Here is a 72089-nt window from a genome sequence, read left to right as displayed (position 1 = left end):
ATAAAATAGAGTAACTAAACTGATAGCAGCAGGACAATGCATATGCTTAAAATTAAAGTAAGTGGCTTGCTAAATCCAGGGTTTTAATTATCTCACAGAATTTAGCCCTCATTCCAAAGATTTGTTAAAAAGTATACAGTTCCCCTTTAAATTCCTTTCCTTACTCCACTTTCAAGTTTTCTTTACTTTTTAATTCCTTTCTTCTTCCTACTTCTACCACTCCTCTGCTTCCTCCCTCTGCTGGGGGAGGGGAGAGGGAAGAATAAGTGCTTTGTTGTCCTTCCCCTCCCCCTGCCCACAAAGTTGGCTTCTCCTCCCACCCCCTAGAAAATTGCATTTCCCCAACCATTCGAAAAAAATACTGCAATTTTTATTTGACAATGAAATATTTGAAAAAGTGGGAAGAAAAAAGGGAAAAAAAAAAAAAAAAGGCTTTGTGGACAGAAAAAAAAAGCTTTTTTTTTTTTTTTTTTTTTTTTTTTTGCCACGTGATGTATACTGCAGAATGGGACTGTGCATCACGGTGTCTACATTTGTGATCAGATCACTCCAACCAGTGAGAACCGAGCAAAGTGAACTAATTGAAAAGTGAGAGAAGCCACTCCCTCCAGCTACTGCAGCCCTATCTTCCCTAGTCACTCGTTTTCAGGCCTTTTGGGTTTTACTTCCCTATTCTCTTTTCTGCAGGAATTTCCTATCCCAGCTATTTCAGTCCCTTCCCTCATCCTTCCACTATACTGTGATCAGTTGTTAAACAGTTTCCATCAATAGCAAGCACCATTGCCACACCGAGCACTTAATGTTCCGGACACAGAGGAAATAAATGCGGGGCAGCTTGCACCAGCCCCTCTGCACACTTGAACACCATCCTAATATCAGTTTAAAATTCAAGCAATCTCTTCTGTATTATCTGCTTATTCCTCTTTCAGCCTTAACTTCATTCCAAAAGCCACTTGCTGGAAAGGGGCAGTTTATTGTCGTGCTTAAGGTCAACTGCATAATGAATAATTTCACATAAGTCATAAACGTGTTAAATTAAATCACCACTGAGGACCTTGGAAAAAACAACATAAGTCATGAACTAATTTTAAAATCATACAAATCTAACCACTGCAAGGAGCTCTACACTGAGAGGAAGGGGAACATAGAAAATTCTGAGACTTAATTTGCACAAGTGTTATAATCTGGAACCAGAGCTTCATATCGAAAAGCAACTCAATCCTTTCAATGAAAAAAAAATATATATGTTGACCAATATATTTTAATATTTCTGTATAAACTTTTGATTCAAAAAAAATCCTCCCTCCCCCCAGTGTCTATCTGTTTGTAGACAGATAGCCTATTGATAACGGAAAGAATAACAAAGTAGCCAGGCTTCTGGGTAAAGTGATTAAAAAGAAAAAAAAAAAAAGGAAAAAAGTTTGAACACATGCAATATAGTAAAATTATGACTAAGGTAGGATATGATAACTGCCTAAAATATTTGATGTGTGTAAATACTAGGGACTGGCATGAAATAGTGTGGGCTGGAATGAAATCAGACTGAATAGCAACACTGTCACCTAGACTATGGAATATTTTGCTCACAGGAGTGGTGTTTGAATCACTTAAAGCTAGACTGGACAAGGAACTGGAGAACATGCTACATGGCTAGAGACACAGCTACATCAAAGGGTGATTTTCAGTCTGTGAGTCACCGTGACAGCTGTGCCCCGCTGGGAAAATGCAGATCACAAAGCCCAGGATGAAGCACATGAGGGCCAGAGACAAAGCTTCTTCTGTTGAGGGGAGCTGGCAACGCAGTGTTCTCAGTGGAGAGAGCAGGCAAACCCAGAATCTGAGCATCTTTAGGACATGCTGGAAAACGGTCTGCCTCATAAAGTCTCTCCACTAGGAGACAAGCACAATATTGATAGTCTCTACTACTCTGAAAGTGGAACCAACCAACTGAAACAAAGAAAAAAAAAATCACTATCAGCCCAAGTTCTATGTAAACAAAGATCTTACTCCAGAAGTAGTATGATCCTGAGACATGAAGGATCAGCACTCTCTGAGGTCTGCTACAGGCTCTCCTTCTGTGCAGTGGTGCCCACATATTGCTCCTAAGGATGCTTTTTATCCTCTTTCTTAAGGATAAAACTCCTTAATCCAAGAGAAGAGTTCTCACAGCAAAATTTTAAAATATGTCACTTCTCAGAACTGATTTTCTCATATAAATAACCTCCAGTCCAGAGGCACAGAAGAATCATGAAATGACAGGGAAGTAAGAGAACCAGTTGCCCAAGTTTCTTCTTTTCTTTTCTTTTCTTTCTTTTTTTTTTTTTTTAAATTAAAAAACATGATTAAAAAAAAAAAAAAAAAAGGCACTAAAAATCTTCCAGTATAAACTGGGAGTTTATACTTCCAACCAGTCATTTCCAAACAGTTCTTGAAGGAAGATAAACAGTGTTATATACTGATCTATACTCAGAGTCTACTCCATTTTCACAAAATTTAAGTATTATTATGTTTATGTTTGATAAACTCAGCCTAGTCAGCAAAATATCCTTGAAAGTCTCCTGACGATTTACGGTGGTTTTATACTTCAGATAACTTTATTTTTGTTTAAATGACCAAAATGACAGCAACTGGTATAAATGAGCTCCACAAAGCTAGTAGCTGTAATAACAGAAATCCCCTTTCTTTACCCAAAATAACTGCATCTGGAAATTACCAATGACCAATTTAAGAACCATAATATTCACTTTCATCAGAAAGTAATTGGGAATTTGTAAAGAGAGAGTCGTCATTCTTACTGTCTTATGGAAACAGTAACTACCAGCTTGCCTCCAATAAAACCCATTCTGGAGTAACAATAATGAACATATCCATCTAAGATATAGGATTTCATGTGCAGATAGTTGTTCTTGTACTAATTCTATACACTTTTAAATGTTAGTATTCTTTTCTAACCTAATTATAACAGAATTCATTTAGCTTCTTCTTACCTGACCCAAATATACGTAAAACTAGAAAATAAAATTACGTTTCTGCAGAAAGTTTGACTTCAGTTTCAGTTGAGAGATACTGGATTATTGGATTTTTTCCAAATGAAAAAAAAAAAAAAAAGTTACATTTTTAGACTTGAAAACTGTATATTTTTCTTTTTAGAAAAGATAGCACTGTAGTCTAAGCCATAATATAGATAGTTAAATACCATGTTTTTCTTGTTTTTCTCCCAAAGATTAGTTGAAATGTAACCTTGTTGAACCTTTCCATTTTTCCCATTTTTCTGGTTACACTTATGTGATTTTATAAACCACTTTAACTCCAAGAGGCCTGCATATAACCAGCTGTTGATTTCCTGTGGGTGAATTGTCCACACTGCAGACTAAACTGGACTCTGCCATCTCCAGGGTCTCCCCTTGCTGCAGAGAAAGAGGCACACACCACATGCTGCTCTTACTGGCTTCATCTACTGTTGGATTACTTACAGGTATTGAAAAAAGGATATAAGAACAATATACTTTACATTTCCCAACTCCTACTGTATAAGATGGGTTTTACTTTATATACATTTCTCCCTCCCACCTCTTCAGTCCCCTTAATTACCAAAAGTAACTGAATAGCATTCAGCAAGTCTGATGCCGAGTTTGCTGACAGACACTGCTTGAGCATTCACTTTCTTTCCTCAAGCATTTTCTTAATAAAAAATACCTCCAAAAATGTCTTTCATTAGGAGGCACACAATTAGCCTAGTGACCTTTGTTTTCTGTGTTATCTTATCTTGTGGTGTTTCATTTTCAATTAAACCAATGTTAAACATTGTGGCTGAGATTATTAAAAGGCACGCTATTTAGATTGCAGGAAATGAATGCAGAATGGTTTTAAAGATGCTCCTCAATCATCATTCATTTGTACTACGTTTTTATTCCTTATGTTTTTGCTCAATTACTTATAGACAATAATGCTGAAATAATAACAACACTGCAACTGAAAGACACTGTCTTGTGTGGTGCAGGTCTGCAGTGTTTCTGTGGCATTTGCCACATAGTTTCATCTCTAATTTAAACACATCAGTGTGTGCACAAGTCTGGCAATATGCAGCCACTTGTGCATGTAGTTGCAGTCTTTATGTGAAATCCTAGAACTATCTCCCTCCTGCAAGGAGATGAAGTGACGTGTTGATGCATCAGATGAATAACTGACCAGCTGTAAGGTTCTGATATATATTTAAAACAAGGATATCAGTAAGTGTTACAAAAAATAAAATAAAATAAAAAAATAAATAAAATGCAGAGAACAAAGATTTGTGCATCTTTGTGTTCAAGAATGCTGAAGAAAAGCAGCTACACCACGAGTACTGATGCAAAATACACATTGAGTACCACAGTCAGAGGGAAAGGTGCTCTTGGGACAATTCTGAAAAGCTTTTTTTTTTTTTTTAATTTAATTTGCATAATAGATCAGATAATTTGCAAGACCTGCCATCTCTTCATTCAGTCATCAAACAGGAAACAGAAATAACAGAGTGTGACTTGTGACCGATCATGTGACAACAAAACCGAACAATGCTGAATCTCTTCCTAGACTGTTTATGGAAAAATCAAGGACACGGATCATTTGCACAAACTATTTGATGAATCATTGTGAATGAACAGATTTGGATCAGGTGATTTAGAAACAAAACGAAAAAAAAATGTTATATTATTGGTGATGAGTGTAATTAAATTCATAAGCAGCTCATTTTATCTTGTTCCAAAAAATGTTTCCTCCTACCTAAACAGGTTACACAATGCCTAGGTTTAAGGCATTTAAGTATCTCAAAGTGAGCCACAGTGAGTATATTTTGAGTGCAGGATGAGAATATTTTGAGTCTCCTGCAGTTCAGATTTGGGTCATTTGTTTTATTCTGCCTAGCCTCATTTGAAACCCAAACTTGACTCTCGCTGATGTTATAAATATTACTTGTCCTACTCCAGGTACTGCCAGTCCCTATTTCTTAAGCACACTAATATTCAAACATCTCCATGTGGAAACAAAGTCAGCAGTTTCTCTTTCTATACCTGTCTGTGACAGATAGCACCAACAGCTTCTGGCACCAACAGCCAGGAGCTTTGGGATAGGCTATCAGCAACCCCACATGGGCTGGATATAGATCCCCAAAGCTTCCTGCACGTATGAGAGGCCAGAATTAGGGTATCTGCCTCGATTCCATTCCCACTCTGTAGGGCCTTGAAGAAGGAACTGCAGTTGCTGCTTCACAATGGAATGAATCATCCTGCAAGATATTGATCACCAGGTTCCAATAAACCACCCCATACCCTGCAAACTCCATGTATATCCTTAGCTGTACTTGGGAGATTGTTCTTTCAGTGCTCTCTCTCCCCCTCACGAGTTTTATCAACAAGGCTAAAATAAGTGATTTCTCAGAGCAGAGACATGCTCTTTCTAAGAACACAGATATCTCATAACAAAATCTGCACCAAGATGTTCAAACAGCATGGGTGCATGTGGGAAGTTGCATTTCACAAGCCTCTCACGACACTGCCTGCGTTACGCATGCCAATAAAACCAGGGCATGGGCCTCAGAAGTAAGTGCTGCATTTATTTGTTCTTTAAGCTTTGATAGAGTATTAGCTGCTGTGTGATCTTTATTAGAAGCAAGGAAACCCGGCGCAGTGTGTCAGGCAGTGGCAGATGTGAAGGAGGGTGTGGTTTCTTTTGTTTTGTTTCTTGCTCCAAGCAAGTTTTGACAGCCCTGCGAACATTTGACCCTATGCTGCATATTGGTGTGCAACGTGCATTTGTTTAGGCTTTTTATTTCAAGCTTTCATTCTCTGTGGTGGGGTTATAGGCAGACAAGAACTATCTGTGAATATGTCCAGCCTTCTTCACAGGGCTCCTTACTGACTTAATAACCACAATTGTTACTGAGTCTGCTTGTACCTCACAGGTATGTTACACGGAGCAGGGAACACATAAATGAGACCTGTGCTGATTGCCCACATTCACCCTGGAGACAATCCCTGTTTTACACCATGCATTGATACTTCCCTGCAGAAGAAAACCTGGAAGTTTGTCACTGAATGGTAATCCAGGGGCAAGCTGTTGTCCCCACTCAGCTGCTCTTTGCTGGCATCTCAGAACTTGCTGGCAAGCTGCTTTTTATGGCTGGGTTTAATAAACTTAAACAAAAGCAAGGTGACTTCAGCCAGCCTGGCTCATTGTGCCTGCTGCAGGCTGGGCAGGGGGCAGCAATTCTTGAGCCCCAGCAGAGCAAAGGCATCGATCCTGACCCTCACCCACGGGCACCCACCATCCTGCAGTAGAAGCTGAAGCCCTTGTCCATGGCTCCATATGCCCCAAGCATCCCACAGGTGAGTTCTCTCCCCCTTGCTCCAAGCTCTGTGCCACCTTTCCTTCCAAGAGGATGACCACGTTACAGGGATGGCACTACTGAAAGCATGGGCTGGGCAGAAGTGCAGCTGGAATACCAGAACAGGTTATCCCACCCTTACTTATGCCTGGCAGCGCTATAGGGAAATGCAATAATCTTTATTAAGCCAACTGACAAATTCTTTTTCTCTCTTTTTTTTTTTTTTTTTTTCTTTTTCCCTCTAGGTAAGCTCCTAAGCAGAAAGCCCTTTTTTACAGCACCACCAAAGCAGCAGCATTCATGCTGAGAGACTGAAAACAACTCTACATCTAACTTCATCGTATTGATGACTGTTTGAGAGAACATGGAGATACCTCTGGTGAAATAGAAAGGGTTGCTGGTAGGGATAGCACACAGCCTCCCAGGAAAAATACACTACTAATTACTACACATGAAACATTTTGAAACTAGCTAGGTCTGGAGAGGGGAGGAAAAGACAGCACACCTGAACCACAATAGCAGCATCTACAAGTCCATGATTTTCAACATCCACCTGAATCATGACTCTGAAAACCCAAATTTCTTTTTTTTTTTTTTTTTTTTTTTTTGGGGGGGGGTTCCCTTGAAGATCAAATTACACAAGACAAAGAAGTGGTGACTGTGTTAAAAAAAAAAAAAAAAAAAAAAAAAAAGAGCGTGTCAGCACACATTCACACTGGCTCTGGTAATTAGGTCTTTCTTTATCACATAATTCAAATGTATGGGGAGTCAGAAATATATACTAATATACACCAAACTTCAAGTATGAAAACACAGGAGTTATAAGTACAAGGGCCTCAAATTAAATTTATTTTTTCCTGTTATCTAAGTACCTGCCCCTTTCCTATAACTTCTGCTTTAACCTGTGAGTTGTGATTAAGTGGTAAACTGATAATTGCTTCAGCCAACAGGCTTAAATACTTGTTCTTATCACTAAATAAATCTCACATGTCTGTCAGAACCAAATAACGCACCTGAACATTTGCTTCATTTACACAAAAATTTGATCTGGATCCGTGACTCATATCTGCCTGAACCAGAATGCTGACACCGAATACCAGGAACTTCAGACACCACTTGAGTAGGAACCAACCTTTATCTGTAAAAAGAGAGTTTAGAATACATTTTTTCCGTTATTAAACTGAAATATGTATTAGTCAGTTTTAGAAGAGTTTCACCATTTTCGGTCTCAGGAAATACCATAGCTCCTAAGAGCTGCAGCTACAAATTAGAACCCCATTGTGTAAACTATTGTAGACCAAGATACTTTACAGAGACAATGCCTTCTCTGATTTATAATTAAAGTAGGAAATTAAAAATTTTCCTTTATGCCAAAAGGACTTAACTGATAATGCTTACTCTATACTTGTCCTGCTGAGTGTACTTTATAAACCCAGATGAATTTGCACTAGAAATAATACAGGAAATGCTGGCAAATTCCTTCTGAGCTTTAGTTTAGGGCAGGGACCACAAATACTTTGGACTGGTGCAGACTGCAGGATGAGAATACTTCCTTTTAAAAGCCACTGAGTCTGCTGCAGCTATTCTGCTGGGGTTACACAGGTGACAAGTTAAGGATCCCAGTTGTCCCAGTATAGGCAAGGCTTTCTCATTAATAACTCAGCTGTCTGTGTAAGCTTAGGCTATTGTGGCAGGTATGACTGCACTCCTATTTCACTTATGCCAGTTATGATTGCACACAGTATTTAATTAATTATGTACCTAAGTAGGCAATTATGTATCTCAGTAGGTAGTTATACAGTTATCTGACTTATATGTGAACTGAAAACACAGAACTAACTGTTAAACTGTGTATACATTTATGACAGCCTTAAGTCACAAATCAGTTGTCTTTGCTCAACCGTGTGTGATTGTCAGCCACCAGCCCTGTTTATATTTGGTGCCAGGCTTCAGTTACTTCTGTTAGGTAGCAGCTTTCTCAGTTGGATGGAAGCGTTAGGTGGGAAAGGTTTGCACTAACATTTTGTAGGTCTCAAGCAGGTCGCAAGTTGCTTTCTGAGAAGGATATGGTGAGAGTAAACCGCGTAGGTTTGGTTTTGTTTTCAAAGCAACATGGTAAAATACACAGGTAAGCATATTTCCTCTCAAACAGCCATCCATCCCAGCACCGGCTTTGTCCCTCTCTTGTCATTAGCATTGTTTTTATTTCTTTCTTAATATGAACAAGGCATTAAGAGAAGAACAATAACACTTCCACAATAGCACAAAAAGTGACTTCCGTGTTATGGTGTCGACCAGATCTCTCTTGACCTTTTTGTTTCTTCTGCATTTGAAAGAGAAAGAGAGAAAGGAGTGGGGAATGTGTATTTTCATATACACAGGGCACTTATTCTCTTTAATTCTTTTATTTTTAAAAGCATCTCTGTGGTGCTCGCTTAACGTGCCTGTCACACTATGCATAGATTTTTAGGCACGCTATTTTTTTTTCCTGTCCTGACCACATTAGTTTTTGAAAGGCAGCAGATTAAGAAGGCAGAGCTCTCTCATTTCCCCTTTAGCTCATCATCACCCCTCTCCCCTTCAGTGACCCTCCTTCGCTTTTGTCTGCCCCACGCCCCCATTTACAGGTCAGGTCTGCCCCCAAGCACACACATCACACTGCCTTATAAATCAGTGGGATACCTCAAGAGGTACCAGCCCAGCCTTCAGTGGATCCTGAGCAGCGCTGGCCAAGAACTCTTTGAACCAAACATCAAGAATTAACCCATCCAGTAACATTGTTCTATTCATTATGAAGGAAGGTATGGTTAACAGCATCCCTGAGCACAGATTTCTGGGCACAACATCTAAATTGAGCAGTAAAACCCATAGGGGAGAACATATCAATGAGTAAAGAGAGGAAGAAGCAGCGAGGTTTGGAGGTGCGCACTGGTGTCCTGTTCTGCAGTCAGGGGATGGCCTCATTTTGCTGAGGGTACAGAAGCATTATTTACTCAGAGCACCGCTGTGAAGGAATTACCTTGAAAACGTTTTGGAGGGCCCTTTCATTTCGGGAGGATCAGAAGGATCCTCCCAAAGAAAACAGGACTTGGAGCTCACCAAAATGGTGGCCCCCAGCTCTCCCCCCGCAGTGACACCCGCACCGGCTGCACGCCAGGCACCGCTCTTCCTCCGCCCCTCTCTACATAAATTTTGATGGTATAGGGTTTTTTGTTTGTTCTTGGTTTTGGTCTCCAGGATTCTATGAATGGGACGAGAGGAGAAAAAAAAAATACTGCAAGTGTTTGAGTAGTTTTAGTGACTGAAACGTCCAAGAACCTAAATCCAAGTGCCCTCTACTGGTGCTGGGGAGAAACGCGGGGATGGAAAGCGTGGGAGGGGAGAGCAGGGGTGGCAGAAAGAGGAGGGAAGTGAGATTAAGCAACAGAAAAAGGAAACTGTGTCAATAAACTGGGTATGGCCTGAAAACTATAATCACGGAACAGAACCATTGAATTGTTGGCAGGCCGCGTTGCTCGTGTAACGAGCAGACCACGCCAAAAGGCACAGTGCTGCTCTGAAGGCTGTGCATGCCACAATGTCGAAACTACTGCTGCTTTGGGGTGCTGTAAGAGGAGATAATGAAGCCCTTTGAAACGCTTTTTAACAAGTAGAGTAGTGCTTGTAATTCTGACAAACTTTCTTTTTTTTTTTTTTTTTTTTTTTTTTTTTTTTGGGGGGGGGCGGGTGTGTGTAATTTTTAGCTTTTAAATTTTGTGTTAAAAAAGGTACAGAAAGAAGTTTGGAGTATTCAGTACTCAATGTCTTTACTTTAAAGCTGAGACCAGCAGTTGTGCAACAATGACATTACCACACGAATCTGGTCCTGGAAGAAATTATATCATGTGTGCTTATGGGAGATTAATCCATGAGGTCCCAGGAATGCTGGGATTGTATGTGTGTACATGCACGCACACACACACTGACAAAGCAGCTCCTGGAAAATCTGTTTCAGACAAGTTTTTGGATAGAGCAATTCATTCTTGCCCTGTTAGAAGAGCAATTTGTACAATTTGTTGGTATCACCACACTGAATTTGCGAGGTCAAGAAACACTTGCAATATACACTTGTAGGCACAATGACTTTATTGAGACAAAAATCCTACAGATTACTGACCTACTGCCTCACTAAAAACAAACCTAACAGAAAATAGAAGAAATTCAAGAGGCAGATTTTGACATACTGGTAGTTAAAAATGTGTAATTCGGGGAAAGTACTTTTCAATTCCTGCAATAACAGAAGTGAATTTTTCAGATTTACTGAAGAGACCACATCAAGAATAGAAGAGTCACCCAGCATGCTGAAGGCACCAAGGCAGTGGGGAAGTGAAGCCCAGAGCAGGAGAGCTGGATGGAGATGGGATTCAGCCGCTCTATGAGGAAGTAACTTGGGGAAGTGACAACTTTGTCTGTTTTTCTGCCAGGAAGGCAGAGGAGGAGACTGCTCTGCACAGTCTGAATGGAGCTGAATGGGATCACAATTACTGACGGAAGACTGACATAATGACTGCAGATCTGTGTACTGTATCACTTTTTCCTTGCTACATCCAAAATCAGTTTCAGAAACATCACATGCTAAGTAACTCAATAAATAGCAGCAATAGTTATACTGGAAAAGGATGAGCACCATTCAAGATCTGCAGTATTGGATCCTTTCTGCACTCTGTGTTTCCACTAAATTCAGCTTAGGTCATTCTGACTTAAACCTGTTCAATTACAGTAAAAGCAAGTCAATTTCTGACACCTAAATTATCTTAACACATTGAAACCAATAGAAATGGTGACAAGACCTCATGAAATTGGACTCACACAAAATTTTTTTTTTTTTTTTTTTTTAAAAAAAAGAAGCTATGTATTATAGTTCTGTTAGACTAGAAGTTGATGCAAGGATTGAGTCCCCAGTAACCACCACCACCAGATTGACCTAAAAAACTTAAAACCTTGGTCACCTTTCTGATATAAAAAAAATATTTCCTGCTAGTCAGTTAGCTTACAATTTCTTTCTGTATGAAACACATGTTGATATTTGATTACTCCCTATAATAGTGTCCATCTGTGGAAAGGGCTGCAGTGCTAATACACATGCATGAAAGCAGTAATCTTATTTTCAATACCAAGGATTGTTTTATCTGCTTCATCTTTAATATTTCACTGCTGAGAACAGGTTGTGCATATGGTTTTGTGGCAGCCTGTTTGCAGTCATTTCATCATGCACACCTCCCTTTTTGCACCTTCCCGTTCCACCTGAGCTGATCCTTTATACAGTGCAGCCACATTAGTTTTTATGTAGTGTTCATCATCTGGCCCAAGCCTAAACCTCCTCATGGGCCGGATATTAAATCATAAACAGCTCAGGACAGGTTCTGGTAATGAAAGTTGAATATTCCATCAACTAGGACAAGAAAAAAACAAGTCTATCTTGCCTAAACTTGGATGTGCCTCACTTGAGCAATGACTGCATGTGTATCAGAGCTATGGTGAAGCTGGAAACTTTGTACCCTAGAAACAGTTACCAAATCTGCCTTGTGAGACACATCTCAGGTAATACACAATGAAAAGAGTTGGCTTCATGTACAAAATGTGTTTAATTTATCTTGTAACCTGCTCTGCTGTTCTTGGAAGAGCCCAGCTTGTCCCTGCCTGGTTCAGACCTTCCGCTGGACATGGAAGTCCCTGGTGCCAAGAGCTCACACAGGCAGCGGAGGACAAGCAAGCCCCAGAGCCCCTCTTTGTTCCACCTTGCCTAAAGGGACACAAGGCCTCCTGCTTGCCTCCCACTTCACCCAGAGGAAAGCAGCCACAATGCACTTCATTTCCTAGTGCTTCCCACGGGATGGCAGAGAGCTAAGAGGCCTGGTGTGTGACAGAGGCTGCTCTGAGCAGCACAGTGGCCATGAGGACAGCTCTCACAGTCCCAGGCCTCACCAAGAAGGTCACAAGAACAACCTGTGGTGCAGAGCTCCCTCATGCCCCACAGATTCATGCCAGGCCCACACACAGTACTCTCACCACACCACAGATCCCCCCTCCTGTAGGGCAATATTTCAACACCGTGTGCATCTCTGGTTTTAATGCAAGGAAGTACAGTTACATCTATGAGGTACAGATAAATACAAGAACAATAACACATTATGTTACTGGGGTATCTATTTTAAAGGTAGCCACTGCATCAACTTTCAAAAATTGATCTTTCCTGACAGATAATTGCTTTTTGCTCTATAGATAGCTAGCAGCAAGATATAAATTCAGAACAGTGACTGGAATAAAGATCTCATTTCAAATATCTGAGATGTTTGCTGTTGATAATGAGCGGATTACTCTCATTGGTCTTAATTCTTATCTCAGAAAGCAAACTAAGATCTTTCAGAAATACTCAGTATTGCATATTCACTTATTGGTAGGGCAGAGGTCAAGTAACCAACCTCACAGGAACCTTCCTCTTAATGCTCAGGAAGTAATAAGAGGAAGTCAGACCAAAAAATACACAAGTATTTAGATCAATGCACTGACTCTCACAATATGGATTTTTGATCCTGAAAACAAGTAAATAAAAGTGTTCCTCAGGTAATATTAAGTCACCCCAATGGAAGTCCAATTCTGAACTAACTCACCATATTTTTTCCAACATTTATAGGACCTAACACTACACTCTCATGAAGAGAGAAACTGGGAGAATAAATTCAAAATAAACTAGAAGGTTGGAAGTACACTAATAATGTCAGTTTAGGGTGATCTTTATAGCACCTTACTGTCAAAGCATCACCATTCATAAGAAGTTCTTTGAGAAACTACAAGCTGAGTACCCCAACATTGAAGCACACATAATCATTAGTTGCTTAGGAAATTCTTAGCAAAGGTGTACCTAAGAACAAAGATACATCTGTGAACAAAAAACTTAAGGAACACTTTTTGCAAAACCCTAAATACTGTTTCTATCCTAGAATATAGACATTTACAAGTAATTTTGCCAGTAACCAGTAGTAATTTTAGTACAATGTTTGTTTCCAAGTACTTGAAAGCATCTACTCTTGTATCGTGGACTAGGAATAGTAACTGCCTACTTTACCCCCTCCTTACAGGAATTCCTGCTTGCTTCCCTCCTCCCCCCAAGCTAGAAAAACAAGGCACAGATTTGATGGAAAGAGTAGTTTTTCTAAATTCTTCCACTTTCAGCATATGGTTTAGTTTCGTTTTCCTCCAAGCTAGAACAATATGCTTTACAGGAGACAAGATGATGAATGCTTAATTTTGGGTTCTGTTAAAACAAACAACTTTCTCTAAAAGCACATGCTTTGCTTCAAAGTGACATTTGTTAAAAGTCTCAGTGTCCATATTATATTACATAACTGCAGGTCAGCTATGGTGACTGAGACAGTGATGTGGGATAATGACAGAAGGCAGCTTTGCCTTAACCCTCGCCCCCTGCATCTCCCACATGCTCTGGACACAGCACGGGTTTCAGCTTCCTTTCATATTTTTTCTAAACTGCTTTGCGACACTCAAGGCAGACTACAAACTTAAGGCATGTTGAGACCTTCCTCTGTTGAGAAAAGGCCAAAAAAAAACCAAAACAAACAAACAAAAAAAAAAACCACACACACACCAAGATTAACCTGGCAACCACTTAAAAATATATTAAAGAAGTATTTATTGTATAGCACTAGCACACACAGAGAAATAGTGTTTGTAATGCAGACAAGCCAAAATCCAATATCATTCTCCAAAAATCATGTTTAGTGCAAGCCTTGCTTGGATCTGTTGGTGAGTTACACAGCTCCTACTTACAAAATGCCAGCGCATTTTATGGGCAAAGTCAACTGAAAAAAAAAAAAAAAAAAAAAAAAAAGCTTGTTATTTCTGTGATGAATGTGCCTATGATGTACTTCTGGGCTTCAGTAAATTTACATTTTAGCACAGCCATTCATCTTTAAATAAATATTGATTGAGGTCAAAGCTGTTTATGTTTTCAGGGTTGAAGTTAGGTGGCTAAGTCCACATTTAGACTTCTAACAAAAGGAGCGTATCACCTCCCTGGCTTACAGGTGCACAGTACTCCTGAAGTGTTTTTGATGAGCACATGAGCTAAGACATCACCACAGCATTTCCAAACCAACCACATCACAAACTCCAGAGGAGGCTAAAACCAGAAAGGTTTATCAATGACCGGTGTCTCCTTGGGAGACCACAAATGTACCCCCCCCCCCTCCCCCCCCTCACACACACGCCCTGAAAGACCAACCACATACTCCAGATCAAAATACAACAGAACAATCCCACACCAGTCTGCCTGCTCTGTTTGGGGGCATGCAGCCCCTACCTGGTACTCTTTGAATCCAACCCTTCTTCCAGCAGCTAACACACTAGCTTTATCTTCCTTCCCTGGCCCTCTTAAAGGGGGTTAAATATTCTCAAGAACTCCTATGAAAACCAGCTGGGCTGACCCACCCCACTGCAGTGATTAACCTTTGCTAGGTCTCTGTGGGACCTGTGGACCCCAACATGACAGCAAGTTGATGGAAGTTTTACTAGCAGGACTGAATGGAGGTCAGAGAATGGGAGAAGGAAGCCAAAAATGACTTTCAAGTACAGTCATGATGTTGACAAAAACATTAGCATGGATTCAGTCACAGTGGAATTAAATTTATGTAGCTCATGTCTCTGGTGGGGTCTTTTGCTAGCACAGTTGTAAGCACTTACAATCACCAAAATGCTTCTGTATGCACCACTAGTGGGTTCTTTGGGTACAGGGAAGTGTTTCTACAATATCTACAACCAGGTTCCAATCCATGATTGAGGATTTGAATATAAATACAGGCATTTTATGTCGATATGTAGGTGCTAATAAAATCGCCTAGCCTTGATTGCAGAATTTGATCAAGGGTGCTTCTAAGTTTGTGCCGCAGACATTTAAGAGGTTACTGTCTCCACTTAATTGCTCTCCTATTCTTATGGCAGCTGACAAATCCTTTCAGTCATCTCTGGTCATACCCAGGCATTTTAATTTACTCTCAGATAAGTATGCAAAGCTGTGAAATACTTCTGAAGAGCCATCACGGATAGACTTCTGCAAGTCTCCTATAGTACTTCCAGTAAGAATCACCAGGCTTTAGGAATTCTCCAGGTATCTATTTACCAAAGTATTTATATGATCCCCTCAGCAACCAAGCACGATGTACATTCATATGTAGTATGGCGTCTGCTCCAGAGTGGTGGCAACAAGCACTTACATTCATATATTTACTAGAAATACTAAACAATTTACTAAATGTTAACTATTTAAATTAATTTACTAAACTATGCAGAGAGAGGAATTTATTGTCTCCTGTACAAAGGCTGAGTGAGAAGGCTGTGAGAAGGCTTTGAGAGTGAGAAGCTGAGTGAGAAGGCTTTGAGAAGGAACAGATAGATGCAGGATCAACAGCAGGCAGTGGGACATCTGCAACCTAAACTCCTACTCTTCCTACAGACCTCGCATTGTAGCAGTGCTGCCCTGTTAGCCCATGCTCCCTTTCAGCCCACGCTCCCTCTCAGCCCACACAAGTGGACTCTGAAGCCAGCTGCTGGCAAAATCACATGCATTCTTCCAAATTCTCTCCTTGTGCCCTGGAAGGGAGGCATTGCAGAGCCCCCTGAACACAGTGCTGGCCTGCTGAGGAATTGGGACAGCAGTGCTTTGGTTTGAGTCAAATGAAAGAAGGGAAGGCTTTCATTTCTACCAGACATATTTTCTCATTTCTGTTCTCTCACTTATCAGGGATTAAATGATCTATCTGTGGAGGAGCAGGTAATTTGATAATTGCATGCTTTTCCAATACTGTGAATTGATGTTAAAAAAAAAAAAAAAAAAGAAAAGAAAAAAAAAAAAAGCTTCAGAGGTAAGCTGAATTTTACAAACAAAGATTTGCACATGCAATTATTTTCCTCCACTCATGACAGCCACTGCCAGCTCTCAAAAGCTGCCAAGAGAAAGCTTCTAGTGATAGTGCCTCAACATGTTGGGATGCTTCAATCTCATTTACTCAAGTAATGTAATTTCAGTTTATACCAAGAATCTATTCCTTCAATAACCTAAAAATTGCAGACAGAAAAAAAATTAAATAAATAAAAAAATTTGAAACTTAATCCTTACTTCCCTTGTTTTCCAAACAACCCTAATGAAGAACTCACAAACGTCCTTAACATTTCTGAATTCTTGCAACAAAGATGAGCCTGCAAAATTCTAGTAATATTTTAAATGTCCTAAAGATTGTGTCCAGGGTCTTTATTGTTCTTTGTGCACTGCAATAGTCATAGTAGGACCCTACTCCTACTCTGTGTAAAGGTAGGTGAAGGGGTAGTGTCAAATGCTGCATCACCTGATTACATTGGGATGTGATAAAGAAGGAATTTGGACTTTGTACCTTTCCGGTATAAAAAGCAAATTGTTAATGCTTCCTGTGCAGTAAGCTGTTTTCCTACAGAGTTTAGTAGGTGACAAATTTAATAGGAAATGATTAAGTAAAAACAAAGAATGCCAATAACAGATTTATTCTTTTTCTTCAATGCTTTTGATAATTTGTTTTTGAAAAAATAATGCAGTCTTTAAGGAATTTATACAGTTCTTCAGCCTCTGTCAAGGCTGGTGCAGAATTTCCTGTTTTTGTGTTCTCAGAACTGCTAAACTGCTGAAGTTGCCAGTAAAGACCTGGGTGTGTTATCCAGAAGAGGTGGAGCCTGTAGCAAATCCAGATTCTTCACTGATATTCTCAGATGAGTATAAAAAAAATTAGAACTATTCCATCTGTAACCTCACAAGTAGGGTCAGCTCCCACAACCACAACTCATTCGTTCACTAACCCTTTGTGTTTATGTCCTGCCACACTATTCTTTCTGTGTATGAAACCATTGATTTTGTTGTGTAAGTCATCCCAAAACCAGCTGTAAACATACAAAAGGATGTGGATGTAGTCATAAATCATGTTCTAAATGTGGGGTGCAGAGCTAGCAGCGTGACACACACTCACACCCCCTTGGAAGCAGCTTTGTCCTTCCTATGGTTGGACTCTGGTCTCAGCATGAGCAGACCTTCCCCAGTCATCTCCTAAAGCACAGCCTTGTGCTTACAAGGGGTAGGATACTGCTCACGTTCCCAGCTGGAAACCTGCTCCAGCTTTACAATGGGTTGGGGTGAGATACAGGCCTGGCATGGTCAGAATTTGGCTTTATCTTTCAGAACTGCATTTAGCAAACTGCCTTATTACAAATATGATAACAAGGAGTGCCAGAAATACTCCACAGACTTCTCAGAAAGAGTAGTCAGGCATTGGAACGGGTTGCCCAGGGAGCTGGTGGAGTCACCACCCCTGGGGGTGTTTAGGAAAAGGTTGGATGTGGTGCTTAGGGACATGTTTTAGTGGGTGACATTGGTAGTAGTAGCGTGATGGTTGGACCAGATGATCTTGAAGGCCTTTTCCAACTTTAATGATTCTATAATTCTATGAACATGTAGAAAGTACAGGTGTGAGGGAAACTCTGGGGTATTTCTCTATTTTGCTTTGTGTGACTGATTGGTGCACACAATTCAACAAGAGGTTTCAGTAGACAAGCAACCTCACAGGAACTTCAGAACACCATATTATGCAGGAACAAGACCATAATTATGATATTTTCAGGCATATAAGAACAGCTAATACAATCTGGAGACCACAAGAAGTAATGTATCTCGAAACTCAGTGCCCCAGAAAACTGTCCTGCCTGACAGTCTCGTGCTCCGATGAACTCCTCAGGTGGCGAGCAGGCCAAGGGCATCATGATGTGAGAGGAACGGGGTTTTGGGGTGCAGAGAGTGTCTGAGGGGCCCGAGGGGGCACCCTGGGACTGCCTGCCTGGCTGCTTCTGGCCCACAGGGCCTCCTCAGACCCAACAAGGCCTCCTCAGGGCCTCCTCAGAGCAGCAGCCATGAAGATGCACACAAGACAACCAACATATATGGCAGGCTGAAAAAATGGGCTGTAGGCAATGCTTACACCAAATAAGTAATAGCTGCTGAAGTGCAATTATCTATTTTGTGTGTGCTGGTAATTAGCTGCTGGTTACACGCACAATTAATGGGTGGACTGTTTAATAACGGAAATTACATTGTTCTACACAGGCTGTGTATTGTACGAGTCAGTGCAGGGCAGTTTTGCCAGGAATTATCTATAAAAACTTTGAAGTGTAATGAAGTTAAACATCTGGACAGATTCCAGGGAAGAACAACTGAGCTCAGATATACTTTCAAAGGAGATAATTTGATTTCAGGTTACAGAAACCCATGGCACCCAGACTGGTGAGGAGGTGCTTGTCACTCTGTGCTTGGACTGAGCATGGCCCACCCTGAGCTCATCCCTGAACCGCAACAAGGAGTGGAGGCTAGGTGCAAACACCTGCCTATTGTAAAGAAGTGCTTATTACACAAAAAGCAGCAGTTTAAACCCATTCCTGGGTTATTTGTATATTCCTGAGATGGCATTTGATTCTTAAACTTTTTCAAATACTAGTGCATGAAACACACCTTAAGATCCCGCAAGAAATCTGATCTGCTTCAGTTCCCCTCAAAAGATCCTATGTATAAAAACAGACCTTGTTTGCTGACAACAAAGCCTAAATGCAATGTCTTGGTTTGGCTGCTCTTTTCCTTTGTCTTGGATTGCAGCCTTTTCCAAAGCTTTGATTTCCAAATGACTTGTTAAGCTTTACCGGGCCTGAACATAAAAGCTGTACTTTCATGTTTCTTATACAGTATGTGGAATGCGGAAGCTCAACTTAACTGTGGATGCATCTCCTAAGACCTTTCTTCCTCCTGGGGCTCCATGTGTTGCTGCTTTATGAGAAGGCTGACTCGCTTCTTCAAAGCTAGTGTTGTTCCTGTTATCAGAGAGGAATCAAAAAAAAACGGGGAGTTTCTCTGTGGGAGGCAGTGCCAACCCTAACCGTTATTTCATCTGCAATAATAGTTCCATGGCACAGGGGCATCCACGGCCAAACTTACTGTTTTTCTTGTTTTTCTGCCAAGAGGATTTCCTGATTCCTGAAATTAGCCCTATTGCCAAGTGATATGGTCAAATCACATGGTCACCAGTCCTAATTGCCTCAGGAATACAGAAAGGCAGTCAGTACAGATCTGCTTCTAAAGCAAGGGCCAACAAAGAGTTATCTTCTACAGAAGGCCTGAACTATCCACAATATAATAACAATATCTATGCTATCTATAATATACTAATTATAACATCTATAGAATATATAATATAATTAGCTAGAACATTTTTTATTTGAAAATAGATTAAATACAATTCTAATACAGAGGCAATTACACAGGTATGAAGTCATGATATAACACGATAGTTTATTCCTCTTTTCTGATGGCACTCACTATGCTGACATCTGGCACTTTTATACAAGCACGTAACTAAGATGGTTGTCTCTCTGTATGTAGCTTTACATGCACTGATCTAATTAAAACTGTATACTCTTGTAGTAGATGAAACCTAAGACTGTTTTTTTGTGTTGCAATACTGGATATGATGATCCCAGAAGTCACAGGTCCTACGCAGCTGTAGAAGTAGGTTGTTACAAATCAGGTTTGAAATCTGTAAGCGGTCAGTCTTGATTGATATCACTTTGTGTGGCATCAAAGACCCATTGTGCCAGGGAGGAGAACAGAAAGTGCTGATATAACTAAAAGACCTTTTGTTTCTGCTCTCTACACATAGAAACAGTGGCAAGTTTTAGTGTTATGCCTCAACTCCACGTTTGCAAGGCAAGTGCAAAAATGCTATCTTTCTACAGTGAATAGTATTGAGAAAAATGTCTCTTTTACCCATCTATGACTATTTAGAAATGTAGTTCTGCAGATTTTACAGAATTCTCACTCAATTGCCAGTCATAATCTTTCCTCAAATAAAGACAGACAGATATTCACTCCACAGGCAGGGCTTTCATATGTTGATTTATACCTTAATGTCACATCAATCATCAGAAAATAGGGATGCAAATAATAAACTTTGTTTTAAGATTAAAGCAGCAAATGATTTTGTGAAAGGATTAGTATGTTTATTTAATCATAATGAGATCAAAATATACAATATATATCTTTCAGATGCTAGTGTGACTTCAAACATCAGGCTTATAGCTTTTTGTCTGAGTAAATGGCTGCATAAACCGCAGAAATCTTATTTTTCTGTAAAATTTATTAACTACAGTTATTACAGGAACCTTGTGAAGCAGGGAGGTGCCTGGACAGCCTTGATTTTGATTTTATTAGGATTAATTACAAGTATAGATATAAACAAATATCTGATGAAACAACTAACTTTTTTTTTTTTCTTCCCTGTCATCTGAAAAACATTAATAACAGGATTGTAGGTACAGCCTTGGAGTTAGGACTACGGTGGGGACACGGGTGCCCCCTTGTGTTCCTATTAGAACCTTAAATAATTTTTAATTTGTTATCCTACCTCACCAGGACAGAAGTTGTCTCAATCATGTAAAGCTTTTGCATTTTAGCTTTTTAATCTACATTAATAACCAATACGAAGCATAACTTTATAACCTCTGATTCTATCATACTGCAGACTTTTTGCTAATTTTAGCAGTATTTAATACCACAGAAGGTGACTTGGTTGTTTTTACATTTAAGTATAACATTTATCAAAACAGATTTTTTTCCTGGCTGCTTTGAAGCTCTCTAAAACTGAGGATTTGTTGCTCATGCCTTGCTGCACAAACTGCATTCCTTTGTCACATACATTTTTTCTGCTATTTAATTCACTGCCCATTTCTTCTTACCTTACTACCCTCTATATACTGAAAATCATCCACATGACCTTTCTTTAAATATAATACTCCACATTGCTTCTTGATGATCTTTACAGTTGCTTTCTAACATCTAATGAACAAACCCTGTAAATGATATACCTTAAATGATACACCAATGTTTATTTTAGCCTCAGGCATCTGATGGCAGCCATGTAAAGGAAAATAATGAGTCATCCCTATTGCAAGTGAGCGTAGAGAGAGCTGCTGATCCTTCAGCAGCCAATTATATTCATTACTTGGATTTCCCAGCAGGTAGGATAGACACTGGATCTGTTTGCACTTCGGCATCAGACATCCTTTTGGAACCCTGTGGAATAAGATACAGAAATTTATTAAAAAAAAATGAATATTTCTAAATGTTAAGTGGGGAATTATGTGTTAGAACTTTGCTAGTAGATGTTTTCCACTCATTTCAGTTCCCTGTTCTTCTTAATTTGCTCTTTACTTAGTATGTAAGTACATGAACACCATCTATATCACAACAATCCCAGAATGCTACTGCCTGAAATTTTGCCTAAATGCATTGGTTCATTCAATATAATTTTTATATAATTTCTCCAATTGTCATGAAAAGTGATTGTTCTTAAGAAAGCGGACTAGCTAACATAACAGAGACGTGTTCCTGCTTGCAGTATTGTAGTTTTGGCATAATTCTCACCAAAATATCTCTGGTCTAAATGCTTCACTGAAACCATACTAAGAGTCCATCAAGCATGATTAATAGTGTATTATAGCCAGCCTTGGTCTGCTCTAACTTACAGGAACATTAAATACTTTTATGCATGACAGGTATTTGACAATGTTAGAGTGATAAAGCTTTTCTATGCTACAAATATAATTCTGGTTTTGGAAAAAGTTCAAGACACTAATCTGGTTTAGATGAAGGAAATGCATAGATCTAGCTCTACTAACAAAATCTTCGACCAGTAATTAATAGAAACTTGGTTTTAGTTTACAATGCTTGGCCCAATTTTACTGGCATTGAACGTTGCAGCAGAATGGATCCACAAACACTAAGAGGTCACTGTTAACAGCGTGTATGGATGCCAATCCTGTTTGCAACCAGATGCCTAAATCATTACATACTGAACAGAAAAATATAGTGACAATGCTAAAAGCGGCTATGTGCTTTTCCTACAATATGAACTTTGCAGAATCATATATAAATTGTCCTTTCACATAGTACAATTCATTCTGGGAACCTGACTCACCACTTCAGGTCACCATGGGACTATTTTGTGTCAGATTGGGAAAGGGAAAGATCTCAACTTCCTCATCCCTTTCAGGGTGGTAAGATCAGTATTTTTGTATATCGATTAGACTTCACCTCACTGACATGTTTTCAACTTTTCACCTTTGAAAATCTAAGTATAAAAAGAGCAGACAACAATCACAATGGACTGAAAACAGCCCCTGCCTTAAACTAACCGTAATACTGTGCTGGGGTGGGCCAGGAAACAAAACAAAACAAAACACTCCATTGACTGCAGTGGGTTTGCTTCTGCTTACACTAATGTTGAGTTTTGAAGACACTCTGGAACAGAATGATTTTTTTTTTTCTTTTTTGCCACTTACACGTAGGAGCAAATATAAGGCATTAAAAAAAGACAAACACACAACAATAAAAAACAGTTCTAACATCTATCAAAAATGCCAAATGAGCTAGTCATTTCAAATTTGTCCAGCAACCCTAAAAACCTGCTCAACGCTTAGATTTCCTCCATTACAAAAGTAGAGTGGAGTCTCTCAACCATAGCTGTAAGTGACCACATTAAGCCATTCGTAGGCTGACCTAGGAAATAAGATGATACCATTTGCCAGCCTTCCTATAAATGATGCAGACTGGGTGGAGACTAGGGGAAGGGGAAGCTCATTTCACATAATCCCCATTTTGACTCATTTAGTACATATGCAGAATGTCTCGTTGTTATTTGCCTATACTACAGTCTCCCTGCTGCACCCATTTTCACGGTGGTTGCTGATTAAAGCAGGAAGCTTTAAGAGAGACAAGCTGATGATTCTTGTTAAACTGGAATTTCCAAGCCTGATGTGAAATAAAGAACTTTGTTCCTGCCCTTTTAACGGACAAATTCCAGCTCTGCCCTCAGATTCAGAAGCACGGGTACCACTGGCTTATGTCTTGCTTTTGATTACTCTGCATAATCTCTTTCAACGCAGTGAAAGTTGCCTGCATTTGTGACAGTTAGACTGGAACATATTTTGGGCAGAACACTTTAAAGTATACATGCAGGAAAGTCCTGGTATTGGAGTATTCTTTTTTATTTTTTCCCCAGCTTGTGTTCAGAAATTTATGTCAGTGTACCAGATACACAGATCAGAATAGGTCAGAATAGTTTCCACATGCTAAGCACTTCCAGCTTCTGACAACTTCAGTATGAATTATTCCAGCTCAGAAAACAATACCATTAATCTTCTGTGACCCCACCCCCTCCTTTAAATTTCTAATCTAATCTTTCTAATTTCTACTAAATACCTATGCATTTTATATAGCTTAGAAATTCATCTCTTTTCACATAGGAACAGCCACTGGACCTTACTGTCTGTGCCAAAACCACACAACCAGGCCATAATACTATTTGCTTGCATAAGTGGCTCCGTTTGTATCAAAAGTTTCAGTAATTTTTAGCCCAACTGGGAGCAGATGCTTGTACTGAAGCATTCTCATCAGCTGCATTCCTGCACTATGACATCCTCTTACTCTGTGCCCTTTCCCAGACGAATCAACAGATTGAGGAGAAAGTGTTGTTAAAATAGCTGCTATTGAAACAGCTCATCAGAATTTAGGAGGAGCTCAGTGGGCATGGGTTATGTGAGCAAGTAAGACCTCGCAAGATCTCGTTAAACATCTTCTGCTTCCATTTTATCACTATAAAGCTTTATATATATGTATATATGTACGTATATATATATATGTTTTTTTTTCCCCTGAGTTGTTACCAGATACCCGATCTGTTACCTTGAAAGGAAACTTCTGGCATTGGTTTGTGTCTGATCTAATACTTTTAGATTAATGATTACACCTTCCTGGGTCTTAGTTTGATTACTTAGGAGATGTGTAGATTATTTTTTTCAAAGCATTACAGAACTAGGTTTCTTAGGTGCGGGTAATCTTTGTGATACTGAGAAAGAGGTAGTCATTTCCTGGGATATATTTTCCATAAACATACCTCTTTTTTTTTCCCCCTCCCTCCATCTACAATTGCAACAGAAGACAAGGGGCTACACAGTCAAGCTGTCTGGTATCCTACTTGAGCAAGAAAAATATCTCACAGAATCTCTCTACTTCCTCTACCTTTATACTGCATTCTTTTTTTTCCCCCCAGAACTGTCTTTTAACCCCTGCATAACCTTCTCTCTTGATCAAAAAGCTTCCCCCCCCCCCCGAATCACAGATACCTTTTCTGCATCTTTGACTCTTTCATGAACTTGCACTTAAAAGCACTTTTCCTCACTATTTTATAGTTCCTACTATCTCTAGATCCTTTTTGGAATAATTCTAAATTAGTGTCTACTTTTAAACTCTACAAAAAAAATAAATTTGGGCACAGTTCATATGAATGACGTTATGCAAAGTGCAGTTGTCAACAGAAAAAACCTTCCTCATACATTCAATGAGAATCATGATAAAGGAGAGCTGTCAGTGCTTAATTACAATAAATTACCAGACTAGGAAAAGAAAAAAACCTCAGTTGTCTCCAGAAATCATAGAGGTAGTTAACCTTTGGCCCGTTTCTAGATAACCTAAAACAATAACAACAACAAAAAAATGTAACCATCATGTACATGGTGTAAGCCTGGATTCCTGATTTTACTGCTGGGATGGGGGATGTTGCAGGCCTCCACATCTGAATACTACACCGACACACCATGCTTGGGAGCATGGATCAGGTGTTACACACATGCACTGATGTTGTGTGCCGTGGAAATTTTATACAGAAATTTGGAGACAGAGGTGAGGAAAGAAAAGTGTTCATGCATGTGAACGTGCATGTGTTTGGTAATTCAATTAAATAGTATAATATGCAGATACATGTAAAACTACATCTCTCTTTCTCATGCTGTGCTAAGCAAAAACAATAATAAAAAAATTTTTTTGACTTCACTGGGACCCAAGATGAAAGAAGAAAATGGAAGCTGGTGGTTATTACAGATAAGCTCCAAAACTTTCTTGCTCCACTGAAACACACAGGAACATTCCAGTGGTTCATGATGGACCAGGATTTTACCCCAGCACAACAGGGTGAAATGCAGAAAGCAGAAATGGCTGAACTGTTGCTAATCAACATTTCAAAAAGTTATTTTTCTTTTGCTCTTAATTCCCCTGATAATGCATAATTATTTTGGTAATGCAAATAGCCCTCTGTAGGATATATAGTAATTCTGTGAAATGAGTGCAAATTAAATACTTCTTATGATATGGAAAAACATCTGCCTCAGAATGAGTCATATTGGTCTGCATGGCAGCCTGATTTTATAACCCCGTGTCCTAATAGGGCTAATTTTCAAATGCACGTTATCCTTTCACACTGTATTGCTTGACATTTGTTCTTTCAGACCTGGAGGGATGACTGGCTGTCTTTTTCATTCATGACAGCCTTAGAAATAAACTAGGGAAGGAGGAAGAAAAAGAGCTATACATCTCTCAAGAGGAAACAGATTCACTAGGAATCATTGCAGGTAATGTAGTCAAATCAGCTGATTTTTTTTTTTACACCCCTTGAATTTTGTGATGAAGCTCAGGTTACAGATAAGGTTCCCAAAAGTTGCTAAAAAAAAAAATAACCCCATAACATAATTCATTGCTGCTGTGGCAATGGGAGGAAAGAGAAGCAAAACACTCTCTTCCAATTGATTTATAACAAGTAATGGAAATCTGTCCTCTTGCAGAGAGGCTCGAGAAGCAGCCCCAGAAAAATCCATCTATTTAGTGGTCTGAAGAAGCACTTGTTGCATCAGTAATAAAAAGTCTTACAGAAACTCAGATTTGTAGTGTCCTGAATTCTTTCATATCTCCAGGTTTCAGTGAAGTGGGGGGTATATATCAAGTTTAGGGTACAATCTTACAAAATAAAACAAAAACATAATAAAAAAAAGTTAAAAGTACCATGTGTTTTTGTTTCTTTAACTAGTCCATAATTAATTACTAATGCTAGGAGCTTATCTTGTGACATCTGTGCTGGCTCCCATCCATCAAGATCTCTATCTTGATTTTTCTCCTGGAAGTTGGGTCTACCGCTCCTTGCAGGGATGTCCCAGCTGCTCTCGAGCAGCATTTGAGCCACCATCACAGGAGGCAGGTTACTCCAGCAAACTGACATCACCCTCACTTTTCCTTTATATACACACCATAATTTGTAGGCAGTTCAGCACCTGCTACTGGAGCAGCTGAATCATCCCCATAACCAAAGCATGAACCTATAAAAAGGGTGTGGGAGCAATTATTGCTGTCCCATAGTAAATTGTACCTGCTGTGAATCAGTGCCCTGAGGTCCAAGTTTTCTCACCTTTGCCAAAATTTTCTTTTTACCTTTAGACCTGCAAGCTGCTTATGAAATTCCAGTCCTGACACTAGAGCACTGTGCAGTGAAGCACAAAACTCGCAGGGTTAACAGCTTGCAGGTCAGGTACTTAATTCAGCTGAGAAATAACTTAAAAGATAGGATTAAATTAACATACAAGGCTCTTAAAAAACCCTCCAAGTGACTGCCTCTTCTCTGTCCTCTTGTAGGAGGAGGGTTCCTTTGAAGTGTCTCCTCCGTTCTGGATGGAGTCGGTCTCGGCTGTTTGCTGCTCCCTGGAGTCTGGCTGCTCTCTGGCTTCCTGTTTGCTGCCTTTCTGCTTGCTCAGCTCCACTGTCGACTTCTTGTCTTTTGAACTCTCTTTGCTCTTTTGGCCCACAGGTTCACTTTCAGCTGTGGCAACTGGCCTCTCTGTGGAGTTTGATGTCTAAAGCAGTTTCAAACAATGGTTATTTTTAGAGGGAAATGTAAACATTTTGGAAGGCGATCCATAAATATATTTAGAAATGAAAGGCCACCTGGCAGGGAGAAATCCTGCTGTCCAACAGGTTTTCGTCTCCAGATTTCATGACTGACTCCTGCAACCTTGACTCAGGGAAGTACTCCCAGGGAGCTGACAGAGTTACTTACATGAGCAAGGACTGCAAGATCAAGCCATCACTGCACAGAATTATTTACACACATCTATGCTCAAGCTGCTTTAGGAGCCAGGGAACATGCATGCAAAGATGCACAGTCGCAGGCATGCACTCCCACTGTTACTCTCCCAGCTTTTGCATTCCAGGCTGTGCAAGCACCCAAAAAGTGCTAGGGAAAGGTCTGGGGGAGGACGGAAGTAAAAGACATATTAAGCAAAAGATTAAAAACATCTCTACAAAACGCAATGCTCCATCAAAAATTAAAAACATAGGGAATAGCACATAGAAAATCCCATGTATAAATGCAAAAGAAGAGATAGTAAATATTCCAAAGACAAACACAACGGCAGTGCACCTATTTATAGTAAAGGCAGAGATTCTGAAACTTAGAGAAGTATGGGATATGTTTGAAGTTCAAAGGAAAAACACGTAGACCTGGCAAACAACTGATAAGACAATTAAACTGTCACTATTTCCATAGTAGCAAACGACTAGATATGTTTTTTCCTTATGCCAAAAATCACATTACCTTATTTATTTTCTAAAATAATATTTAAGATACTACGATAAATGAACATATACATTTACCATGTTGAAAAGCTGGAAATCTTACATCTGCACTTATGGCACAGCTAAGAGCTTAACGATATGTAATTTTTCCAACTTTGTGGATTTTGCTGTTACTCTTCAAATGTTTAGTGTTCTTCTAAAAGCCTGGACTTATACACTTATGTGAAGGTTAGCTTTCATTCAAAACAAATACATATTTAGACAATTTCAGATAAAAACCTGAAAGCAGAAACTCTAGACAAATAGAATGCAAATACACCTCTGAGATCTATTTAAAAACAAACAGAAACAACGACAACACAACCCTCAAGACACTCTAATTTTCTGGGAAACAAGAATGAGAATGGTTAGCAATACTGCTACTTGCTTTTTTTCACTTGATTCTTCTTTCTTTCCCCACCTAATCTTAGAAAGAAAACCACCAAACACATGAAAGTTATAAAACTTGCAAAGTTGTTTGTATTGCAAACGTTTAATACATTCAGTCTTGACCAGCTATCTTAAGTCCTCAACAAAATATGGGCTAGTATTTAACTATTTCCTTTTCCAGAGAACAGACGTGGGTGTGTGTTTGCTTACATCTGGATTTGCCTGCTTAAAGGACAATCACAAAGCTAGTCTTTACATTAGTTCTGCAGGCAACTCATGAAGACAGCACATGAAACCTGGAGATGCAGCCCTGTACACCACAGGCAGACACCATCTGAATGCCAGTAGTTTATCAGCACAAATTCAGGAAGCCCAGAGTTCAGGAGAACAGTCCGGGGAGCTGCACAGACATTGCACACTGCCTGCACCTTGTCCACCTTGCTTGAGGAAAGAGTCCTGCTTGGACGCACCTCCAAGTACCTGAGTGACGTAGGAGCTCTCCCAGCACAGGGATAAACAGAGCTTCATAAGCCCAAATTTAATTGTGTCTTTCATTTTGATTCATTTCAACTATAAAACAGGAAGCACTCAGATCCTTCTTACTCTTATTTGCCTTAGTTTGCTTTTGAAACATTTCCCTTTGGTGCAATTGCAGATGTGCACATTCGATTCAAAAATAACCACAGCACCCAAAATACAGCGATGAGACTGGATATGTCAGAGTTCAAAGGTGCCATAACTTCTAGCCCTTATTAACACACTGTGAAATCTGTGGGTTTATTCTGTGGGTGTTAAATTAGAGTCAAGTCTTGCTCACCACACATATTTGATTGTGTAGGTGTCTGATAGTTGCAGTATTGCAGCCGAATGCAAACTGGCTATAACAGGACTATTTCTGGGAGCAGGTTTGGCCCTTTGATGTTAGTCAAACAAAACACTTAAAGAAATATTCATAATACATTTTCCAGGCAAAATAAGAAAAAAAAAGATCAGTCTGATAATCTCTTTGAGGTGTTTCATATTAACCTTGAAAGGCAGGAAATTGGCATATTTTATATTGATGGGAGCAGCTCAGGAAATATAAAGTGAAACCTATGAATAATGAAACATGCTAATGTTTCTTATACTAAAGGCTGATCTGCACCTGACAGATTGCTTTTACTCTCTCAGCTATAACAGTGCCACTGAAAGGAAAAAAAATAAAAATCAACAGGATAGTGTTTTTCCCATCATGTTACAGGAAGCCTCAATCCAAGGCTGCTTTTTAAATGCAAAAGACCAACACCATAAATTTTGACAAACTTTGGATAACTGCTGTTATGCATTTCTGCAGAATGGCAGTGATGAAAAATGAAGAATTGTAGAATTCTAGAAGTGGAATGACAAAATTTAAGGGGATTGTTACACAGAAAATCTAAAAATGGAAGTCTACAGCAAATGAAGACTTCCTTGAGCACAAAGCTATGCTAAGCTATACCAGAAAAAATAAGCAGCAGAACTAATAAGTTGGTTAAAAAAAATAATGAAGTAACCTGACTGATAATTAAAATAATAAAATACTAAAAATAAAATATCTGGGATGGTAACTTTTAGCCACTTAGCAGATCATTTCAGAAAACTGTTCTATGAAATAAAGAATAAAATGTCACAAGACCAGACCTTCTGTATTCTGGGATGTTTTAAAGAAAGAATTCATAAAGTTTAACTGAGAACACCATGAAAAAAATAAATAAAAGGGAGAAAATCATTTTTCCAAATAATTAAGAAGAGATATAAAAATAAAATTCTGAAGGGTTACTTTTCAGTACAACCTTCACAGACCCTGAGTCTTATCTCTTGTCACTGGATATCTCAACCTGAGGATTTGACTTTCAGAAAAGCTAATAATATTTCCATTTCTAATAAAAGTATGATTTTTCTAGGGCATTTTTTAAGCCATAAGTAATAAAAGGTCATATTGAATTTTTGATACAAATTTTATGAACATAGAATAAAGCAAAAAGAAACAATAAGAAAAAATATTTTCATGGCTTTTGTTAAATGGCAGTAAGAGTTTTCATTTTCACTTTCACTTTTCTTCTATGTGATTTTACACCTAAATGATCCTTTCCTCTGCAGACACATCTACATTAAAGTAAAAATCATTATATTTAGTTTCACTGCCTATACCAGCAGAAAATAAATAACAAGAAAAAGAGAAAATTAAAAAGAAAAAACACCATTATTTTAGCAAAAGGCAAACAGCATGATTTCTAATGTGATTCTTTAAAATCTTGTTTAATGGTATAAACAGATAAAATAGAGAGCAGTAAAGAAATAAGGAAATAGATGAAAGTGAGCATACATTTTTTCCTCAGGGATTTTTTTTTTTTTTTTTTTTTTACATTTCAAAAGCTAAAGCTGCGTGGAATTAGGTGATAGCAATCCATCACCAAAAGATGAAAAAAATCTAGGCACTTACTTGGTGACTGGGGCTTGGGCCATTTACCTCTTCTGAACGGGTTGTCCCTCCATCACCCTTGCCTGACTAAAATAACAAAGGATTATAGGAATTCTATCTAGGTTCTTGTCTGAAACATTAATCAATATGAAAACACACAAATCAAACAATGCAAGGTTTGATTAAGGATACTCTTTACAGTACTAAAACAAAAGCAGACATTTCAGGACCTCTACCAACATTTTTGAAATACCTACAAATCAAAGTTTTTTTGTTTATTTGTTTGTTTGGTTTTTGGTATATGACACAACTGCCTTTTGCATGGTAATTTTCCCATTAAGGAGTTAGAAATTTCAATGAAGTCTCAGTGGACCAGAGATCATCGGCAGTAAACAAGACAGTGCTATCAACCCTGCCATTGTAATGTTTTACGAAAAAGCTTTTGCTTGTTTTTCAGAGACAAACCTGCCTTATAAGGTCTAGTGTAAGTTCCTTTCTAGTTTACTATCACACTAAGTGCGTATTCCATGAATAATTAAAGCACACTTAACATTACAGATATATTTTTTAGATTTTATCAGCATCCATTCTCACCAATTTTTGCTTTTCAGTTTTTGCCTTCTCTCTACATGCATCTATGTTATATAGCAGCCCTTCTTGGTGCCCACTCTTCCCAGCCAGAAGAATCAAAGCAGACCCTGAGGCTATAGCACAGGCAGAGTAAGCCTTGACTCTGAAATACATTGTCAAGGTACGATCCCTTCTATCTAGACTTAACATGAAAAAAACCTGTTTGACAAACAAGCTCAATGAGTGAATATTACAAGGTTTGTGACGACTAGATTAAGGTTTAGTTACAATTAGTAATATGAAAGACAAGGAATGGCCTGTACACATTTAATTAAAAAGTGTTAGATGCTTCAACGTAGTAGTCTCTTGAGTACTATATAAGCCAAAGAGCTTAGCAGTAAAGAATAAAATAAACACCAAAATTTCAAAGTGCCCAAATTTAAATGTAATTTTTTCATTGCATAAGTTCAATGAAAACAATGTAAGGATGTGACTTTTGTTCTAAAGATAGATCAGGAGGATTTGTGGTTTTCTGCTGCTTGTAGATTTGTTATTTGAAGCACAACATTATCTGCTTGATCCTAAGTATGGTGTTATTGCAAGGAGTTTTTTCAGTCTCTGATTTTCTCATAAAGCCACAGAAAAATCAATATGTAGCAACAGCATGGTATAAAACTGACTCACTATGACAATTAATTACTTGTCACAAATTGTGGGGAAGATACTCTTTCTGGAACGTGCCTCTGCTCAGTCTCTTGCATGTTTCTGCTCGTGACTCTTTTTATCTGTGTAAGAGGTTGTAAAAATGGAGGAGAGGAAGCACAGTGTGGTCTGTCTTAACACTGCAGGATAGAAACTCAGTCCAGAGTGCATGAAGATGTGTTGTGATAACATCTAGCTTGCATTTCTATTTCAACAAGTCTTTAAATGCCTTCAGAAAAATTTACTAACATTAAGAAAATTTATGCTAAAACAACCACCTGTTTTTAACTTTAAAAAAAATTTATTGCCCAATACCAAAAGTAGCAATACACAAATGTCTTCTGTCTTTGCAGAAAGTTATAAAGTAACCTTGGGACTATCACCTTCATGCAGAAGAGAAATACAGTAGACAATCATAATAATGTAAAAATAAATAAATAAATTCAAGTTTCAGCAGCCAGATAGGTAACTGATATAACTATAACTTGCCAAACAGGAGACTGAACAATAAAGTACATCTACAGCAGGAGCATGGGTTTTACAGCAGAGGTCCTGCCACCTTCCTTACCATACCCAGCACCATTTGTTTCAGAGGCCATAACTTGCACTTGTTAAGATCCTATCTTACAAGGTTTCATGGCTTGCTTCATCTACAGCAAAGCAAGAGGAGAGCTCAAAGATGATACACCAGATGAGTCAGTGACCTGCATCATAAGGATGGTACGGTTTGTGCAGACTGATAGCATTTCGAGGCATTTCCTACCCCTCCTGGAGGAGCCTCCTGACCCAGTACCAATGGTGAGAGATGGAACACAAGATACATGTAGGCATTGGGTTGAGGTTTGTCCAAATTCCGAGTGAAAGAGTTTGAATGAATGATAATATGAGGTTATTTCATTTCATTCATTTTCAGTGTTCATCATTAGCTCACATGCATTACAGAAGCTAGTTGTTTAGCAGCGTTCCTCTTTTGAAGAACGCTGTCTGGCTGTCTTTTGCGCACAGATTAGTCAGGGTAGCTCTTCATACCTACAACTCCAGGACAACACCAGCCATGTTATCACCTCAGTGCCTTCCTTCTGCTTTCCAATTTTTTATTACGATTAAACTCTACTTTGTGCCTTTCTTTCATCTAATTTATAACATCACTGAAGCAGCAACTGCATCTTAGTACATGCCAGCCTAGCTAACTGAGCACAAGCTGCAATAACGGGTTTCAGAGGTAGAAGCAGAACTCCCTGCAGCAAGCCCAGCGCTCACAGCGGTGCGGAGACATTTCACCTGCCTCTAGGAGCAGCGCCCCAAACCTCCCATCCAGCAGAAGCAAGCCGGGAAGCTGAAGGCACGTAGGCACTTCAGGCTGCTGGGTCGCCCCTGAAGGGCCCTGGCCCACCTGGGCAGGGGAGCTGGGGCCAGCTCGGAGCCGGCCGAGCTGCAGCAGCCCCGGGCAGCCCCCGGTCGAGCCGCCAGAGGGAGCTGCAGGATGCCGAATGCTCTGGATGCTGTGTGGGTAGCAGCATCCCTGGCTGCTGCAAGCAGGCATGCCTGCGCTCCTGCATCTCTTAGGGAGCTTTGGAAATAGCTTCAAACATAACCCCCCCTCCCCCCAGACTCGCAGTTCGAGCTGCAATTCACAGCGTCCCGCTTACCAGTTTGAAAAACTTCCTTAGGTTTGCTTTGGGGGTTTTGCTTTCTTCTTTTCTAGGTTTCACTTCTGTTGCTTCTGGGCTTTTCTCGTCTTTGTCAGGAGCCACAGCTTCTGAAGATGCATCTGTTTTTTCATTGCTTATGATCTCTGCTTCTTCCGATGTGTTCTGGGGGTTAGTTTGAGCAAACATTAAAAACGCAGAAAAAAAAGTCAGACAAAAAAATCAAATTCACTCATTAAGAGATTACAATCAAAATGTTTCAGCAGTACAGTAAGGTGGGACAAGAGGAACAAATATAAATATTGTGTGAAAACATTCTCTTAGCTTCTTTACATTTGCACATGTTCTTTAGGAAACCTAGTCATTCCAGTTCAACAAAGTGTATAAACCAGTGGGATTTTAAGCACTCACTACATTGAAGAAATAGCTGTTCTTGAATAGCGGGGTAACAGTTCCTAAACACAATTTTTAAGGAAATTTTAACTACAATTATTTATAGCAGTATGTGCCGTGAGTAGGTGACACTTAGGTAAAACCTTTTAAAAAAAAATGAGAAAAAGCTCATGCCTAGGTGTTCACACCCAGAAGCAGTAATAAGATTAAGTAATTCAAGAAGAAACACACACAACAGTGTAGACATTAATTGTTAAAACTGTTTAACACTCTTCTTTGACAGTGAAATATTGAAACTTAGGATCACAGTCACAGCGTTCTCAGGCCAGCCACATTTGCCTCACTAGCTTCCTTTCCCAGTTGCAAAGACAAAAGACTTCTTGAGGTATACGGTATTCACATAGCTCATTTATTATCGCACCTAATCCCCTGGGTCACAGTCACCCTCTTCAATAATCTTGACCCCCATTTGAGTTCAAGAAAATCTGCTGGGTACTCAGCAATTTTGCTTTTATGGAAAGATTTTGAATCCCACTGAGCTTTAGTGCATTACTAGAAAGTTCCTTCTATTATAAGAAGACTTCAACAGGAGGCATGCAGTTTGTAAACTCCTTTGAAATATGGATCTCCCTAAGACTTATTAATCTCCTTCTTGGCTCATTTTGCAGCCTTGTCAAGGTTGTCCTGGGAGTCCTCGATGAGTTTAAGGGGAGGACAAAAGCTGGGCAGTGCAGCATGCATGAACAGGAGGCTTCTTGCTGGAAGAGGTGGAAGCACACCTGGGCAGGAGGCCGGGCAAGACTTCCCTTAGCTGATTCTTCTGCCTTTTATAAATGCCCTGGTAAATAGCATTCTCCTGTGCCCACAAGAACCACTAATTAATTCCCATCCCACTGAAACTGTATGAAATGTCTTCCTTTCTGCCATAAAGAAGCTATTACGTTAATAACCAGGTAATTTGACCTGAAGCCAGCACTTTGTCATTTTGCAGCCTACCCAGAAAAGTGCAGAACATTAAAAGGGTAGCATAAGTTGCACTCAGCCTTCAATATCAAATCAAACAAAAGCGGGTACCTTCGTTATAGGCATTTTAAACACAGACTTCTGTTTAAAAGTATAGTAGCTACGGCTGAAATGCATACTGGTTACTACAGGAAAGAATGCTGAAAATAAATCTCAATAATTTATATTTCACAATTTTTACATATATATGCAGTAGCTCACATTTAATGCATACTCATAAGAATTTTGATGAAACTAATTTTAGCCACATGCACAACATGGGAACAATTTAAAGGATAAGACCAAAGATTCACCACAGCATCAGATGTTATCTCTGTGGTCAAAAAATGGGTGCCTCCTGCAGCAGCAGCTTAAAATACTACTACCCTCAAATACTTTTCTGATCCTCTTCAACTCAGTGATTCCCATGTAGTATCTCTAGTTTAACAGCTCCTGATAGTTTTTTTCCTACCTAAATTTAGCTAAACACCTTGAGTTGCTGAAATCTCCTGATATCCAGCAGCACCCTGTGACTAACTAGCTAAATAAATCTGCAGCTGAAGTATGCATTGTGTGGGAAGTACTTTTGGTGACCAAATAATTCCATTTAATACTCTATTGATTTTACTTTGAGCAAAAACAACTGATCTTTCTTGTTCACGTTTAATGTTACAGTAGTCATTCTGCATTGCTGTCACCTTTGTTTCTGCCAAATTTTTTAAGCCAAAAAAAAAACCCTTTATGTATGTAGATCTTCTAACGAAGCCTTTCAAAATAATCATGGACTTTTTCACTCTTAGTGTTATACCTTTAGTTTAATGATATTCTTTTTGTGTTGAGGGGACCAGGGCTTCACACCACTCACCATGGACTTCTAGAGCAACATGACAGATTCTGCTTTGTACTTTACTCCTTCCCTTTTATGGATAAAATGACTTTGGGGGAGTGAGGGAGAGCAATAATGCAGGGATAAATATTCCTCATCTCCTACTACCTGAGGTGACTGCATCACAGCCCCCATCCCCACAGAATTGTATATTTAATTTATATTTATGAACATTTCTGAGATAATCTATAATAATTTTAGCCTGTACTTCTGCCTCATTCACATACATATAATCAATTCACCATCTATTTTACTTGAAGAGAAGATTCATTGCACATGTTAGAACACTGGCTCAATAAAGCAGCAACGTAGCTTCTGGGAGCTCATCATTCAGAGATTACAGTTTGGCATCATATTACTGCTATGCTGTTACAGCTGCAACCCAAATGAGTTTTGTCTCTCAAGCTACTTCTATGCAATGACATTAGTGTCACTACTAACAAATGCATCCTGAGGGGAAATGCCAAACTCTGAAAAGCACTGTCTATTTAAAAAATAAAATAGAGAGCTAAGTGATAGTTATTCAGAGATGGATTTTTTTTTTTTTTTTTTTTTTTTTTTTTTAAGTAATAAGCATCTTCAGTGTCTTTTAATACATTTCTTGTATATTACACAGAAGGCTTAAGGAAGGTTTAAATCCTGCTTTAGAATACTTAATTGGTATTTTTTTTTTAAACAGATAAACCATTTACCTCTAGAGTTACTTTCATTTTTTGCTCTATTAGGCAAAGTTGTTGTAGAAGTTACAGGTTATCTCGTAATTAAAAATATCATCTTATGCTAATTTTCTTGTAATTATCCCCAGAAAGCATTCTTGTTTACCCTTCTCACTCTCCAAGATGGAATACTGAATATTTACTTTTATGATTTTGTTATTTCTGAGATCCTTGGAGACTAATGACAAATGACCAAGGCATATTACTTCAGAGACGCAGAGAATGCCTGTGTATAGTCTTTCAGCAGAGGAGAAAACCTCTTCCTGCTAAGAAGGTTTTCTGACACTTTTAAGATTAGAATTTTTATTTTTTGTTCCTGTTTCCCCTAAGAAGCTAGAAGAAAAATTTGCATTTGTGCATTCAAGAGAATCACGAAGGTGATTCTGGCAGGAATTGAAAGTATTAGGAAGAGTCTGACAAAGATAAATAGTCAATAATTTTTGAATGATGTGTTAACCTAAACTGTTCTCTAGAGCAATGGCTAAATTTCCTCTTTGCTTCACCTGGGACAAAACCAAATAGTATCAAAAGTTGTGACTAGTTTTAAGAGGACACCACTTCTTGTATATAATAATAATTTGCAAACAACCAAGTTCCATCAGCTTCATGTATCTTTTACACATAAGTGTCCTCATGAACATGTTATCTACTTGTAGGTATAATTACATTAACTGAGGTTGTTGGATTCATAGGTGTAAATTCTGCCTCCAGTTTCCTTAGATACAAACTGCAATATATTCAACCTGAGTCAGCAGCTATTGTTATTGTTATTTTTTAAAATTTTAATTTAAAATTTTAATTTTAAATTTTAAAATAACAGGTTGTTGTTATTTTTTAAAAGGCACTCTTTGACAAGTTTAGAATACATTTAATGAAAAATTTGTCTGAATTTACAATGAGCACCATTCTCTGCTCTTCCTATTATAGAGCTACCACTGTTTTCCAACATATTTTAATCTATCTTTGCTAGATGTGCTTTATAAGAGTAGTTTAGTAGGGTCTTTCTTTCACTATGTTTGTAAAACATTCTACTAGCTATTAAACATTGCTGTCTCTAATTTTCTTCTAGTAATAAGCTTAACCAGTTACAGTTGAAAGTGTTTGTTCACCCTTTGAGTCCTCTTTCTGGTTCTTACAAACCTTCCTGTTTTTATGGGTAACTATTACTACACCACTTTCTTGACCATAGAAATTGTTGCCTTATGATAACATAACTTATTTTGTGATCTGGATAACTTTGATAAGAGTTTTCATTTTGCTTGCTGCATCTTTCCTCAAAATTGAGGTAAACACTGTACCCTGCTTTAATTTCATGCTGGAGTCCACTGCATAAGAATCAAGGTACAGTTCTTCTGTCTTACGTCAATCATACCATGCATCTGAAACATATTTTTAAGATAAAAGAAAAGCTATGAGAGATGGCCTTTTGCTCAAGAAGTTTCCCCTTAAAAGAGCAGTCATGCTTGAGGTCTGTTCCTGCCTCTTGCAGACTCTCAGGCAGGAAGCAGGGAGGGTTAGCAAGACTTTAACCACCTTCCTGCCCTTCTTTGCCAGCACAAAGACAGCAGAGGCTGCTGCAGTGGAGGCAGCTCAGCCTTAACCATCAGTGCAGCCTTGGACCCCCACTCTGAGCCTCTTCTCACCTGCAGCTGCTGCCTGAAGGTGTCACCCAGCACATAAGCAGCTCTCACAGTTCAGACTAATTAATATTCATCACTGCCAGATGATGGTGAAAATCATACTGTTCTGTAAACAAGCCAGGAACATGGTGCTGGCTCAAGTCCTATTGTTTTTAGTCACTGGTTTGAAGATGTTAAGGCTTCTCCCAGCTATAAGAACACCAGCTATACCAGCAGTCATCATGGTTAAAACCAGACAGGTTTTGAACTGGCCCTCAAAAACCTATTGCTTGTCTTACTCACTCACTGAACCAGAGGGAATTCTCTTTAAAATTTTTCTGCATCCAGCTATCCAGCAAAAAAAAAATAAAAAAAATAAAATGCCAGAATCCCAGAATCTCCTCCTTTCCTGCCTGCCAGGTGGTATATTGCAGGATGGGAGCAGGTAAACTCTGTCAGGAACTTGATAAGTCCTGGGTAGTTTTAACATTTGCCTTGCACACTCCACCCAAATATTTACCTTTTCTTTCCTATGGCAGAGTATGGTCTCAGGCTCAGCAATAAAAGGTGTTGTTCTGCTTTACCTAACAGCTAACTATGTTGCTATTTGTATTATCAGTACATAAATACCTTCCAGTAAAAAGAGTGCTTTTTCTGTGTCTTGTAACAACAGAATTGCAATTTTAAATATAACTGCTTTTAAAGATAATTCAGATCAGTCTTAATACTGAGTCCCCTCCTGCCATCATTTACTTGCATACTTTGATCAGATATAAATGAAGTGTCACGTTTTTCTGCCCTGATCAGATATCTGCAAGGTCTTGAAACCAACTTTCCAACACAGATATGTGAAATTATTATCTGTAATTTTCTCTTAATATCCCTTAGCATTTGCTAAAAAACACTTATATGCCAAACATTTGAGTAACATGAGATTTCTCTTGTGGACTGATCAGGAAGTGGGGCAAATACAGTTAAAGCAGTTTCCATCTGCAGAGTTAAAAAAAAATAAATAATATCCTAATTCAACATATTTATTCAATTCAGCATTAACTGCAACATGTTGACAAGCACTTCATTAGCTATACTTTGAAGTGAAAGCTCATCAAAAGATAGATATCTGAGAGACTGCCTGGAAAGAGAGAAGTGGGTTCTGAATTCTGGAATACTGAGTACCATAGCTGCCATTTGTTAGTTCAAAAAAAAGAATTACACATGACTGAATTATGTACCTATTTGGGACAGTTGTTAGCTTCAATCCTCTGTCCTAACAGAAGAGCAGTATATTAAAAAAATCACTGCAGGATTAAAAAAATACAGTCCTCAAACCAAACTGAAATTTGAGGTTAACCTGTACTCTGAGGACTTCTATACATCTATATATATATATTTTTTTAACCTTCAAGTTGAATGGGTCAGCCAGGTCTTTCAAAGCAAATATAGTATTATTCTCTGTCAAGAAATAGAAGAAATAAAGTAAAAACAGCCTTTTATAAGTAATGATTCAATGAAAACAACAACAAAACAAAACAACAACAAAACAAAACAACAACAAATTAAATTCTCTGTTGCAGAAATTTACTTCAGAAAACTTACAAAAACACTTGGTCTAAGGGTGATTCCAGAAACAAAAAGTTCATACGGAGAATAAATAACCTTTTTCTACAAAGTTCAATGTCAGATTTCATTTTCCAATATAATTTTTTGTATTTGGTACAATGATATAAGTAACCCTTAGTATTTTTGATAGCAACCAAACTCAGCACTGGAATGTACGTGTTTCTCCACAATGCTTTCCATTCACTGAGGTGAACAGTTTTATTTCAGTGATGATGTAGGTAAAATTAAATGGAGAATTATGAATAAAAAAGTGAAAGATGGAATTTTAGTAAAAAGGCCTGAGGTGCTTGAGATTCCAGAATTTCTATGAAAGTTGTTGTAAAGACCTAGACCTAGTTTAACTTAACTGTAATATGAAATATTTGCTATAATATTAAATATGAACTTCAGACTGGATTACTCAGCTTTACATTGAAACTTCATGCAAACATTTGCCAGAAGGACTCGTTCTTATGATGCTCAGCATACATCCTGCTTCCCATTTATTTTCAAATAAGCCAGACTATTCAGATGGAGGAGGAGGTTTCCGTAGCAATAATAACTACATGGAAAAAAATCTCCCTCTCCTCCTCCTTTACAGGTTTCCTGTCATTCTAGATACTTGATCTACCCAATTCCACAGGAAATTAAGTCCCAAATAACAAGCATTTCAAGCTTAAATCATTTTGAAGATTGTTTACTCAGTAAATATCCAAGCAATTTTTTTCTTTTTTAAATATGCAAATAATGAACTCAATCCATTTCTGCCCAGTAGGGAAAAAACAACTAAAGAAGCTGTGCAGGGCTAGCCACTCCTTCAGCCTCTATGTATTTAGAAGCATTTCATTTCTGGGTTTTGAATTTAAACAGAAGCCCAGGAAAGCAATTATTCAACATACAATATTTCAGCAAAGCTTAATACAGCTCTTCTTTTAAATGAAATGAAATGAAGAAAGCATCCTTCAGTTCATAAAGTTCATATTTGAAAACCTGGAATCTGGTAGGTCTATTTTTATTCAAACAAACAAACAAAAAAAGTCATACAAGAGTGTATCAGCCTTTAAGTTTGGAGATTGAGGTCAATTGTTTAGAAAAATGCTCTCATTTTTCAGTTCATAAAGCACTAAAGATCTTGGAAACAGGAAATGTGTTTTCGAAGTTAATCTTTATTTTAGCTAAAGCTGTTTAACCATGAGAGAGAGCATTTTTCTAAACAATTGACCTCAATCTCCAAACTTAAAGACTGATACACTCTTGTATGACTTTTTTTTTTTTTTGTTTGAATAAAATATTTTGAATACATTTTTTTTTTTTTTTTTAGGGTTTTCAGAAATAAACCATTTCTCAAAACAAAACAAAACAAAAAACACAAAACAAACAAAAAAACACCTAGTATTTCTTCAATAATATTTTTCAAAAATACTACAGACAGGTTTTAAAGACTATGGTTTTACAAGATTTTTCCAGAGGATCATAATTGCCATTATTAGCCATGTGTATACATGACTGCCCGAAGCTCATACAAGCACTTGCAGCTGGATGTAGTATTTATGCCCCTATGCACTTAGCACGCAGGATGTGCTCAGCTGCACAGATGTGACTGCTTTACCGTTGCTGTGTACTCCACAGTGTCTCCAGACACTATGTGAACAGGGAGCTGTGGGATGGACCAGCTTTGAAATTCAGACATACCTTTTTCCAAAAGAGTTTGCTCAGTGGCATGGGAGTGGATGATGCTTTCTCCTTCGTCACCTCTTTGGGGGCTTCAGTGGCTGCTGCCTGCTGCTGGGCAGCAGGCTCGGGGGCTTTTGTATTCTGCTTAGCTGTCTGCAGCTCTTGAGAGGAAGGGACATTTTTGTCTGATTTCACTGAGCTAACAGGCTGCTGTTCAGTGCTCTAGAAATAAACAAACACACAGGCTGTTGGAAATGTGAATGACAAGATAATCACAGCATGTTTAAGCATCACCTGATTTAAATGGTAAGCACACAACAGGCTGCCACTGCACTGGACATGTAAAGCAATAAGGCAGCTTGAGCTGCTTTGCCCTGTCTTGAAGTAGTGCCTTGAACAGTGGAAACAAATTACACAGCAACCTGCCCTTCATAATAGAGATGATTAATTGATAAAGAAATTAAAACACAGTCTTTGAAACTGAAAAAAAAACAGCGAGATTAATCATTCTTTGACAGCATTATTCATTCAGATAACTTGCATCACCCTACTCACTTTGGTGTTAGTTGTCTGTTGGGTCTCCTTTGCAGCCTGGAGGGAAACAAAACAAAGACAAGTCTGACAATGTCAGCACTCAGTTACACGGTTCAGGAATTGTCTGTCAATTTTTTATTTTTATTTTTTAATTTTTAGTTAATGTTTGTGGGAAGTCTTGGCTCCTGCAACCATGGAAACTGATCCCTGACAGAGGCAAGGCTGCCTGAAGGGACTGCCGGCCCCTGTCCTACCTGCAGCAGTGCTGCAGCTTTTCACTGAATCATTTCATGCTCATTCTATTGTGCTTGCAGTCCTTAGCTTGTTCTCTAAAAAGAACGCTATGTTTACATATGTGTTTCCAGTCTCTTCAGGGAAGACATGATGCAGAGTTTTAAGACATTAGCAGAGATTTTTTCTGAGCTCTGTGTGTCTTTTAGTGCACACGTACAAGCCAGAGCCAAGGGAGCTGCATGCCTGCCACAGACGTGCTAATGTCAGCCTTTGGAGCAGTAGGCTCTGCTCTCCGGGCTGCACAGACAGACGACTGCCTGGGAACGACAGGCACAGAACAGCAGCAGCTGAGAAGCAGGAGTTGCAGCACTGCAAAGAAGAGCTCTGCAGGTGCAGTAGGGTTGTTTAGTCCATCCACTTATACTTTTCTCAATGAGATGTAATTTATTTTTTTCCTGTAGAAATTAATTCATGTGCACAGGTCCCTTTCATCAAAATGCATGAAGCCAGGAGGAATCCAGTTTGTTAAAGTCATTTCCAGCCAGTAATACATACAAGTATCTATTAACCCTGACATCCGTCTTTGCTTATACTGAAGTATCTGTACAGTAAAAAGTAAGTTCTGTATGAAAGGGCAGCAGCAAGCCCCAGACACAGGTAAATGTCAGCCCAGCCCACTGGGTTTTGGCAGCCTGCTACACTCTTTGCAGCCTTCTTAAAAGAACAGCTAAGAAATATTTTGCAGGAGCCAAGAACTTCTTTTTTGTGGTTAGCTCTAAGGAGCAGGATCCAGAACAACTGGTAAAAAGCAATGTAAATGCTACAAGCTGGCTTCAGTGCTAATGCTGAAAGTAAGTGATTAACTCTCTTCTTCCCAGTCAAAAGTCAGTACAGTTACACTACAAAACTGGCATGCAATGCAAGGCAAACATATGTGGACGGGAATAAAAGCATGGACACAGCCTCAGCTGTGAAATCCCATCAAAACTCTGAAGTCAAATTGCCAAACCCTATTGCATCAGCTTTGTTATTAATTTGTATTAGGATGCATACATTGCTTACAAACAATATTTACAAGTTGTAAGCATTTACGTAAACAGGACACTGAGAAACAATGCTTCTGATAACCTAGGAGTCAATCTCTTCTTTACTAAGGTAAGTGCAGTTTGGAAGGCTTGAGAGTCAGTACTTCCAGAAGAACCTGCAAAGTGCCTAAAATTAATGAGAAAGACTACATATACTTAAATAAAATGATCCTTTCAAACAAACCAATTAATTCCCTATTCATCTAGTTAACACATAAGGCATTTCAAAGACATAAGCAGAACATGTTTTTAAACCAGAGGTGACAATGTCAGGGCTTGCCTGTCCCATCTGTGCTCTGATTTCTGATTTGAATTTTCACTTTCAATCAGCCTTACACGCTAACTTAACACTATTTTAATCCATCGTGTTTATTCCTAGTGTCACAAATTATATCCCAGTTGTTTCTGTATTTTGTATGTGGAAAGAAAGTTGTGTAAATAAAATAGAGAGGTTTTATAAGACAAGTTTTATTACTATAAAATACTAGTGTTGCTTTTCTTAAAGATAACAGCTTTCATCCAGACCCAGATATAAAACAAACAAAAAAACTATCAAAGTCTAAAGGAAAAAGTCACCACTCCCTAGAACTTATCTCAAGATTGAAATGTTTTAAAGAGAGGCTAGCACCTTAAGAAATGGTAACTGGTTATGTTTTTACCTAGAAGCAAGCCCTAATGAATGATGAATAATTAAATTTGTTTTCATTTAATAAATTTAAAATACAATCAATGTAGTAGATACTTTAACTTTTTAAGTAGTTGGCAAGAATTGTAGTACTAATGCATTGGGAAGTTTATTCCTTCAGATTATAGTTCTAATTTCCAAAAAAGAGAGGACAGTGGAAAGAACATTCTCGTTTTGGAAGTGTTAAAGAATTCCCTTGGCCTTGTGCTCAAATATAACTGTCAATTATAAAGCCCCCTACTCACCAAAAACTCCTTGTGGGTGTTTTAAATGAGCATTAAATATTAATTATTTTCCTCCCCCGGTGAAAGGGGTTCTGCTTCTGCATTCTTTGGTCTAAACAGCCTCAATTCTCTGCTTCCCTGCCACAGAACATCGTGGCATATTATCCTCTTCAGAAAAAAATAGAAGTGCCCATATGGACCTTGAGACAAAAGCTGGTGAAATGTTTTCAGCAATTTATTAAAAATAAAACTAAAACCACTTGCATGAAGAGTGTGCTCTTCCAACATTTTAAAGTTGTCCTTGAAAACAAAGCTTTTTCCATCCAAACTAAAATTAGATATTAAATTTTATGTTTCAAGTGAAAAGTAACTATTTGTGAATGCAAGTTCTTATTCCTTCCCTGTGTCATATGAGTTATGCCCCCATTCATCAAATCACTAATTTCAACCACATGACTGTGTATATTAAGTCAACATGAAACTTAAAGCCTTAATTATAGTTTGGCTGAGCTCTTAAACCTGCCCTATAGGAGATGTAAAGGAAATGTACATATCCGTACAGTTCATTGTTTGTCAGTACCTTTTATTTTTATCTTAGGAGACCAATGAAACTTAGCAGGTGTTAGTAAGAAGCATAACCTGTGCAGCATGGAGCTCGGCAGGTTAGAGGAATTGTTTCAGAATCCTGAATTCACAGATGGTACAAGTGAAACATTGCTCACTAAGCTTGTTTCTATAATGCGTGGCTCAGAAATGCTCACATTGTTGGTTTTCAGAGCACTGCACAGCACAGCTGGCCAGACTGAGTTCAGTTACCAATTAAATTCCACTCTGTGACAGGAACCATCTGTTACTGCTCAGGGTTCTGCTCTTCCTAGGGTTTCATACAGACCTTATGCCTAAAGAGTTTGCTAAAAGTACTGTGTCCTAGCTTGGGACTCTCTGCCTTCTTTTTCTTGGCTCCTTTAGTCTGGGATTCTGGCACTGTCTTCGGAGCAGGTTGCCCACCATGGCCTTTTTCTGCTTTCGATCCCTTTTGTACAACATCATTTGAAGTTCAGTACTTGTTACAGAACTTGTAGAATTTGTTCATGAAAAAGATTCAAACACTCATACTTTGCTTTCAAAACAAATATCTCCTTTTTGCTCTGGACACCCCCCTTTGCTCTGAACATCCCCCCCCCCCCCCCCCAATTACTCAGTGCAGCAAGTAGTGAATGAAAAATAAAAGCTATGGTAATCCACTTCACTCAAAGTTAAATCAATTTGCCTAAACATAAATATAAAATACAGAAGCTTAAATTTAATGAATAAGTAATCAACTGAATTTGGGGTTATTTGTAAACTGGGCAGATATATCACTTGGAAAATACCTTTTGAACATTTTTTCCCCCAGTTTTGTAGGGGCTTTAAAGTGTTCTGCATGATGAAGTGTTTATGAAGAGCACAGTATGAATATTCATGATATGCTACATAAAAATATTACAAATCTGCATTAATACACATAAAATTAGCTAGAAATAAAAGTATAAGAAATATTAATGATATACTGATACTAAGAGCATTGAATTGAAAAGCACCGTTTCCCTTTTACTCCATTCCAAGTGCCTGCAAAAAAAAAACCAACACTGATTTTGGGAGTCAATACGCATTGAAATTAGAGACAGGAACTCTAGGCACCTCATTGAAAAATGCATTACAAAGGGCTAAGTATCAAAGAAAAACATTTGACACTGATGTCTATATGGAAAAAGTAATATCGGGTTATTTTAAAATAGTGATAGCAAACAACCTGCAGCTTACAGCAGATTAAATTACCATGCATCAAGTAGAAGTTGGTCTTTTCAACTACATGACTTTTCTACAAGTCTTTGGAAAGAAATTGAGTAACGTTTTAGAAGAAATGTTCTATTTAACTTTTCACACCATTAGAAAATAATCTTTAAAAAAAAAAAAAGCCAAGAACCTCCTCAAAACATCACTGTTCAGTGTTGTCTTTTTTCCCCCTTCCCCCAGATCTTCAACACAACCCTCTGCAAGGTTGTGTATTAGTGCAGAAAAAAAAAAGATTAAAGTTTTACTGTTATGAATAATGGCTTTTTTTTCCTCCCTCCTTCTCCATCACTTTCATAATTTTCAATAAAAAAAAAACAATAAACATATCCAAGGTTGTTTAACCAAGCTTCAACATCCAAACAAGTTAACACAGGAGTATATGCACTATGGTGACAGCCCTGTACATATGCCCACAATATATGACTAATCACAAATACAGGGTAGCATTCTTCCCTCTACAGTGTTTCAGTGTCAGGTTCTAAAGATGATGTATTTGTGATTACTTAGGACAAAGGAGGACATAATATTCTTCTAGTTGTTACTTGCTAGTATCCAGGACTTCATTCTGATTCCCATAACATTTTCCTTAGGCTATTTAGTTTCTGATTTAATTAAGAATCATCTATAGGCCAATCTATATATATATATATAGATTATATGTGTGTATATATATATATATACACACACACTTAAATCATTTTAATTATTTTTAAATGAAAGATAAACTATTCACACTCAGGAGAGCTTTCAAAGAAGTTGACAAGAATTCCAGGAAGTACAGGAACAAGTGACCCAAACTCCAAAGAAACAAATTGGCCTATAGCATCTGTAATATAAAGCATTGCAGCTGACTACAATGAACAGGATAGGAGGAAAGGTCCAAAACAAAGAACATAACGCTTCTGAGCACGTTAAGCTGAGATCTTGGTTTCAAGATTGTAAGAAGCATCTAATGTCACTGAATGAAGCAGAACGCCATGTACTATGGAGAGGTTGCGGCTAGTTGCCTCAGAATTGGCCGTGCTTCCCTGCTGTAGTGTAGCATTCCCACATGTGCAGTGTCATAACTATGAGAAGCAGTTACTGAAGGCTCAAATAGGTGGTCTGGAGCAGATCTGATCCAAATGAATGCCATTTGGTTAGTATAAACTTGCAAAGGATAGATTAATCCCAGGATGTCTGACTCAGCTCAGTATTATTTATTATGTAGGCTAAACTCTCGTGTTTACACGGACGAAGCGACAATCATTAAGGGTGCGCCCATGCTGCTGGAAGCATACATGTCTCTAACCAGCAGATTAAAGCCAGGGGCACCACTGATGACAGCATATTGTTGCACAGACTGCAGGTTTTCTGAACTTGGTGATACTGCACACCTCTGCATTTCACCAGGAGGGAGGGTACTGCCGTGCTTTGCTGAGCTGTTTCTCGGAAGTACAAGAACACTTGTCAGTCCTCTTAGCCGTGGGAAAACACAAAACAAGTGGGCGCGTAAGCAGCCAAAATGAAAGCGTGACCAGGACTTACTTAAATACATCGTGGCCCCTGTGCCAACCAACCTAGCCAAAAAGCTGGCACTTGGGAACGGCTCAGCCTGAATGAGGCAGAAAGCCACACTTGAGAACACATCTGTTAAAGACGAATTATTTTTTCAGGGGGGAATTGACCATTATTTCATTATACTTATCAGCTATAAAATTTGCAAATTTTCTATGGCTGTTGACATGTATGTAATATGTAATGTAATTACATATGTATGTAATACACTTTCATGTATTTTTATTGAATATAGTGAAAATTCAATTCTTTGTGTCAGGAAAGCACTAGTGAAGATAAAGAAATTCTTTGTAAAAAGCAACTCCCATTAACCTCTATGCAAAAAGGTTGCATATCCTGCTAGTCATCTGGATTTGTTTACCCTCACAGGTGTGATAGCAAACCAAACCCAAACAGCATATTTGTTTCCAAATTATGATATGCCTGCATCAGTTACCTGCTACAGAAGCACATGATAAATTATGCAAACTGTACTGAACAGCTGGATTTTTCACAATGTGTTGAAAGAGACACAAACCTCACTGAAACAGTGCAATTTGATAACCACCTTTTCTGGACATCTTAAAGATCAGCCCTGATTAACAGCTCCCAGAATTGAGCTAAAAAAATTGAATGTACTTACAAAGTCCCGTAAAAAAATATTCACCATCTTAGTACCGTACTATATAAAGATTGAATAGGACAAAGGATAAAAATGGGATAGAAAACAAATGTTGATGCAGGTAGTGAGTTTTGTTACCTAATAGATGCATGGAGATAACTTTTTTTTTTTTTGGGGGGGGGGGGGGGGGAGGGGATTTATTCTTTGTGTTATTTAAATTTTTATCACAAGCATTGCAGAAGAAAAAAATATTTCAGTTCTAGTTATAGCATCATTTAATCTGGGAGTTCCCAGTCAATGAGACAGTCAGTGACATGCCTGTAGGCTAATGAAACACTGAAGGAGGAGAAGGCAGCTTAATACAGATCATCTGGCAAACTCCTGCTTCTGTTGAAGCAATTACAAGCTTTGGCACTAGCTTAACAATGGGATAGAAGGGAGAAGGAAAATACTTTAAACACCTACATTTTTCCATTTTAAAAGATTATGTTTTCACTTTCATTTAAAAAGAAATATATATATATGAAAAAAAAAAAAACACAAAACAAAACACAAAAACAACCTCTGCCCACCCATTCTCCTCAGATCACTAGCTCCAACTGTAGCATGGTTCAAACAAGGGTGCTTCAGCCAGAGGAGTCCCAGAGAGGAAGCACTGGGAGCTCTCTTCTGCTTCCCACTCTTCCTTATTGATTTCAACACAAAGATGATCCTCCCCATCTTCCCACACTCAGAGATGGGGGGCAGGATAGCTGTGCTGCCCCTGCCCAAATAATCCAGAAGCTGCTGTAGGCAGGAGGCCTCATATGTCCTTTCTGCAGTACTGCAGATGTACAAAGAGGTAACATTGATGAGCACATGCATTACAGGATGCAAAGAATGATACACTTTGCTCAGCTCTGTGAGAAAATGGAGCTTTTGTGGACTCAGGAGGGTTTCACTGCAAGGACTCTTCAGATCAAGGGCAAGTCAGAGTAACAGCCAAAATCATTACCAGCTCATGAACTTCACAGAAATGCTACAAATCTGATCTTAACTAAACCATTTGATCTGAGGAATCACACTGTTCATACTCATCTTCCTTTCAAATTTATTCAGGCAGAAAATATTTTAAATTGTGACTGCAAATGATATCATCAGTAGGGGAAGAGGCAATACAATGAAGAATAAATACCTGTGTTAAAAAACAGTGACCAGTAACAGAACAAGAAATTTGCCTACCTTGTCTTCAGGTTCACTTTTGGTTTCAGCTTTGCTTGGTGAGACCTTAAATATATTTGAGGAAAAACACCACAGAAAACAGTCATACCCAGCTCAATCTTTCAAAAGATCTGAAAGTTCATCTGTTTGAAACTAGCAGGTTTTTCCCCCCAGCACAGAGGTGAAAGTACTTTTTTTTTTTTCCCCTCTCACATATGAGAAAATTTCTACGACAAACATTTCTTAAGAGTAAGTTAAAGGCAGTGGCAAAGATGAAAAATATCTAGAGGAAAAGTGTTATTGAAGATTCTACAACCAAAAATCCATGAAAATGAACTTCAAGGTTTTACAAATCAAAATTTAAACATGCAAAAAATATTTAAGACAGCTAAATACCTACAAGTTTACAAGTACTTGTGCAGCAGAGGAAGTTCTCAGAGTAGGTCATCATTTTATCAAAACTGCACCATACCTACATCTGTCATCTCATGCCATTCTCTAAAACATCTATTTGGCTTCATTATTCCTCAGTGTTCATGACAGAGCACATTACATTTAGCTAAGCACATCCACAAGGGGTTTTTACAAGCACTCATTTTGAGCCATAGCCTTAAGACCTAGAGGAGAGCAATGGCTTACCAGTGTTTTAAAGAAACTCATGACGGAGTGGTTGTCCACTGCAGCAGCTGCCTGGGGGCTGTCTTGGTTTACCTCTGACTTTGCAGGTTGCTCAGCAGCAAGACTGTTGCCACTTGCCAAGTCCTGCCGTAGGTCGCTTCGGTTGCGGTCATCTATCTCCTAGAAGGAAAAAAAAAATGGGGCAGTTTCCTCAGTCCCAGCTTGCTTGATTTCCAGTGGAATGCAAAAGTAACATTTGTGACTTGCATTATGTTGCTCAAAGTCACAACCCTAATTCCAACCATATTTCTCCAGCCTACGTATTCAGAACAATTGAGCATTTATACATCTCTTTCCCCTCTTTTCTAATATATTCAGCATTTGCTGTTGATTGGAGGAACATTGTTCTGAGCTACCAAGTATAACAAACACAAGTAAAGTTGCACACAGCATCCTAAACAACACTGCTTTTCTCTTTTCAAGGCTGAACTTGTGAATAGGAATAAACACTGAGATTTTTAGCCTTTGATGGCTTGCTCAGTGTCTGATTGTACCATACAAAGATTGCTTCCGACACCCTATTATTCTGCAACTCCAGAAATAATTTATCTAGTAAATACCAACATGGTATAGGTTAAAAAGAAAAAAACACCACCACCACAAAGTAATTCTTCTGAGACAGATAGTTGTCTCCTCTCCTCCTGGAATTACATTCACCAGAGCCCCAGAATAGTTTCCCAGTGCTCAAGCACTCACATGTATGCAATATTCTTAAAGACTACTTAATTTCTATTTAGAAACCTAGACAAGGGTCTGTTTTATTTTTATTTATTTTTAAAACAAACAACATTTAGACCAGTTTTGGAGAGCTTGGCACCCTTCTGCACTTTTTTTTCCTGCCATTCTGGACACTTTTGCTTTCAGACTGCACAGGTAAAGCCAACACAAACTTTTTGCAGGACAGAACAGCTTGAGACAAATTCTCATGTCCAATTCAATATTTCCTTTTAAAGAGCACTACACATAATTATTAATATCCAAGTCTTATCAACAACACTTTTCCCTTTTGTTTATCTGTTTGTACTATAACTGACAGATCCAGCCCTGCATTTATTAGAGCAGTGAAGTGTGGTGACCTTGGTAGGAAAATTGAAATTTTACTGAATGGACCATCATAGCAGTTCTGTATTTCTCCAGAACTTATCTTCAGCTAGACTGAAGCACACACATGCTCAGTTAGGAAGCAGTGACTAGAGGAGCAGGTTTTAGGACACTAGATGCCCCAATGACTCTTTTCCCCGTACCAAGGAATTTAAAAGCAGTATTCATATAGGATTTTCAAAGACCCTACATTTCTATAGATCACTGAAGGAAGGAGAATAAACACACAGACAAGTTAAATCTTCAGAGGGCTAATTTGGGATCAGGAAAAATGAGCGTGGAGTGGCCAGTCTCAATGCAGCATTTAAGGAGTTAAACATACGTTTGACTTGCAAGAAGAGAATTCAGTTTAATTCTCCACCCACCATTTTCCAAATTTACCCATGAAGAAACACAGCACAGTAGTTCAGAAGGTTTCAACAGGCTATTTAGGAGTTGCTCGCAAAGGTTCTAACACGCCACTTTGTCCAACTGCCAGCTACAGGCCTGAGTCGTTCCAAGAACAATATGTCCCATGCAGACACACACGGCCACACCAGCTCCAGAAGCCCTTCCTCCGGGGATGCCATCTAAAGAGCTTTGGTTCTATGAAAAATGCTGGCTCTATTTCAGATATCAAAGGGGCAACAGAAACATGAGGCAAGAGACTGAAGAAGCAAAAAGCAGTATATACATTGCTAAACAAAATTTCATTAGCAAAGTACTTGATGCTATCAAAGAAAAATAAACTTACTTATTTTCACACATGTATAAACCCTTCTGAGGTGCATGCTGTTTAGGAGGAAGGGCTCTTTTTTGTTAGACACTACAACAAACAGTTATTATTAGCAGCAGATACAACCTGAAACAGTTGCAGAGGTGACAGTCACCACGACTGGCAGCACTAGAAATGCATCTCCTGCTATCGCCACACTGTCCAGATGTGGCAGCTATTGCAAACCATGCAGAGCTTCAGGCACAAAGCCATCGAAAAAATCCCTCCAGGCTTGCAGAACACAAACGGGCCATGTAGTGACCCATGGCACAAGAAGCCCCTACTCCAGAATTCCCAAGCCAAGACTGCTGCTAGACAGACAGATCTGGACTTTGACAGATAATGTGATCCATCTTGTGCTTTCATAGGGATACCACTGCAGGAAGGAATACAGGCTCAGGCCTTCAGTGTGAAAATCAAGCAGAGATAGTGCAAAGTCCTACAATATCACATTTTCTAAGCCACAGCCAAACAACCACAAAAACTTCTCCAGAAGCTCACTGTGTAATATTCTGTGCAAAGTCCCGAAGGCAAATAATAATGAAAGAAAACTCCAGAAATAACAGAAGAAAACTGACATTAGAAGTTAACAGTTCCTGTGTAAATGCTCAATTCATTTCTTTGGGGAGCCAAATTTGGGGGTAATAAACACCTTAAATACTTATACTGTAGCTTTAGTCCAGTCATTAGAAAAACATATCAAAAGAATATATTCCTGCCAGCACTTTTGTTTGTATGAATCATGGCTCAGTGAAACATTTCAGGCATATAATTTATCTTTTCTTTGGCTTACATAGTAAATGCTTCATGAATTCGTGAATTCTGTCCTTGTTTTAATTATGCTGTCTTCTGAATGTAGTTTTGTAGACCACAAAAATAAAGAGTGGTTCACCAAACACAGAATGTTTGTGCAGCTCGAGCTACAACTGTGGAGTCTCTCTCTTACTTACCAGCAATGTTATTTGTTATGTGCTGGCACCCAGTTCAGGGAAACTTTTCTTTAGCTTTTACAGATACTATAAGCCATAATCCACAAAAAAAAAAAAAAAAATAAAATGTTGGCAGCAATATCTGGATTTTTAGTATGATTATTTGGTAACTGTTTGAAGTTACTACAGTAACAGCAATTAAATTAGATTTGGTCATTCCTCCATCCTACATGGGAATGAACAACTTTAGAGGAAACAGAAGGCAACTGTGCTGCAAGGCAGAGCCACAGCCTTTGTTTTAGGAACAGAGTTAAGATCTGGCAACATGTCAGAAGTGTTTTGCTGCTACATCTTTCCCAGAAAAGGTCCTTATCAACTCTCCCCCATCCCCAACACATACTCCTTTGTATATTTGGGGAATGAAAGACAAAGCTTATAGACAGAAAGCCTAAGGATAAGGTTAAATTTTAACTCGATGTTGTTATATAGTTTCAGGACCCATGTATACTAACTTAAACCCTGATTTTATGAGCCCTCAAACATTTTCAATGCTCCAGCTTTAAGCATGCATGTGAAAGATGTACAGGCACTTTTGTTAAGTGTGACACCTGTGCTCAAGAAGGCACCAGGCATAAAAAAGCTGCTGTATGTGCTAAGATAATGCAAATACTTGTACATGTCAAACACCCCACAGCTGATTAGTGCTTGGGATTTCCTATTATCCCCATTAGAAGTTCAGCATATGAATAAGATGACAAATAGAACAGAATTCAAAATTAATCAAATTTAGATGTTCTACTTACACAGCATGAACCATAACATTTCACAGTCTGTAGTTCACAATCACAGCAAAATTGGAAATTATGAATTTTACATTTGTATATAAAATATATATTTTATAACCATTTTTTATTCTTGTGAGCCACAGGCAAAATTTATCCTTTGTGTGTATTAGTCATTAATATCTGTGGGGAGTTTATAAAGCTGAAAAACTTTAGTTTATAGCTGCAAATAGATGTGGCAGTAATGCACTGAATAGGTTATTCATTCAGTATTATTGACCCAGTTCTGTTTCTGTAGTGAAACACTTGATATTCTGCTAGGCTGAGACTATCAATTCTTTAAAGGCACATACATAACAGAGACACTGGTGATGGGTGTCTCCTTTGAAATGCAGGGGTCAAAAGTGTAACATTTAAGTCTTACAAACTAATTTTCAAAAATACCACAATAAGTTTATACAACTAATGAAAACTTCAATTTTGAGGAGACAAAATAGAAAAAAACAACACACAAAGAATAGCAATTGAAGAAGCCTTTGGGGATAACCTGCAGCATTGTCAGTACAAGCAGTGAGCATCCTGTGAGCTCACCTCAAGTGTTCAACACTATTAAAAGCATTAGTGATTACTCAGCAAATGTTGTTTAAAAGCCTGAACTAAAACAATAAAACTAATTCTCATTAGAATGGCACTTACACACAGATTCTGATAAGGAATCCATGAAACTATTTCTTTCCTCCCATTCCTGGTTTGGACAGGGCTTGAGATAGATCACCAGGTAGTATGGACTGACACTATTCCAGTGAGACTAGTAAGAGTTATGCTACTTGTTCACAATCCAGGGGATGAACATTTTCAGTAGTTGCTGAAAATAAATCCTCCAGTGCATTTACTGATATTAGACTCTGCTGGAGGTATAAAAATCTTATCCTGCTGTCCTTAAAAAGTGTTTGCCTTGGGTATGCACCCGGGCTGAAGAGAAACTTTACTACAGTCAATGAACTATACCAGTGACAGATCTAACAACTGAGATGTTACACTCATCTATCCTAGTAACATAGGACTACTGTGGGCTTGGATTAGGTCTGACCAGTTGGTTATGATGATAATAGAATAAACAAGGAAGAAGTTGAATAAAATCGCTCCTTTATTACTACCTGCCATTCTGCTTTAGACAAAATGCAAGTGTTAGGGCTACAAAGTGGCTGCTGCTAAAAGCAGCAACAAATTTCCATCCATGATGCTTAACAAACCACACTGAATTCCTGCCTATTTTCAGATCCTTTCTTTGACTAGCAAGCTCTCTCAGATAGGTTATTCTATATTGCATTCTCCTGTAAAAATCATTTCTAAAGACTGTATTTGTTTGACTAAAAGTCACAAAGAGCACAGAAATTGTTACTGTATATTATTCCTTTTGCTGGTATGTGCAGGATGCAACAATAAGCTATTGTTCAAGAAAAGTGACCATCTTATACTAATTTATTCAAACCATTCAGTATCAAATTCCAAAATCATCAAGTACAAGAAACAATTTTGCTTTCAGGTAATTCTGCCTTCATCTGTAGCTGGCTGATGTTCACTATTAAGACTATTGGAGCACGAACACAGCTACCTTGCCTACGCCTTTCACAGCAATGCAAAGGAACTGAAACCCTCAGCCAGGTGCCAACACTGAGCCATGGAGCAGGCATCAGAGTTATTATTGCTCTGCCATTGGTTCTTCTCCCAGCCACCCCTCCAGGGGTTACCTACAATAATTTTAAGAGCAAAACCAACTCACTCACTGAGCCACCATGACATCAGTTTGTCCTGGGCTATAATCATTATTCCTAGGAGGTGTCATTGTGACATGGAAATTCCTAACCCAGCACTTGCCTTCCCCGGTGGGATGCCATTTGAAGTTCTCTGTGATCTGGCAGCTTCTTGCACTTCACTGCACCCGTCGGGAGCGTCTAAAGCCCTTGTTTCCTTCTGGGTGGGAGTCTGCTCTTGGCTCCTTTCCTTCCCCTTCTCCAGTTTGAAGATCTTGTCAAAAAAGTTTACTTGTTTTGGCTTCAGTGTGGCTGTAGATTCTCCGTCAGGTATCCCAGGTGCTGCTAGGCTGCTGTGGTGAGGCACTGATGCTGACTGGGCCTGGGCCAGGATTTTATGGGTGCCAGGCTGTGGCGCAGCTGCCGTGGGCAAGGCCGTGCTGTCACTTGGCGCTTTGTTCACGTTGGGCGCCTCCGAGCTGACATCAAGCTTCGCCGATCCAACTGATGAGTCTGATGCTGGATCTTCAGTACGCCCTGGTACAGACCATGAAAACGCGAAGACAGAGAGGGGTTTAGCAGATGGCAGGGCCCTGCTGGCAGTGCTCCCAGCAACCTCCCCGCCTGCAGCGCCGGCGCTCTGCTCCTTTGTCTTTGGGGAAGAAGCGGCCGCATTATCCCGCGCAACACTTGCCTTCGCATCAACTGCAAACAAGCATAAAACAGCAATTATCCCACACAGCAAAGTTATACAGGTTGTACAATTAATTGCGGTCACTTCGCTACTTAATAAACTAAGTAGTTCGGAACGTGAAGCCCCAGGGAGGACCACACACAGCATGGCTTGTTTCAGGACCCCGTTGTTTTCCTGCACTAAACACGAGCTGTAGCTCATCAATTGGACCTGCCCATCTGATTTTCCTTCCTCTGTCATTCCTTACTGATGTTGGCGCAAATTATGTTCTACACAGCCCCTGCTCAGCTGTGTCAGGTCGTGGCTGAGGTTTTGGAGCGCTCAACCTGGCAGACGTGCTAAAAGAAAAAAAAAAAAACAGCCCTGATGCCTTTAGCATTTTAATCGAGTGGACTGGGTGATTTCATTTCATCTGAGAATATGTTACCTTCCAATTAAATACATTATATGTGAAAGCATCAATAAAACTTAAGACAGTTTTACATTAATATTACACTTTCCTTTGTCAAAACTAGACATAAATAAAGACTGGAGACAGAGAGGACTGATTTTGTTTCCTGGCTTGCCAAATTCCCCAAGGCCTGTGCAGTCACAACGTATTTCATTCATTTTTCCAATGCTGTTGCCTTGCTGCCTACTCTCTATAGTAGAGTTTCTACTTTTTTCCTCTATTTTCTGTAGGTTAGTTTAAGCCTGATTCGAATAGTTACAAATCATATCTGAACAAGGCCTTTTATCCTTTTGTTTTTGACTTTTTTCACCCAAAAGCAATATGGATCTATCACATTTCTTTCCCAAATAAACAAAAAAAAAAATCTCAAGTAATTCCTGCTTGTGTACTCACAGCCATTACACTTTAGATTTAAAAAGTCTTTCATCTTAGAAGTATATTTTATGATTTTTATTACAATTGCAGTTTGGTAAGACAGCTGAGGTGAAAATCCCTAATCCTGTATGTGCATATGGAAACAGTAGGTTCTTGCTTTATAGAAGACAAAAGGAAGACAAAAATGAGAAAAAAATCTCTTATATCTGCTTTGTGTATGGGAGGCCAAATCAGACTGCTCATGTGGTGTGAAACCCCTGAAAACAAGAAGAATCTTGTACAGAGGTAAATCTTACATTTTGAGCTTCTATTCTCTGCTTTGACTGGAATATGTATCTATTTTCCCTGTTATTAACCAGCACAGATTTCAAGCATAAATTTAGGTCTACTTAATTATAGCTGTGCTAAACTGTCAGTCTCAAACTGACTTGCTAAATATTAATTTAAAAATTGCTGGTTTCAGTGTAAAATAGAAATCATTTTAAATAATTATAATTGTCTTTAGTCAATATTATGCCCTTTGGATTTTACTGTAACAGAAATGAAACCCTAGTTGCCAATAAAACTTGACTAAAATGCTTGTCTTCCACAGTACACACTTTCAGCATTGTTTCATTTTTAAAATTCCTTTTCATGATAAGGAAAACTGAACAGAATAATCACAGCTTCTAAAACTACCAGTTCGCTTTTCACAGCAGAATTACACTAACATTCTGATCCTCCCCACCAAGGATTTTGCATAACAGACAGCAGCAGGCACGGTACAACATGTGTCCTTATCCATTTCATGCTCTCCTCCTGTGGCCGTGCTCAGGGCTCCTAGCCACATCTCTGTGCAGAACAAGAGCAGAGCCCACATCCACAAATACTGCCTGGTTCCCATCAGCAAGCATCCAGGGACTGGAAGTCCCTGCTTCCGGAGGTGGGGGCTTCCAAAAAAAAAAAAAAAAAAAAAAAAAAAAAAAAAAAAAAAAAAAAAAGAGAGAAAGAAAAAGAAGAAGATGTACTGCATACTGACATGCCAGCATTTACATCAAGTGAATTTACTGAAATACTCTCCAGCAGCAGGAGCAACAGCTGACAAAGCAAGGCCTGCTGCTGCAAGATTCACAACTGAGGCCAGCACTTCTCCAGCCACCAGGAGGGCTGCCTCTCAGCTTCTCTGCTTCCAACATTTTAAGTCTGACATTTGCTTTCTTATTGTTTTTTTGTGCATATGCAAGCATGCAGAGGGGTGAGAGCACATCAGTACATCCTGTTCTGTCCAGGGTAATAAATTTTCATTTCTTTGTGCTCTCTAATAGAGAAAATTTCTTTCCCTGGATTCTTCGTTACTATTCATGTAAGAAAATGACTCATGCTGGCAAGACTCGTTTGCCACTAATATTCTTCTACAATATTCCATGAACACCCATTTCAACATAATGACATGCAAAGAAAAGGTACAAATAATTAGCTATTTTACCACCATCGTATCTGTCACGGCCACTAGGCGTCAGTTTCCTAAGCCTCCTGTAGTACTATGAGAAAAGAACTGAAGCACTGACTTCTAATTATAGTTGGAAACTTGGGAAGGAAGTAAAGAAGCAAGCCCTTCCCCAGCTAAAGTAGAAAAAAAAACATCCACTGGAAAATAATTGTAATAAATGCTGAACTCCTGTTTTATGTAATAGATTAAAAATGAAGTACAGAAAAGCTGTCTTTAGTATAAAAATAGACATATAAGCTCATCATGAAGAAACCAACTAAACAAAAAGTAGCTCATGAACCTATCAAGCTCCTTTTATCTCTAATTATCATAGAAGGAATGAAAGACCTGGAAAATATCACTGGCATGAGCTCTGCAGCATGTCTTTTGTGTCAAAACAGTTCAAACAGTTTCAGGGAAAGTCTGCTCAGACACCAGGCAAGGCAGATCCTACCACCAGAGAGGAGACATTCATGTGGTGGGCTGAACAGAAGGATTTGACTCATGCCATATTCTCAGCAAACTGTGGAGGAGAAAGTTTTTGAAATCACGTTGTTTGGATGAAAATGTTGCAGTTTTGACAATGTTTTCCAACCCCTCAACACTTCCATTTCAGCCTCTTTTCATTCCCACAAAGGGATTCATTTTTAACCAAGTCCTTACTATTGCTTGTAAATGCACAATGATGTCCACAAGATTTGGGAACACCTTCACAGATGCCCTTTTCCAACTGATTTCTCCCAATTAGCTGGCTGAAGCTTAACCCACCTCTCAGCAAGTTCACTGGCACTTGAACTCAAATCCCAACTGCTTGTTCCTTTCAGTTGTTTCTATTTTACAGCACTTTAAACCTCTGTACCCACCCAGGAGGCTTCCACTATCCCATTTCTCTGTCAGACCCTTGATAATAAAAGCACACCATTTGTTGCATTCATTCATAGATAGACAGCCATAAGACAGACTTTTTTTTTTTTTAAACACAGAAGTACCATTCTTTTCCAAATTACTCTGCAAGAAGCAGAGTTAGGAACAGAAGCAAAGCCTCCAATATTCTAGGTCACTTCTGCAAGTGGATCAAAGCACTTCACCCTGAATAAGATTAATAACAGCTCTGAAACTAAAATCAACGCACAATCTGCAGCACTGCTGAGAGATTACATTTCTTACCACTACTACACAGGCATTTCACTGTCAAGTGTTTATCAACAGATAACCACACTACAGGTTTATCCTTCCTTTCCCTTTACTTCAGCAGGATATGTAAAAAAAAAAAAAAAAACAAAACAAAACAAAACAGTATTTCAGCTGCAAAGTCCAACTTGTGTAAGACCACCCTAGAGTTAAGGATATTTTTCTGTGCTAGATTTGACATATAATTTTTTTTAATCAAAAACTGCGCAGCAACTCATTTTTAGCTGCTGAATGAGGAAGAGCTTTAATTGCCAAGGTCCTCACAGATATCTCCTGCTATGGGCTACTACTGTGTGAAGGACATGCCATAAAATAAGTGCTAGGTTTTCTGCTATTGATGCTTTGGACAACAGAAAAAAATCCATCTAGTGTTTGCATGGGAGACACCACCCCACCCCCCAAAAAAAACAAAGCCAAAAAAACAGTGTTGTGATGAGACTACATGAATTTTCAGAAGCATCAGAGTTCCAAATTAAGACTTTCCCTCCTTTCTTAAAAGGAAAAAATACATTAATATTCTTTTCCAATCTTTCTTGTCCCACATTACTTCTTAAAAAAGGCCATCAAAGAACATTAAGAAGTCAGGATAAAATTTGCTATCCTTTTGCTCACAAAGCAAGATGTCAATAAATAGCAGTAAGGGCACCACTACTACTTCAATGGCTTTACAGAAAGAGAAGGTGGATGATAGCACTGTGCAACGTCCGCAGCCCTGGTAATCAGAAGCAGAAAAGGCAAGCAATGGAAAGAATCCCTGAGCCCACACATCTGTCAGCCTGTTTGAGCAGAAGCAGCAGAGAACCAGTCACCAATCTGCTCACCCAGATGTGAAGCAGATGGTTACGGGGCCCTTCCAAATAACATTACTTCCCCTAGTCATATTAAGTTAGTTCTCTGCGTTACTTTTTTCCCCATTATATTAGCAGATATGGATTTCATAGACTCATTTATCAGCTATACTATTTAACACAGAGCACATGGTCAGATCACTAGCAATCACAAAAATGCAAGCTAATAAGACAAAGGCCACAAACACATCTATTAATGAAATCCTCTTGCTTCACTTGCCTTTTGCAGCTCTGTTGTCTTCTCTAGGAATGCTTACTTTACGGATATAAAATAGATCGCTGTATTTTTTTAATAGAAATATCAACTACATTTTCTATAAGAATAACTTCTATTTCCAAGAAGCATTCACTTCTTTATCACCAACGCCTTGATTAAATTATAGAAACTAGTGCAATTTCAGTGCTGTCTACATAGTTAATGACTTAACTGCTGCTTAAACATTAATAAAATTAAAATATGTGTAATATTATCATAGGCCAGTCAATTTTTTCAACTTGCTACATAAAACAGTTTAATAATTACATTAATTAGGTAATCCATTTAAGTAAAACATACTTCCTTTTATGTATTTAAAAGAAACAAATCACCATACATTTACTTCCTAAGACTTCAGACAGTGTAAATCATCTGGCTTTTATTTACTGCCCAGAACCCTGCTAGCTTGCACGACCAGAAACACAACTACAGGCTATTATTTTTTAGTGGACAACCATTTAAACTGATTTCTTATAGCTAGATGACATTCAGAAATTAGTCACAGAGTCGAGATTCTGAACTGTAATCAGTACCATCTACATATCCCCATACCTATCTTGATTATTTCTCTTTTTTTTTTTTTTTTTTTTTTTAAACTAGATGCAAGTCTGATAAGTTTCTCTTAACAACAAGTAATAGAACTTTTTCTCTCCTTACAGAGATTGGAGAGAATAGTTGGCTTTCATTATTTTCTGAGAACAGAAATAAATCCAATACGAGGAAAACACTGACAAAATTAACTTGGCTGGATCTTCAGTGTTGTAAAATGTAGCAACGCTGCTACAAATGAGCACTGCTGAACACTGGTCAAGAAGGCTCCAAAGCCAACAAGAGGTAGTAGGAGAAATTAATGAGGTGCTGAAAGACAAGGAGAGAGAGAGACACATCTGTGGCTGAGAGCAATTGCCCGTGAATACGTGGAGACAACTTCTTAAGATTGTTTGCAGCCCAATTTTTCAGCCCAATTTTTAGTGGTCAGGCCATATACTTCACACCAGATTTTCAAAAAAGGGTGTGAACATTTAAAGCAGTCTCAGCTGCTGACAGGCACCTCTCCCTGGGGAGCCCAAGGTTCAGCTTTACCATCACTTGAAAGTCTGGTTGGTGTCCTGTTATGTACACCATGAAATAGGTCTGAAATGGGATGTACTAACTCAGCAGTGATGTACCCACACCCCTGCAAAAGTACCTGATATCTCTCTCCTTTTGTTCTTTACAAAGTATAAAAAAGCACTGTGCAAGAACCAAGCCATTCTAGATACCATTCTTCCAGACTAACACCCCCAGTTTACACACAAGGGCATATCAACATGATTTTGTTAATGTACAGATAAAGAGAAAACTCCACCCTTATGCTCCGGTTACCCAGGTACTTGGTGAATAACATCCAACACGTCCTGTAACAGTAGAGAGGTGGTCATGGTTACATTAGTCTTTTATGACACAGTTTGAATAAACTTCTAGTAAATAAGACTAACCTCTGGCAGTATTTTCAGCTGTACTACATTCTTAGCTTTCACTTATCTAGCTCTCTAAACTACCGTGCCATAACTCAATTCTAGAAAATTTAAGGTGACAGATGCATTTTATTTATGAAGATACCACTGCAGATTAGACAGACATGCCCCTCTCTCTCCAAGGCGTACTACCTCTAAAATGAGAGCAAAGTAGACTTCTGTGTATGCTGCTCTGACTGAGAATGGGCTTGGCAAAGGAAAGCATCCTGACCAAGAGTGCAGACATTTGCCCCCTGGAAGTTACTCCTCCACAGAAGCTGGGAAATGTTTTAAAGTTTAACATATTTACTTTCTAGCCTGCATAGATCTACATTCTTAGACACATTCAGTAACTTCTTTGTTTGTTTTTTGATAATCTCCTCTCCAGACTATCAGTTTCCACACTAGCAGATATTTCAGTCTGGCATCTGAGCACAATGATCTCACTTGGTAACTCCCTGCTAGCATTAGGGATGCCATGAAATTATTTAAAGACAACTTGTTCTCCCTCAGAAACGTGCACTTCTGCCTCCTTCCATCCTGCAGAACAGCTTCCCATCGCATCCCCCACAAACACAGAGCCTTGCTAACAAGCCAGCTCATCCTTGCATTGATGTCATTGACACATTATGCCCCAGTTTGTGCTCTGAGACTCCTCAGAGACTTCTTAGAGGCACAATTTCCTCCAGAACCCCAGCAGAAGCAGTTTATCACAGGACACCCTGAAAGGGACCAGTATCAAAATGTGCCTATACTATCATACTTCATGCTAACCAAATTCTGTGGTCTAATAACCCCTTTGGGGGACCAAAAGCAGAACCAAGCTCCTAGAATAATTAAACAGATTCCTGAGGACTTGGAATTAATTTCCTATTTCATTTTTTTGAAATATTTTAACTCTCAAGTTTCTGAGCAGCTGCATATGTTGATTCATAGGTAAGAATCAAAATATAATCTCATGTTTTAATATGAGACTGTATATCACCATTTATTGTTGTTCCAGCATAAACTTCTCTCTCTGTCTGGTGGCAAAAGAGACATAAATGCTGCCCGGTACATACCTCCACCATTCTTTGCAGGAGGATGAGCCTGAACAAATACAGCAGATCCATTTTTGACACTGGTAGGAGATTCAGGTAGAGCCTGAAATACCAGATAAAATAGTTCTTAGAATTAGACATACCAGGACATTTGAAAAGTATTGACTTCTCAATAAGTTGTAGTCAAAGAAGATGAAAAGGGCCAGCTCTTGATTACCTGATAACTTATCACTGGGCATGCACTGTCTTCTTTAACTTCCTCTGGGACACTCACTGTATTACCCATAGCTCCTGTGAGATGGGGAAAAAAAAAAAAAAAGAAAATGTACCTTCTTTCCCATTAATAGATTTACTACCTAACTAAAATTAAGAGACAGCCAATGGCAACAGACTTTGATAGCCTGTTAAATTCCTTGTAAGCCCCACCTGCTTGCCCCAAAGCACCTGTCCTTGTCATCAGTCTGCACCCACCAGTCTGCACCCACCAGAAGTATTCAAAGCAGATTACACACAGGGGTCACAGCTGCTCTCTGCAAATGGCACAGATTAATGAATTCTTCTTTCTTGAAGAAAACTAGATACCATTGCTCCAGCATCATTTTGTTAGGACTCAGTAGATAGGAAAGATGTGTGGAGTTAGTAGCAGAATAAAATGACAAAGACCAAATAATATGAATGAATTATAGCAGCTTTGTAGGGTTTCGCCTTTTTTTTTTTTTTTTTTTTTTTTTTTTTTAAATGTGAGAAAAAGATGAACAGAAAAGAGGCAGCATGCAAAGAAATCACGCACGTTCACGTGTTAGTTCTGAAAATCTGGCCCTGTGTGGTAAGTCGTTCTGTATAGCAAATCCTACAGAGAAACTATCCCGTTGAATATGGCTGTGAAAGTATGGGGCAGCTCTAGGCAGATCCACGGGTCAGTTGCAGCTCACAGATACACAGATGTTTTCTCAGCTAGCTGGAGCTGCAGCAAGACAGAAGCAATGCAAACCAGCCACCACTGACTTCATCTGTGGTCTTGGATGCATTTTTCAAGTAAGCTGCATCTTGTGTTGTCACAACAGCAGCATTACTGCTACCCAAACTGGGCAGTTTGGAACAGCTTTCTCATGTTCGCACCTACTGGAGTCAGATCTCTGACTGCAATAAAAGCATAATTCTATCTAGTTAATTAACATTAAGTCATTAGATAATTCAATGTTTATTTAAACTGTTCTTATTTCCCTAAAGTGTGTTTAAGGAGCAGTATATTTGATTCAATTTTAGAATTTTTTCAATTCAATCTTTCCTATGTAGAAGTATACATTCAACTGTGTTGTCTTTTCCCCCTTATGTATATTTATGTGCCCTGTGGACTGTGAATTCCTTGGGACCAAACACACTCCCTGCAACATGGTTGAAGGCTGAGGGTGGAGGAAGGCTCCTGTTGACTTTGGCTCAGGATATACATACATATGGAGCATTAAAGCTGCACAAGCAAACAATAAGGGGAGATGCTTCTGAGCCATGCCTTGAAATAGGAAGGTCTCCAGAGAGAGGAAGGCTGAGGGCTGCAGCCCCACTCCAACCTCAGTGCTCATCCTGCTGGATTTCCTGCATGGGCACCATGGGTGCCAGGTGCTCCTCTGCTCCTTGCTGCTGTGCTGTGTGCCTGTATGGACCAGCGTAGCCGCAGAGGCGTGGAAGAGCAACTTCTTCCTTGGTGCTTTGACTAAACAGTAACAGCCTTTGACTATTAGAGAAAAGGAGGAAAAGAGCAGTTTTGCTAAATCACCTTCATTAGAATTTGAATCTCGGAAGCAGGGGGAACCTCTCATTTCGGCTTCCAGTTACTGCTTAGAGTTCCAGCTGGTTGTGCTTTTTTTGGTAACCTCAATCTACAAACTTTTGCTTGAGAGGGGTAATTCAGATCTGGTTTCTATTTTATGCTGCATCCTAGCTGACATGAAATCGAAGCTGGGCCTCTCTTCCAGGCATGGTTTTTGTTCTCTGAGTGCCCAGTGCTGAGCTGGACACTAAACAGCCCCGCTGATGCTGAAACATGAACGGAGGACATGTGATGCTGAGAAACGCTGCAGAAATAGTGGCTGTAGCACCGAGCCTTGATTTCAGACTGCTGAGTTGTTTTACAGGGATTTTATCTTCTCAGCTGATATTTCCACTATAAATCAGAACTTCTGATTTATTGTGGAAAACAGCCAACATCTCCCTGTGGATGTACAATGGCCTCTTGTCCTTGCTATGTAGTTCTGTCTCCTAGCAACATTAAGTATTATCCTATCGGAACGGAAGAAAACAAGATTCAAATCCTGCTGCTTAGTCTCAGTGATAAATTTAGTATCCAGTTGAATCTGGAGGATTTACTTTTGTTTTCCATTCACAAGGCCTCCTGGTTTATGCCAGGAGACAACTTAAGCAAAGGGTGGAATATTTGCAGGTTACGTGCTTCCTTTTTCACATGTGCTGTGAAATAAGCATATATCTGAGGGAAGTTGAGAAGCAAATTCCTATTTTTTCTTATTTATTTCTACAATGATTTGTAGCTTGATTCAGAATTACTCCTGTTTCCTGTCCAGCTCTACTCACGTCAAGTAAGTTATCTTTAACTGATACAGAGCAGAGATCATAGGCTCTGATTTCTGGCATATTTTGTCCTAGAAAAAAATGCCCATTTTCTACACTCAAGTTTATAATTCAGACTGAAATAAAACATGCACAAAGGCTACATGGAATTTTAAAAGATTTTCACTTTACCAGAAGCTGGAAAAGTCTTGGAGGCTATTTTTGATAAAAGAGCAGGACTAACTTCCTACATAACCACCTCAGAATATGTCTCCAGAGCACTGAATGCAGTGCTCCATCAAGAATGTATATTATAAATCTTCAGACTTACCTTCTTGCAGCAGTAGTTGATTATTACATTGCATTGGTTTTTGTATGGTGTAAGTAGTTGCCTTTTTATCATGCTCTGAGGCAAAAAGTGGATACAGAAAAAAAGGTGATAAGTCTGTGGCCATTTCTATGTGTACAGAACTCACTGTCCTAGCCCAGATCCTCCAGTAAAATTAGGAAAATATATATGCATGCATGCTTCTGCCTTATATTAAAGAAAAAATGAAAGGTCACTGCCACCTATAGACAAAACTGAGTATTGGCAGAAATGATAACAAATATAAAATGGTATCAAACTGGCAGAGATTCAAGATGCCAAGCAAGCAATGTCATAGCTATTCATTTCTGCCATAGCATCTAGGAACTGCTGCTGCAGAGACTACTGCTTCTGACTGCATGCATACGTGGCTCCAGATTTGCAAAAAACAAGAGCTCTGCTCGAAAAAATTAAATGGTTACATTTTTCCCAAAGTGCTTATGCCTCTAGTTTATACAAATAAATCATTTTTTCTCTTATTTGAAACATCTTCTCAGGTCTGTTTGAAGCTAGAAATATTAAATGTGGAGCCACAAGGATTTAGGAAAAAATAAAGGGCTCCCAGTGCCAACAAAAATTACATACACAGCATTGGTCTTCAGGAGCATTGAAGATCTGGCCATGTACCTGTTTCTAGTGGGTAGAACTAGATATTGTCAACTGCTGGAAACCTGTGTCCAGCTGTGAGTCTATCCTGGTAAATTAACTCGATCCCAGCCAAACCCAGTACAGAGTCCTACACTGTCACTTGGGTGTTGACTTGGTCTGTCTGTTGGGTGTTCTTGGTATGTCTCAGATATTAATCAGGGTTTATCTATGAGTGGTGCAACCACCAGGCAGCCCTGTCCTGCATGTGATAAGCACAAAGCTGGTCTCTGTAGTAAGCTGTGAGAACAGAGCTAACCCTCACCAAACCTGGGAGGTGTTGCTGGCATGATGTCTATGTTATTCACACAGGACAAGGCAATTCTCAAGGACTGAGAGGGGAAAAGAGAGGATCCTGATGCAAGAACATGTATATATATTTTTTTTTCCAAAATGAAAAGAAACCCTTAGAAATGACGAGGAACTGGAGTAAGCACATTCTTATCCTTGGGCTTCCTTTCTAGATATAGATTTTCTGATTAGGTTTCAAGGATTTTATCCTCGTGGGGGGCTCAACCAGACCCACTGGAATGCAGCCTGACTGGTTTAAAAAGGAACATTTGCTACCAGCCTCCCAGTCAGACACAGCTCAGAAACAGTTCCTGTCCCAAATTATGCTTCACTGCTTCAATTGTAATGCAGAAAGGAATCCAAAAGAGAAATAGTGTTTTTATCATTATTTTTGTGTTACATGAACTGTAGTGTGCCCCGATCATGGGCTCAAGACTTGGCAAAATTTGTCTCTTTCTCTCGCTCTCGGAAGCATTATTTTGGTCTTTGTAATGTGGTAAAACTTTTGAAAACTAAGAGAGAAAATTACAACAAAATCCATGATCTACTGTGTACTCTGCCTAAAGCCAGATAAGCTTGACCTTTTTAATGTATTGACCAACCTACAATATTACAATTGCCTGTGTTGCAGCGTTTATTAATATAAAAAGTACACACAGATTCAATTAATTTCATGCCAGAACTTGCCATATGTTATACTTAAATGTCAGAAAAGAAAAAGATCAACTTTGCCTAGTTCACTTTGTATATAATTTCATTATAGATACGTCCGCTCTGCAAGCATTGGAGAAAAACTTAAACAAACTTGTGTATGTTCCAGAGGCAGCAGAAGAACCTAGAGGCATCAGTTCACGCAAAAAGCAGTCCCAGGGCAAGGACTGGATCCTCAGCTCCCCAGTACATCCCTCTCCTGAATCCTGCCTCTTGGAGAACAGGTGAACTTGGGGATGTGTCAGCCAGTGGCCAGCTAGAGGAACAGATCCTGCTCTGATCCATGAGGAGCCAAGTAAGGACTAATAATAGGACAGGGTTTTAGAAAGTCTCCTTACCTTCCTTCCGTGCAGATCTCAGTTGCTCTGTTGCAGGCAAAGATTACTTGGACACGTATTGGGTAGAAAGACACCAGTGGGCAAAGGCATCTGAGGATTGTCAGTGGCTAAGGCAAAGAAATGGACAGACAATAGACAACAAAGAAGTGACAGGAGAAGGAAGGACTGAGATGACTCACCCAAAGCAAACAAGAAACACCCAAGAACAATCTGAGCAGCAACCAGGCAGCTGGCCGTACATTCAGGACATGCAAAATTACAGTCCTTGAGGCTTTACGGGCAGTTTTTAACACAATTATTTCAGCCACTCTGCATTGTACTTAAATGGGAAAAGCAAAATTGTTCAAACATTCACACCCCAGGCTTTCAGGGTGGGAACAGTCCTGACCTGGCTGGTAGAAATGCTATCAGAACGCCGATCTTTTTTGTCTTCTGTCCTTTTGCCGGAAATGCCAATGCAAAGAAAGGAAGAACTTATAGCAGGTACCTTAAAGCCCAAACAAAACGAGCCAAGCACTTGTAGAATCACCCAGGACCATTTAATGTGAGAGCACATGCAGGGTTCAAGCATGGGACAGAAGTGAAGAAGGAAGAAGAGAAGCGAAGCCAAGAAAAGCCCAGAGAAGAGCAGCAGCAGCATGAGTTACCTCAGGGTGGGTGGCCAGGCACCAGTCCCCCGGAAGCTGGATCTGCTCAGGGCCCGGTGCTACTGGTGGCTCTGCCTCTACTCCGGCACTGCTCACACACTGGGTGCAAACACAGAGGGTGGAGTTGTCCACCTTCCCGGCCCTTCACAAAATATGTTCTGCTCTTGAGCTTTCTGGCCACCCAAACCTGTTCAAATGTGTATTTATTTTTATGGCTCTGGGGGCAGCCCAGTGCAGTCACTGTGTTGGAAGTTGTGGCGTTGTGCTGAGCACCTGAAAACTCTTCCTAAACATGGGTGTTTCCCACAGCGGCAGAAAAAACAAAGTGCATTTATTGACACGGCTGTTTGCTCTACTCAAAGTGGATCTTAATATCCCTCCATAATGTGCAAATGGACCAAGCTTTTGTATCTGAAACCTGTTTTCAGGACTTACTGCTCCCTCACGTGAGTCATGAAGCCCATGCTTGGACTGGGGTGTCTGCAGCAGGAACAGGATTTTGTTCTTTGATTTCTTGCTACCTCACAAAAAATAAAACTTGGTTTCATGAACTGGGGTTCCCAGAGACTCTCGTAACACAACCAACAAAAAGATCCTTTATTTGATAGCTTGAGAAAGCAACAGCAAAGAGTCTGCAGCAGGGCTCGAGGGAGCTTGCTCCTCCCCAGCGCACTGGGTGGCATTGGCCATGCTGCTAATGCTGGCAGGATGTGAAAATACTAAAAGCATAATGGCAAATTCTCCTTAATTATTAATGAAATATCCCGAGGCCAGGGGTTCCCAGAGGTTCTCTTTAGGTTTCCTTTCATCGCAGCCTGCTGTACGTAGATCACTTGACTGTCAGCTTCAAGTGTTCAAATATATTAATCAGCTAGTTTCAGGTTGCGCATTGTCTGCACCGTGTGCCTCAGGATTCAACTACATTAGAGCACCAGTGCAATCCCCTCAATCTTTTCCCCTGTTGGCTTGCTCATATCATCTAGATGGCACTTTTATTTCTCTGTGGTGCTTTGTTTTTGAATATAATTCCGTTATTAAGCATGACAAAGAAACAGAAGCAGATCTGTAACAAGGGTGATGTGCTGGCTGTGAATGGTGTCAGCTGTTTCAGAAGATGATGAAGAAACAATATGCATGAAACCAGAGGTCCTGGTTACCATCAGCTCAGCAGAGCATGGGAAGTTGGATGAATATTCTGATTCTTTTACGTCTTCAAGCATTATAGGTCAAGCATCTTTGTCATTTTTTTTTTCCTTATTTTATCACTTAGATATTGCAAATCTTTGTCTACAAGCTCAGAAGATGCCCAAGTTCAGTCTTACAATCCTGTCCATCCTGTCTCTGGGTGATAAACATGGTGGTAGCCAGAAAAATTATCTGCAGGCTATGGCACAAAACACGAACCTGATTGCAAAATAAGTCATCTGTTCAGTGTCTCTGGACTAGCTTCCACTAATTTTTAAAAATTATTATTATTATTTTAAATTTTGGTCTTTCTTGTTGTGTTTAATTATTATTGTTATGAAATAATTTTGAGATGCAAGGTATAAATATTTAATTCCAGGAATACTTCATTCCCTAAAAAATGTCATTAAGATTCATTAATTCTTGGAGTATATTTTGCTTTCCCATGTGTTTCCCATGTTCCCATCAATGGCAGACAAGAGGTGCCCATGGCAAAGCACTGCCTGCTTTGCTGTCCTGGTGGGCAGTTGTTTTCTGCATTATGCTTGGGAATGTCTCAGGAGGATGCTGGCAGAGGGAGGAAGACTTGGACACAGAATTTCCTTTCCAAAGCAGAAGAAACTGCTTTTTCATGAATTTTCAGTGATTTTTATTATTATTATTATTTTTTAAATCCAAAATCTATAATGAAACTGTCACAAGATAAATCTTTCTCCCCTGCAGGGAATGCTCAGCTTGTGCATCTGACAGCTGCATAAAACTTCCTGTTAATTAATGGCACAGAGCTCCTGACAGTTATATATGATTAGCCAGTTTCTTTTATTACAGTCCAGCATGGGAGCCAACAGCATTCAAATATTGACAGTTGAAGAGAAGATTAACATTGGTTTGTATTTCCACCCGGTTTTGCATTTGAGGTCTAGAAGGGGGTGATGTCAATTTAAGGTGACATCCATCTGGCTGCTGTGGCTTATGTCACAGAGCAGGAGGGATGAGCAGCAGTACAACCTCAGCAACACCAGAGAGAGCTGCAAGAGGGAACCTCCAGATCAGCCGAGGGAAGAAACAATTCGACACAACTCCAGTTGGATTTTTACAGCTTCAGACAAAACACAAATGACGCTTTGACTCAGACTTTCCCATTTCAGTCCCAATAGGATGGATGAAGTGAGTCACAGGCTTTCTTCTTTCCCATGAGGGAAGACCAGCTCAACACTTACATTGCTCAATTTGTCCTGTTTCCAAGGCACAGGAGCTGCCCAGAGGGTGGCGAGGAGGAGCGAAGGTTTGGATGGATGGCCTGAGGGATTTCACACAGCTCCCAGGGTCTGCAGGGCCTGCCCCGTCCTGGTGGCTGAGTAACAGCTGTAAACACCGATGGGTTGTGAAATAGAGGATACTTCACTTACAGTGAAAAATTCCAAGTTCATTGAGTTCAATTTAATTTCTGTCCAAGAGGACAGTGGAAAGGGTAAATTGGGTATATTTTTGTCTTCTTTAGCCAAAGAAATAGGCTAAGGGAGGAGGATTCAGCTGGAGTTACAGGCCTGCATTAGGTGATATGGGGCCTCCAGGGAAGCATCAGAGGAAGTGGGTACTGAAATCAAGCAGGTGATATGGAACTGTTTCTCTGTAAATCCATCAGAAACTACATAACCACCTCCCTTTCTGTGGTTTCAGCTTAATCTAAATATCCAAACTACATTTAACATCATCTGACTGTTTCAGTGGGAATTTTCCCCAAATAAATTGTTTGCCATAATTTGATACCCTGTGTCAGGGAAGGCCATCCTGGCTTTTGTACTGGCATAGTCCTCTCAGGAGGGTGGGAGAGAGCCTATCCTTGCTAACACTTCAGTGAGCAAATGGCACAGCAAGAGTTTGAGTCTTCAGATGGACCCTTGCATTTCTAAGAAATTTTGAGTGAGATCTGCGAGGTTCAACTCTGTCAGATCAGTGAAGTTACTTCAG

At 39.1% G+C, this 72089-nt stretch overlaps 1 protein-coding gene across 1 annotated transcript; it reads right to left on the bottom strand.

Annotated features, from left to right (window-relative positions):
- Positions 1-19843: 19843 nt before the first annotated feature.
- Positions 19844-66364, bottom strand: BCAS1 (brain enriched myelin associated protein 1). Its single transcript, XM_082773055.1, has 13 exons — positions 66266-66364; positions 63590-63663; positions 63394-63475; positions 55678-56090; positions 50195-50353; positions 49577-49621; positions 45254-45394; positions 42155-42190; positions 41618-41821; positions 33711-33875; positions 30811-30876; positions 26930-27199; positions 19844-21539 (listed from the first exon to the last, which is right to left on the bottom strand). The coding sequence occupies exons 1-13, from the start codon at positions 66297-66299 to the stop codon at positions 21465-21467; spliced, it is 1764 nt and encodes a 587-aa protein (XP_082629181.1). The 5' UTR covers positions 66300-66364; the 3' UTR covers positions 19844-21464.
- Between the last annotated feature and the right edge of the window lie 5725 nt (positions 66365-72089).

This window comes from Aythya marila (genome assembly GCF_965140915.1).
Source record: "Aythya marila genome assembly, chromosome: 16".
Classification (NCBI taxonomy): domain Eukaryota; kingdom Metazoa; phylum Chordata; class Aves; order Anseriformes; family Anatidae; genus Aythya; species Aythya marila.
This window is presented reverse-complemented; position numbering and strand designations above follow the sequence as displayed.

Coding starts and splice junctions, on each gene's coding strand:
- BCAS1 (XM_082773055.1), bottom strand. CDS start 66,299: ATGCAATGTAATAATCAACTACTGCTGCAAGAAG. Junction 63,476..63,589: donor GCCCAGTGATAAGTTATCAG/GTAATCAAGAGC, acceptor CTGGTATTTCAG/GCTCTACCTGAATCTCCTAC. Junction 33,876..41,617: donor GCAAACTCTTTTGGAAAAAG/GTATGTCTGAAT, acceptor ACTAACCCCCAG/AACACATCGGAAGAAGCAGA.